Raw genomic sequence first — 72089 nt, 5'->3', positions numbered from 1 at the left:
GGCTAAAAAAACATCCCAGTCACTGAGCAGGTTCATTTGGGGGTTATGACCGTATAGCCTAATAACGTGAGGAGATTTCACTCTGTGTTCTCAATGTGTTTACACTACACTGTAAAAACATCGGTGTTATATTTAACACCATAGGTGTTAAATCTAACACCAATCAAGTTTCAATAGAGGAACACACCCACAGGTGTAGAAAATGTATTGTGACGGTGTTAAAAAGAGTTCACCTGGCACTTCGTGGTGTTAATTTGACACTGTGGCTGGTGATATTTTTGGCACTGCGCTAGAGTTAATTCAATAATGACACCGCATGGTGTTGATTTGATATTGGTGGTGTTAATTTCAATGGTATAACACCCGTCCAGCTTCAATAGGAGACCACACCAATTGGTGTTACTGTGGTGTAAATGTGTTTACACATTTTTTTCAAAAATCAAGTACTTTACCGGAAAATTCTTTATCGTCTTGTTGAAGTCCAAAATTAACAAGAAGTGCAGTAACTAAGAAGCTATTCAAAAAACAATATTTTTATATTTTGAAATGACACCCGGAGGTGTTAATCTAACACCATGAATGAGCACCGGAAATTTAACACCAGCTCGGTGTTTCATATTTAAAGGGACTGTACAGTACTGGTTGAGGTGGGGATTCATGTTTTGAACATTCCTAGGTGAGATAATGAAAAGCCTCTTATGAAATATGAAAGAGCATGTAATTTTAAGAAGGATTCAACGTTTATTTGATGAAAATTGGTTTTCAAATGGCTGAGATATCCAAAAAAGTGCTAATAATAAAAGGCGACATGCCCCAACTTTATTAGCATCTCTTTGTTTCACCTTGTTTTTGGATATCTCAGCCATTTCAAAACCGATTTTCATCGAATAAACTTTTGATACCCCTTAGAACTGCATGACCCGTGACATCTCATAGAGTGGTTTCTGAATATCGCGCAAAACGTTAAAAGCTAAATCTTCACCTCGACCAGAACTGTACACACCCTTTAACACCGGAATTTTTGCAGTGTACGGTGTTTCACATTGTGTTTAACAATGTGGGATACTGTGTTCTTTCCAGGAGGGACATGCGCGTCATTTTCTTCCTCCGCTTTAATAGCCAGAACCATAACTATACAAAGTTAAATATGTATTTCGAAGAAACATACGCCGCAAGATCCTTGGTAAATTAACGAAGCTTTCATTTCGCTTAGTTCCGCCCTCCATATATCCTTCTTCTTTTATTTTTCCTAAAACGTTAATAGGCATTCGCTTACTATTTCCAACTGCATACACATCATGGCCGGCGCAGCCGTGGGGGCCGTGGGGGCTCGGGCCCCCACACTTTTTGTGCACCATACAAAGGAATACATAAGGTGTCATCACTTTGGGTCCCCACACTTTTTTTAACTCGGAAGTACGTAAGTGGCACTAAAATAGAAATAGATAGGGATCTTGAAGTATGGCGGCGGTAAGGTTATGTTTTTTACTCTGAAGACCTTTTTTTTGTTTGTTTGTTTGTTTGTTTTTTTTGCTTGTCAGCTGAAGAAACCCGGAAGTGGACGGGGAGAAGAGATGAGCCTTTTTTTTTTTTTTTTTTTTTTTTTTTTTTTTTTTTTTGCTTGTTAGCTCATGAAACCCGGAAGTGGGCCCCCACACTTTTGAAAACACTGCGCCGGCCCTGCACATTGTGCAAAATGTCCGCGCTGAGAAACCTTTTGGCTCGACGATTTCGGGCGCTTTGATTACCATCCGTCAAACTCTTGACATTCGATTGTGAGGTTGTGGGTCGGTAGACTGCCTTCTAGTGCTGGTACATGTCGAACCCTGCTGCAGCAAGGAAAACGCAAAAATATTGTAAATTTGATTTTTGAAAGCCAAGCCAGTGGATTACAGAACAGGCCACGTAAAAAAATAGAGGAACGAAGGAGAACAATGACAAAAGAAACAAAAAAGAAAGAAAAAAGAAAGGAAAGGAAGGAAGGAAGGAAGGAAGAAAGAAAGAAAGAAAGAAGGATAGAAAGAATACGCTTATCATGGAGCACTGCAAGGCTGCATGGTTCATGTCTTCTTCACTTGAGTGTGTTATTTCTAGGCAGTCTTGATATCAATTTCTGAAAACTAATAACTGATGATGCCGCCCCAGACACCCCCGAGGAAAGAACATGAAGTTAGCGTTGTAGCTCCATGGAACAAACACACTATAATTGTGCAAAAAAAAAAAAAACAATACCCAAAAGGCTCACCATTCAACTTTATATTCCGTTCGTGACAAAGATCCTCCCACACAACAAAAACAATACCCAAATAATGTCGATTTTATATCCCAAAAGGCTCATCCGAGGTTTTTCAAACATACTGTAGCAAACGTCAATGCATACGCTCACATGACCCCACTGCACAATGATATTTCTAAGTCGTAGAAACGTATGAATATCGTTCAATGTCCAATGCCCAGTGGGGGGAAAACAATCATTATTAAGAAAACCAAGAACCTTATTCTGAACACCGTTTTATCTCTGTTGTAACTTGTGTTGTAACTTGTGTTGTAAGTCCGTGACTTACAACACCGCTAAAACAGTTGTAAATCGCTATTCTGAGAACTGTTTTAGCGGTGTTGTAAGTCGTGAACGCCACGCCCACCCAAATAATCATATCCAATAGGAAATATTGTTAGAAGTAGCATCTAAGACATTTTAACCAATAAGATTGCTCCCTTGGGCAAATGCGCTTTGCTTAACTTTGCGCGTTTTAACAAGCGCTCATTCTCTGGCGTGCGCACAAATAGGACAATGGCATGCGCAGGTAAAGAGAGCCAGAGATAAATAAAGTTAGAACAGAAGCTTGATCATTAATATGCCTTCTTACAGGTTTTGACGTAGAGTTGGTGCTGTATTAAGGGGGAATCGAAAAGCTATCTTAAATGGAGTCTTTTTATTTTTTCTTTATCAAACTAGGGCATTGCAATGCCATTTATATGTTATCATTGTTATCATTATCATTATTTATATTACTATTTATACGGGATTGTCTATTAGAGGGATGAGAAATTATCATAAGTATTGTGTTTGTTAATTATTCATTGTTTGTTAACGGCACTCACGGTGTTCAGAAGATTAATTGACTTCTTGATATTTTGGAAAAAATAGTATTGAATGTCTGATTTTTGAAATTTCTCAGAAATGATTTTAGAAATATTTTTGAAACACCCAAAGGTCTGAAAATGAATGCTTATTGGTGAAGATAGTGAAATCATGTAAAAAAAGTTTAATACTTTGTAAGATGAATAATATAGACATGCAGTACATAAATAGAGTTAAATGACTATTACTTTTATACATGTATAACAATTAAGTATAATTCAGAGGAAACTTTCTAAAAAAAGATCGTTGGCATGGTAGGGGGGTATAAGAAATTCTGTATTTATGAGTATGTGTTTTACTGCTTAACACAAACTGCCGGAGGTGCTGGTAACCTTTCTGTTCATGTGTTTGTGTTTTTACCCATGTGCATAATTGCTACGCGTATACTTCCAAGGTTATTGTTAAATTTTGTATTGTGGAATGAGTATACATTTGGAAAACTGCTTTATCTTTTGCAATTCTGTATACATTGTTTTTATATTTGTATTTCTTTTTATTTTGAACTCGCATACCACAATATTTACTTGACAAATTATCTAACAGAAGTTAAAACGAAAGTTACAACAGAGTTAAAACACCTTCCACCCTGTTTTATCTCAGAAGCCTAAATTTGCGCATGGTGTGAGTTACAACAGAAGATAAAACAGTTTTCAGAATACCGTGTAATCTAATGGGTGCATAGGTTTGCGCCCAAAGTTACGCGCGTGAGCATACCCTAAGACAATGGTATGCGCAGGCAAAGAGTGCGCAAGATAAAACACAAGTTACAACAGAAGTTACAACAGAAGTTACAACAGAGATAAAACGGTGTTCAGAATACCGATTTGTTACGACAGACTTACAACAGAGATAAAACAGTCTCAGAATACCACCCCTGTCCTCCGAGAAAGAGGCCCTGTCTCGACAAGATTCTTACCGGGAGTGACGGCGCAAGCAACCCCGGCGTCGTGACCCCTATTGCATCTCCTCCCGCCATTTCTAACATGGCAGCCGGGTAAAAGACGAGTTTGATCTGCAAAAAAAAAAAAAAAAAAAAAAAAAAAAAAGACAAAAAGGAATAAATAACTAGGGAAAGCCAAACATGTTGACAACAACAAGAATGAGATGAATTAAAAGAATGGTCTTATTTATCCAGGATAGCCTCTGATAGTGTTGCCATTGTTCCACCCGGGGGCCCTGCTATTGTTGTTGCCCCATTCATTGTCAAGTACTTGGGTCGAGAGGGACATTGTGGGTGAAAACATCTTGTCAAAGGACCTTAGCACTTAGCATCCAGGACTTAAACTCGGGACCACCTGCTTGCCCGTGCACGATGTGTGTGTCTTAATGAAAACATGAACACATTTAATCATGGACAAGGACATCTACAAAATGCCACACAATCAAATGAAATGAAGGAAATTAAAGAAAAAAAATATTGTCGTAATCATTACAGCATAACGCAAAATAGAATTGAGATGGAAAAACAAGAGAGCAGAAGCGATAGTTTGTGGAGAACTCCTTCCGTTTCCTAAATATCATGTGTATATCTTTGTTCAATAAGCTATGGATAGTGATAAAAGAAAAAATAATGTTTCTACTGCCGAAAACAAGTGCATGTACCTTTTTTACTTTAAAAAAAAATCATTTGCGAATCCCATTACACCTTCACTCAGCATTGCTATTGCACTGGTGCACTAGTCTGTTAGTTCAATTCCTTCAAGTGAAATAATCAGATGTTATCATGAAATATCCCATTTGACTGTCGCATAACTTCTTTAATTAACCTTGAAATGTTGATATTTATAGACAACCGTTTGAATTGAATACAAAAATTCAAGGAATTTTCAAGGAAATCTCCCATCCAATCACAGCAATCAGTCATGAACATGTTACGCGATTCCGTAGCCCTTTACAAAGGCAGCTCGCATTTTTTTTTATTGTTGAAAAGATGATCTGCATTAATTTTGCTTGAATACGAAAAAGTCACATTGTACTCTATTTTTTTTTTTTTTTGTAAATGCAAATGTCATGTTGTATTGTATACTTTTGTCGGATATGAAATAAAATAAAGTAGAGTGAAATTAATTTGTGGACTCGCACACAGCGAGAGGAGTTCCGCTCGCTGTGACTAATGCACGTCCAAAAATTATTGCGAGTTGCCTTTGCGAAAGGCTAGTGCTTCCGTTGCATTTTACCTGGAGAGCACCGGTCTATTCTTACAACGTCGTTAATCGTGCCCTCGCCGTAGAAAGAGCGAGCGGCAACGCTGGCGGCCTCGGCGAAGCCAAGTTGCCTACAAGCAATGTCGGCAGTGACGTCGGTCCAGCCCTCGTCGCACAGCCTCGCCCATTGCGGTCCGCCTGGCTTGAAATCGGCGTAGATCTCGATGCGACCTTCATCTGAGGACGGCCCGTCAAGTAGCCGAATGTCTGGAAGGTAATAATTATCTTACATGCATTAGAGTAGGGTCGCGTTTTTGCAAGTGCTATCGCCGCCAAAATTTCAGTTCAATTCAGTTCAAATTTATTTCATATTTCCACTTTCTCAATGAGAGATTACAAAATGATTGACAGTAAAGCAAGAATACAAAATGTATACATCCATGTCTTTAGATTGAAGAAGAAGGAAAAACATACTTAACACAAATGTATATGGTCAAATCATCTGAGGATGTCACAAGTAAATATCAGAAATATCATACTTTCATTGGGATATTAATGAGCATTTCATTGCTACCTGTGTATCATTCCATGAAATGCATTTCAAATTTTCGTCACCTTGAACAAGTTTTTGCTTCATATATAATACACACACACACACACACACATATATATATATATATATATATATATATATATATATATATATAATACATATATATATATATATATATATTTTTATAGGTCTTTATTCGAATTTCGTTCAGTTTCATATCACAGAAACAGAAACGCACACGAACCCGAACAGCGCACACGAACCCGAACACGCACACACATTGATAAACACATACATACACAAACGGAAATAATGCTACTTTAGCTGAGCACATAACATCTACAGAATGTGATTTTAAAAATGTACTTACCCCCTATCTCTACAGCTTTTGCTTGTAAAATTCCCAGAGTACAAAGCCAAAGCACGGCTACTAGAGACCTTGTTGGTGACATTTCTATTAACGGTATTCCCAAATTCCTGAAGAGAGCGAACTTTTAGGAAAGTGTTTCCAGCATAAGTGATTAACTAACGTGTGTCCGGCAGTGTCCCCACAATATATACCACTCGTTGTAACACCAGGGGGGCATTTCATCAACGAGTTCGTCGGAGTTTTCACCGACAAATTTGCTATCAGCCAATCAGACGCAAGGATTTCATTAGCTTTTAACAGTTGTCAGTGTAAATCCTTGCGTCTGATTGGCTGATAGCAAATTTGTCGGTGAAAACCTCCGACAAACTCGTTGATGAAACGCCCCCCAGGTCCTATGGTCGGTCTGCATAAACGACACATTCCTCATTGTTTTGTGGAAGAGACAATAGACCACGCCTACCTTTCCTCTCTACGTCACAATTGCCGACTGAGGTTTACGTGACTATGTGAGAGCGAATTCCGCTCGTACCCGACTTCCTTTGATTACAACATTTTAAATGAACTATACATAAAGTTTGATATCATCAAAGTTGCGGTTCATCGGCATTTCATATATGGATTTTATCATTATGATCATGTCAAAGTTGACACAATTTACAAGGAAACAAGAAAACGATAATTATTGTAAGGACCAGAAGAATGGCCTAACTTAAAAGAACCACAAAACCTGCAAAACTGGCACACCGGGTGAACTGTTTAAATCATTAAAGAATCATATCTATAACTTTTAGCAATCTTTCATTGACTCATTCAGCAAAACCTTGCTCATGATAATGGTGAAGATATATTTATGAATTTAAAAAAAATGATTTACGTGTGTGTTTTTTTTTAAAATTATGTATGTGCGTGCATGCATGTGCGTTTAATATTCATTATTCTGAAAATACCTATACAGGCATGGAAGAGAGAGGAAGAGAGATTAAGAGAAAAAGTCAGAAACACGACAAATATAAACGTGATTACAAAATTGAAGTCACGAGTAACTGTCGTGCTATCTTCTGTACCGGACGTGTGCACCAGACATGGAGTCACCTCGCTGCAAACACCGAACTGAATCCCTTGTTCAGGCTTCTAGTTAATAGCTTACGTACCAAGTCAAATAGAATTTGACAATCTAGTGTACAGGAGCTGACACAAATTTTGGGAGAAAAACTTAAGAAGAGAGGGACGGACTCGAGTGAGAATCTACACATTTAACGTTAACAGTGCACTAGGGTAGAAGGATATGTGCGGACAATGTATTACAACCGCAATATTCATGATATTGCGATATCACACGGTTAAGACCGGAACGAGACGAAAATTCTTGTCACTGGAGGATGAGTAGACATGATTAATGTTGCCTTTAATGTTCACTGTTGGTAACTCTTCCATAAATCACACTAACATGACTTTTAGATATGACAATGATTAGCAGACTACAGGTGTACTGGCTTCCGTGTCGTGGTAACAGCTACCCCTGCTACCCAACCCCCCCCCCCCACACACACACACACACCCACGCGCATCCGCAGGTGTTCTGTTGTAAAAGCCGAATGTAGGTTAAATGTTTTAGAGCTAATTCGAGGACCACATTTGCTGTTAAGTGAATATCGAAGTTTATGTTAAGCTCACTTCAGACTTCATCGAGATTGGATGGGTGAAGTTACGGCAAATTTCCTTTATGATATAGGTTTTTCGGCTAATTTCATTGTTTTTTCATTCAATTTCATATTAGATGTGCACTCTAAATTATTGATGGCAGAATGCTTGTACATTTTCGGCAAAGGTTGTTCAACTCCTTCTGCACCTGTCCCTAATTCTTTCCAAGTATTCAATTTCGCTTATGAATAAAAAAAGTTCATAACTAGAGTATTTAGATTAAACCTATCCATCAAAAAAGTACATTACTTGAACTTCAATCGAATGTTGAAAAGTCTACACGCGGATTATACATGATGCAAATAAGTATGTTAAATGAATATCATAAATAATGAATTTGATGATCCGGATCAGACTAAAGATGTTAATTCAGATTATAAAAAAGGAAGTTCATAATGCAATCATAGATGAATATAAGAGACAAATGAATCTATGAATAACATGTAATGGGGATTATTTCATATCGACATGACGTATTTGGCAGAAGTATTTGTTTGCAAAAACCGATAAGTCCATGTTTGAAGATTTTGAACTACAATCTTTGTCATAAAGTACAAAATAATACCTTTTAAATGATATATTGGTCACTACATACAAAGGTATATTTTGAAATTATGGTCAAAAGAAGCAAAATTTTTTTTTATTATTCTCTTTATTTTTCTTGACCTTTAATCGCAAATATCTCCATTCTTTTTAGCAAATATGGACTTTTGCAAAGAAACTCTTCAAATGGATATTCAAAACAACTATTGCTGATCAAGATGATGAAATCTGAGATGAAGAGCAAAAGTAACAGTCAATAAGAATCACTCTTGCTCAATGATATATAATTATATATATATATATATATATATATATATATATACATATATACATTTATACATATATACATAACTTGTACTACGACAGTCGCTTACTCAATAGCGAAATCAAAAGAACTTTTAAATGCTTATCGAGCAAACGGCACTGAAGTGAAGGGCCCCCTTTCAACCATACGTCCTTTGCTAAGTTTCTTGTCCGATGACCTTCAAATGTGGTGAATTTCCTCAGAAAATTATTTCAAACAAAATAATGTGTTTTATTCATGTCACTAGTTACCCATTCTGGTTATCACTGCAGCCAGCATACGAATGCAAGTTGTCAATGACTTAAAGTGCTTTCCCAATGATGTATGGTTGGGAAAAGTCACTAGCATGACTCGATATAATTTCGTCACGTGAGATAAGAAATATGATTTTTATAAGTTTTGTGCATATGTTTACATTTTTTGAAGTGAATTTTTGTTTGGCCTAATTAATATCATTTAGTAGCCTCTACATAAAAGTTGCGATAACACCTGCTAGTCCGCTTCAGAACAATACATATGTACAGTCATAACCAAACAATATTCATTAATTGTCAAAACGCTTGTAGCGCCCTCTTGATTTTTGTTTTTATTTCTAATGTGGTAAGCACTGTTTCCTTGTAAGCTTTGGACCTTTAAATGCACAAATTTTGTCAAAACAAGGCTAGAATTATGTTCCTTTTCCTTCGTAGATTTGAAAGAACAGCACAATTTGATTCTTTTTTACTCCACAATGTCCAATTCATAATTTAAAACAAATCAGTTGAATATTATTTTGAAGCGCATTTCAAATTTCAAGCTTTATTTGATGAAAATTGGTCTTGAAATGGCTGAGATATCCACAAACAAAGTAAAAAATAGTAATACCTTATAAAGGGTGGGTCCCACTACTTATTAGGATTGCCTTGTTTTGGATATCTCAGCCATTTCAAAAACCAATGTTCATCAAATAAACGTTGAATTCCTTTTAGAATTATATGCTTTTTCATACGTTATAACAGATTTCTCATTATCTAAAAAGAAAAAAATCTGAAAACTGAAGCCCCATCTCAGAAACTGTATACCATACCTTTAAATTGTTCAGAAATGCTGATAAGCAAAGAAATGTATCAACTATGGTTTAGCAGCGTTTAATTAGATCAATCACAATTGCAATTTCTTATTGATGCATTTGAGTGTATTTCATATTTCATTGTTGACTTTGTATAGTGCAGACTACTGTAAATTGCATTTCAGATATCATAATGTAATGCAGGTGTCCCGCAAGGATCGCCACTTAGCCTGGCGCTGTTTTATTATTATCATTTTATTATGGTAAGTAATGCTTGCAAAGATTGCCATTTTTGTTTTTATGAATATGTTGCAGGGGCGTCACCAGCTTTTTTTCAAGGGGGGTGCGTTTTGACACTTAATGTTTACGAGATTTTTTGGACAGACATTTGGAATATAGGAAGCTCTCAATCCCTAGACTTTTACTGTTTTTGAGGGAAACCAAGCGGGGAAAGGGCACCGGCGTAGCTAGGATTTCATCTTGGGGGTGGGTGGGGGTGGGGGTGGGTGAGGTGGGGGGGGGGGTTAGTATGCGAGGGAGCGAGCAAGGGTGTGGAAGTGCCGGAGGGGGTTGTACCCCCTATAAATGGATTATGGAATGATAAACGACAAATTACTGGCAGCGATATCAGGAGAAAGGCATAACGACTATATGCGAGCGAGCGGAGCTAGCGAGCTTGAAAATTTTGACATTTTACAGTCCGAAAACTGCCGTTTGCAGCCATATTTTTTTGCTTTGTAAATTAAGGGGGGGGGGGGCGCACCGGGCGCAACTGCTGGCAATTACTGGCAGCAACATCAGGTGAATGGCATGATAATTAAAGGCGTGCGAGCGAAGAGAGCGAGCTTGGAAATGTTGACATTTTACAGTCCAAAAACTGCCATTTGGAGCCATATTTTTTCGCTTTGGAAATAAAGGACGGATGGGGGGCGCAACGGGCGCAGCTGCCGGTAATTACTGGCAGCAACATCAGGAGAATTGCATAACAATTAAATGTGAGCGAGCGAGCGAGCGAGCTTGAAAATTTTGACATTTTACAGTCCCAAAACTGCCGTTTGTAGCCATATCTTTTTGCTTTGGAAATTAAAGGGGGCGCACCGAGCGCAACTACTGGCAATTACTGGCAGCAACATCAGGTGAATGGCATAACAATTAAATGCGAGCGAGCGAGCGAGCGAGCTTGAAAATTTTGACATTTTACAGTCCAAAAACTCCAATTTGGAGCCATATTTTTTCGCTTTGGAAATAAAGGAGGGGTGGGGGTGCAACGGGCGCAACTGCCGGTAATTACTGGCAGCAACATCAGGAGAATTGCACAACAATTAAATGGGAGTGAGCGAGCAAGCGAGCTTGAAAAATGTGACATTTTACAGTCACAAAACTGCCGTTTGTAGCCATATTTTTTTTTTTTTTTTTGGAAATTAAGGGGGGGGGGGCATTGGGCGCAACTGCTGGCAATTACTGGCAGCAACATCAGGTGAATGGCATAACAATCAAATGCGAGCGAGCGAGCGAGCAAGCTTGAAAATTTTGACATTTTACAGTCCCAAAACTGCCATTTGGGGCCATATCTTTTCGCTTTGGAAATAAAGGAGGGGGGGGGGGCGCACCGGACGCAACTGCCAGCAATTACTGGCAGCAACATCAGGAGAATTGCGTAACAATTAAATGCGAGCGAGCGAGCGAGCGAGCTTGAAAATATTGACATTTTACAGTAAAAAAACAAACTGCCGTTTGTAGCTATGTTTCTTCGCTTTAGAATTTAAGATGGCGCATCGGGCGCAACTGCGGGCAAATACTGGCAGCAATATCAGGAGAGCATAATGATTACATTCGAGCGAGCGGAACGAGCGAGCTTGTAAATTTTACATTTTACAGTCCAAAAATTGCTGTTCTTAGCCATATTTTTTCGCTTTGGAAATTAAGGGGGGAGGGGCACCGGGCGGAACTGCTGGCGATTACTGGCAGCAACATCAGGTGAATTGCATAACGATTAAATGCGAGCGAGCGAAGAGAGCGAGCTTGAAAATTTTACATTTTACAGTCCAAAAACTGCCGTTCTTAGCCATATTTTTTCGCTTTGGAAATTAAGGGGGGAGGGGCACCAGGCGAAACTGCTGGCAATTACTGGCAGCAACATCAGGTGAATTGCATAACGATTAAATGCGAGCGAGCGAAGAGAGCGAGCTTGAAAATTTTACATTTTACAGTCCAAAAACTGCCGTTCTTAGCCATATTTTTTCGCTTTGGAAATTAAGGGGGGAGGGGCACCAGGCGGAACTGCTGGCAATTACTGGCAGCAACATCAGGTGAATTGCATAACGATTAAATGCGAGCGAGCGAAGAGAGCGAGCTTGAAAATTTTACATTTTACAGTCCCAAAACTGCCGTTCTTAGCCATATTTTTTTCGCTTTGGAAATTAAGGGGGGGGGGCGCACCGGGCGCAACTGCAGGCAATTACTGGCAGCAACATCAGAAGAATTGCATAAAGATTAAATGCAAGGGAACGGAGCGAGCGAGCTTGAAAATTTTGACATTTTACAGTCCCCAAACTGCCGTTTGTAGCTATATTTTTTCGCTTTGGAAATCAAGGGGGGGGGGGGGCGCACCAGGCGCATCTGCCGGCAATTACTGGCAGCAACTTCAGGAAAATGACATTACGACTAAATGCGAGCGAGAGGAGCAAGCGAGCTTGAAAATTTTCACATTTTACTGTCCAAAAACTGCCGTTTGAAGCTATATTATTTTTTTTTTTCGCTTTGGAAATTTTGGAAATTCATTCAAAAGCAGTTTACTAACACTTGAACTACTATTTCGGTAAGTCTTCTTCTTTTTTTTTTTACCAGCGGATTGGGAGGGGGCGCACCCCCCTCCGTAGTTACCCCACTGCTTTTGGGTGAAATGATTGGACAGATTTCTTGAATTCTAACAAAAAAGCAAGACAATCTTTTCATCGCGGGAATTATGATTATGTGGGGTGGGGTAAATGGTGCGCTTGCCCTCCAATATTCTAATGGGGGCAACATTTTTGTTTTCTTTCAAAAGCAAGAAAATCTTCTCATTTCGGGAATTATTAATTATGGGGGGGGGGGCAAAATTAAAATATGCTTTCCCCTCCAATATTTTTAAGGTGGTAACTTTTTGTTTTTCTGTCAAAAAAAAAAGATAAGACAATCTTCTCGTCTCTGGAATTATGGAGAGGGGGGGGGGGGGTGGGCAAAATGATATGCTTGCCCCTCCATTTTTTTTTTCATTTCTTTTTTTAATGAGGCTAAGGCTCGCTCTTGGGCTGGCAATATGGATTGGTCAGAAGTAACGTACATAGTCCCTACATACTTGTAAGTAGCACACGTACATGCAAACGTGTATAAGTGCTCCGTATCGTACGGATGTACAGTACGGTCGATAAATAGTAAACACTGTAGAATACTAATAGATATGTAAAAAATCAGTGCTGCCAGAACCAGGGGTGCGAACTGTTTTTGCCGCCCCCCCTGGTGACGCCCATGTGTTGATTATTTGACAATTGTAGAGGCTGGAGGTCGTAATCAGTCATTTCAGATGCAAAAAGAAATTGATTTACTGGCAACTTGGTCTTTGTCTGATAATATGAAACTTCAGATGTGAGTTTCTTCAATATGTCTCCCTCTCACTGGGGGTTGTTTCATGTTCATTGTTGTCACTGCCGGCAACCAGGGACAGCCTGCTGGTAGTGTCGCTGCAGTAGTAGATGACAGGTTCGAGTCCCACGGGTACCTTTTTCACGACATGTTTGTTAATTTAGAGATCAGAAGTTGCGATCTTAACAAATTTAATTTGTAGACGGAGACAAATTGAAGAAACTCACACCCGAACCTTCACCCCTCTGAATTCTTTCAATATTGAATTCTTTCAATATGGAGCTTAATCCTCAAAAATGCATTTTTATGACAATCTCCTTTCTGAACCCATGAACTCGGCAAAGTTTGTATATTAATGAACCTACTCTGCATGAAACCAGCACTGTTAAGATTCCAGGTGTTTATATTTAACAGAATCTTAAATGGGATACGCATACATCTGAAATGATGTAAAAAAGCAGTAGGAGATTGTTCGTGTTTAATAGTCTGATGAGTGTATTCAGATCATTCAGATTTGGGAGACCTCCAAACTGATTCTGGTGTACAGCGTAGAAGTATTATACTTTCACAGGGAAGCCAACATCATTATGCAGTATAAAAAAACCGTATATTTTGGAGTGCTTATACATTTTATCATGTTCCCGCATTCTTGCTCCCGTTAAACCAATAAGTTGTGTAGTTTCAAACCACTGAATTCTTTTGTCACCTAAATCTAAATCTAAGAAAAGGTTTACTGAAACCCGGCAAACTGAAAACAGAAAACTAATGGGAACAATATGTTTCTGATGAACCCAAACGTGTGTTACTTCGTCACTGAGAGAGTCACATCATGTTTCTAATATGTGATATTATGTCTTCTATTAGAAACTAAAAGGACGTAATTATATGTTACAGAGACTGCATCATTTTAAGCATCATTTGTGATCAGTGGTAATGAAAAACTATGAACTTTGATTTAGAATATTTGAAGAGTTTGTTCACAAAAACCGATAAGGCCATATTTGCCAAATGGAGATATTTGCGATTAAAGGTCAAGAAAAATAAAGGGAATAATAAGAAAAATTTTGCTTCTTTTGGCCATAACTTCAAAAATGTACCTTTAGTGACCAATATATCATTTAAAAGGTATTGTTTTGTACTTTATGACAGAGACCATACGTCAAAATCTTCAAAAATGGACTTATCGGTTCTCTTCATTTCTACCCTCTGCCTCAATGTGTTACAAATTGATAGTGACTGCTAAGTTATTACCTATAAAGTTCACTTCCACTTGTCTTCAATATCACGTGACACTGGTAACATCTTTGCACATAATATCCCTTATCAATTAACACAGCACACACATAATTATACACAAAAGCTGCACACAAATTCCTTAGTAATGATTAGACCAAGACAGAAACGACAGACCAAAACACCGTAATTTGATACTATCGGTTCATTTTGAATGTCGTTCTTGAGTACAACATCGGTCACGAAAAAAAAAAAAAACATTTATCCATCGTCACTGGGTATATGGAATTCTGTAGGTAGTACGTCAAATGATTTCATTTCAACTCAACATGGCTGTTTCTAATAAAATTCGAATCATTAGATCATAGCATGTACTTCCAAATATCCCATTTATTATGGACCTATTATTATTATCATTATCATTATTATTACTATTATTATTATCATAATTACTATTATCGTGTCTTTACGGCTATCGTTATCTGCGAATCACTCTCATTAAAAACAGATATGTATGTCAAAACAGTTGATTTCAGTAGGTGTCTGAATTGTACATCCGTGTTAAGATAAATACAATGTATAGTGTAAATGTACTTGCATGGAAAATTGATTTGAATAAAAAAATAAACTTCATCATATTGTCAGGCCCTATTATACCTGTTTTAAACTTGCTGTCTGAAAACAGCATGGAGGAAGCCAGAAATAATTTGATTTGGCATGGGTGAAGGTATCAATGAAATTGACCTTTTAAATGAAGAAATATACTAATGATGATGATGATAATAATAATAATAATAATATCTACAAATTCATAACAGAAAATACATTACTTCAAGAGTTGACTTTTTAACCTGACCTTGAACTCATTAATTGTAACTGCTTGTCTTACAAAAAAAAGGGAGATTATTCTATACTTTTGGTGCAGCGTACAAAAATGCCCTGTCACCAAGAGTAACTTTTGATTTCCCCGATGGCTATTTCAATAATGTTTGATCTCATGAACTTCGAAGGTGATAAAATGTTTGAAATGAAGTCTTTAACTCTACAAGTTGCTGTATGTACACTGGTGCTGTACCATGAAAAGGTCTATACAATTAGCAGAGTTTTAAGTATGATTCTCTGCTTTACAGGCAACCAATGTAATGCACGTAGTAATGGACTACAATGAGAAAACGAAATAAAAAAAGAAATATAACACATTGTGTGTAAGCCGAACCCTACCCCGGTCCATCCAATCGTTCTAGATCTGATTTGAGTGCCTCCTGGTTGTTTCAAAGATAAGCCCAAAGTTGTTACCTTTGCAACCTAACCAATGTAATTTATGTCAATACCTCCATACGGGAACACTCTTTTTTATAACCTAGTTCAAGTTCAAGTTCAAGTTCAAGTTGATTTTATTTCACTTCCAACAAACAAATAAGAAATACAAAGAAACACTCATATACACAGACGTCATGAAATCAGTACCACAATGCGATGAACAGAATAACATTGTAAGAAAAATATAGGTAAATTATCAACAGAGATACAAATATCTGTTACGTCACTGTGGTAAATGCATAAACGATATTGCTGGAAATGGAGGGGACTGCTAAAAAGCAGAGCTATCAAGCAAATATCTCATGATATCCCCTCAATCATATCATTATAAATTGACGTGCATATGAAGAGTTTGTTTGCAAAAACCGATAAGTCCATATTTGCCAAATGGAGATATTTGCGATTAAAGGTCAAGAAAAATAAAGAGAATAATAAGAAAATGTTTGCTTCTTTTGACCATAACTTTAAAAAATGTACCTTTATATGTAGTGACCGATAGATAATTTGAAAGGTATTATTTTGTACTTTATGACAGGGACCGTACTTCAAAATCTTAAAAAATGGACTTATCGGTTTTTGCGAACAAACTCTTCATATATTACCGAATCAAATACACTATTCAATCATTATAACCATTATGATGAAAAGTGAGAAATAAACACAAAAGACAATGTTTGAAATCAAGGTTAGAAATAATGAGAGCATTTAGAGTTAACATGATATTATATTACATCTTCTATTACATCTTCTGAACTTTTTCGTACCCTACGAAGCATTTTTTTTTTAATCCTCTCATTAGTACCAACATAAATACACTTGCATGTATCCTTATATCACCACAAAAATACACTACTTCATCCTGGTATAGTCATCATCATACTCCGAAAAGTGAGAAATAAACACAAAACACAGCCTCTGCAATCATGGTTATAGATAATGAGAGCACACCACTATTTACATCTAAAGTAAACATGGACAGATTCAATGGAAAGTATGATTTCAGACTTTTCCCCAGTAGCTTTGCCGACACATGACGACACATTTATACGTAAACAGTGATTGAAACCTACACTAAGAAGCTATCATGTAATGTACTCTCAGCAATATCAGTACGTGTATAAGTTCCAATACATCAATAATATCATCGCCACGAAATCAAATATAACACTCTTTTATCATTCCAGTTATCACACTGAAAATGAGACAAAAACACCATATATATAGACTGAGTTTAAGATCACGAAATGATTAGAGTATTTACAGTAAGCCTGAAATATTCAGTGGAATGCACAATTTTTGATGAATTTTCTTTCCTTTCCTTTGTGTGTGTGTGTGTGGGGGGGGGGGGGGGGGGGGGGCTTAACTAGACACCTATCAAGCTAAACTTATTTTGACAACACAAAGAATTTGGATCGCGTTTCCTGAAACACGATAAGAGTTTCTCATTCTTTCTTCTTCTTTTTTTTAATAACAAGAATGCATGTAGGATTCAAGACATTCACTGGCATTGTATTAATGTACGCTTGTACACCCACATCGTTGCAGTGATTATCAATACTTTCAATCTGTAACATGGACCATTGAGTATTGCAATCGTCACAAGTCTCTACCACTGATATAGCTTGAACATCTCTGTCCAATCAGGGAGGTGGAAGAGAGTTGCCACCTCCCTGGTCCAATCAATATTTAGGATTAGTATTAAGGAAAGCCCACTTTACATCATTAAGGAGCTGCAACAGAGATTAACTCTTTCGTGTTTAACCTTTATGTGCCAGTGACTCAATATAGACAATGTGCATTACTATGGGTTTTCTATGTGCCAATCTCAACTCAAATGAAAAAAGAGGGTAAGTTTGATGTACTTAGGGCCTCGACCAAGCTACCACCTATGTACAGTATATACAACATCCATGATTGCGATCGATAATCTTTTTTGCTAACTCACTGGATACATGCTTGAATGTGTTGTAAGTGGTAACAATGAGTTCAAACTCCATATACAGTCTAAAGGTAAATGGTGAAAAAACTGTGTCTTTATCAATAAACTCATAATAACTATTCCACTTTGAAAAAGAATAGAAGATTTGCCCGATAGCAGGTATAATTCAAGTACATTTTGATCGCAACGAAATATGAAATGAACCAAACAATCTCTTTTCCATATTCTGATACTTTCGTTATCACGTTTCCACGGTTTGGGTTGTTATTAACTGCACTTATTTTATTCATACAAACTGGTCACCTGGGTATAATTAGGAGATTCAGTGTTCCACTTGGAAGATTTGACAAGATCTGAAGTAAACTGAACAATATACATCAATATCATTACCAATATTACTCGTTGGTTTCAGTTCAGTTCAGTTCAGTTTTTATTTCTGCATTTCAAAATCAATAAAAATCAACAAAATACTTACATAGTCATTTACACAGCTAATATTCGTAACGTTTGGATCTTACATACATTTTCTTTTTTTTTCAAGAACGAATATCATATATGAAAGGAAGCAATAGGAAATGATAAAAATGAAATGCAGGGGACGATCATCATAAGCGTAGATTATAGAAGGCATTTTCATATTTGATTTGATTTGGGATAATGAGTTAGAGAGTGTTCCACTAGGAACATTTGACTTAATCTAAAGTAAAATGAACTAGAATATTCGTTACGTCTATATCATTTTCAGTTACAGCCTGTACATCTAGATTTTGTAGATTATAGAAGGCATTATCTTATTCATACAAAAACCTGGCCACTTGTGTATGATTCAGAGATTCAGTGTTATGCTGAGAAGATTTGACTTGATTTGAAGTAAAAGGATCTACAATATTTATCACGTCAATATCATCATCAATTACTTCTTGATTTTGCAGGTTATAGAAGGCGTTATCGTTGCCATCATATCTGTTACCATGGTCGTCTTATTGACGCTTTTGCTATTCCGTTTTTTGGGTTTTTGGTTTTCCTTTTTGTAGTGGTGTTTAGCGGCAAGCTCAATAGTAGTAGTGATGATTTCCAGCGAGGACATTTCTCTCAACAGTCGAAGGCGTGTGTGACGCTGAAGAGTAATACACTTCTGATCTCTTTCTGTTTCCAGCTTGGTGTCTCAGTGAAAAATTGGCGGAGTCTGCCCGCATGGTAGGATGGTCCCGTCGGTATTCTGGGAAGAAACAATTTGATATTCAGTAGCTATCCCGTGAAGCATATGAAAACGAAAGTAATAATAGAAAGCTTACCTTTGACCCCAGTTCCTTGCCAGTATTCAGACCATGCGAATGAAAGACACATTTAAGTTACACCCACGAAGAATAATTTACGTCAGTTACTTACGTTGTCCCCATGGGTTCGCATCTTTATGAAGTTGAGCCTCCCTCACCATAGTCCTGACAGAATTTCAAAAGAAAGACAACACACTCAATACTGTATTTTCGGAGTTAGGAATAGCCTTCACAATGGAAAAGGAAGTAACAACATGGTTATTAATTTTAAATAGGTATCATGTTAAGGGCAGGTACATTGGCCCTGTTGATGTTGGGCTCATGTCTCATGACGGAAATGAAAGCAAGCGATCACGATCACATGAGCAATGTTCAAAGTGAATCGATTATGTGATGAGAACAACACTGATGAAGTCGATAGTGAAAATGATGGTTTGTCAGTGACAAGTGCTGTTATTATATATGATAGGTATACTGTCAACATTGCCTCTTCGCTAATGGGAGGCAAAGTTTGATATTGAAATTAGGAGACGTACGCGCGGCCTTAAAGGTAGGGATACCTTTTACAGACCTCCCAAAATGCAGCAAAACATTCAATATGAACCTCAGGGTACTTTTTTAGGGGAAGTCAACAGTTATCTACAATTTGAATAATGCACAAAACTCAACTACTCAGTAGTTCTGTGTGTCAGCCACACTTAAGCCTTTTTGTTGCAGTCTTCTGTATTTTTTTATCTATAAACACAAATCTAAAAGTATAAGAGCTGAAGTAATAACATATAGAGTGTGTGGCAAGAATGTGTATAGAAATGTTTGTAAATTTTGATGAACTTTCTTCACAAAATATACATGATGGACACACATGTAGTGCATGGGTCTGCAAAGCTAGCCTAGTAATGTACTGGAATTTACGGTGAGCCCCGAAAAAAATTCAATTCAAAATCTAACGGTAAATAAAAATGTACTAAATGTTACCTTCCACTTTCAATACTTTATGGGAGTTTCTAAAATGATACTCTCTTCAACATACCAGTGTATTTATACAACTCTTCATTTAAGGCATGCAAACGGGATTCCCTACCTTTAAAGGTATTCAGCCGAATATTATGTATCATTATGTTTTCGTTGGTCATTACTCAGTAAACGGAATATAATATCCAATTTCAGAAATCTACTACGTACTACCACATCCTTGTTACATCTGCCTTAGTCGTTATTCTTTACTCGCTCTGCCTGCTTTTCTTGTCTTGATGAAATTATCAAATTGACTGTGTATCGATTAAACCTTTGTTTTCAGAGGTTGACAGACTTATTCCAAATCTGAGCTTGTTTATCATCTCTTTTTTGTTTTGTTTTGCTGGCAGAATTTGCATAAAGCATTACACAACACACGTGAGTTTGAAATCATGTGCAATGTTCGTTGATGTGTGAAAAACCTATTCATACATCATACAATTATGTACCTGTCATAAGCAATATTTCGTCACACTCACATGCGCATGCTAAGCAAACAAAGCGACAGGAAGATCACAACGAATAATACCGCCACCACTGCGATGATGGCAATGAGGTATGTGGGAAACTCCGTGTCGGGCGTCGGTGGGGTGGTTGTTGGTTCAACACCGTCGACAGTAGGTAGGCTGATGTCAGCGATCGAGACATTGAGGGCGTCTTCTATGGTCTTCATATTCTCCTGAATTGACTGGTGGAGAAGGTCCTGTGGGATGTACGTTTGGTCTAAAACACACACACACACACAAAATGTATATGGTTTTTCGAACGTTTGACTTTGGTAAAATTGTCCTGAATTCAGTGAAAAAGGTTGTGAATTGTTTAGCATGCTATCCTTAAAGGCATAATTTACCATTTGCAGATGAAGTAGAAACCCAGCTTAAGCACTTCAAAATAGTTCCAAAATGTGAGTTACGAATAGAAACAACCAATTTAAAAAATTGAACCAGTATAGTCAATGTCAAGTACGATTAAATATACAAAATGTGAACAATAGTTATGACTAAAATGTTTCTAGGTTAAAAAAGTCTATAGTTATGTTATTGAGGGAAAAAAGTGATATCCCCTAATATTTTAGTATTCATTGCGAATTTTTTGTATGTTATATGATGTTTGTGATATAACTGATCTGCACATACGCATCAAAAGTAACATCTCGAACATTTTTTATATTACTGCACCAAAAGGTAAACAATACCTTTACGTAGCTATGCTTCAAAACGATACAGGGATAACCGTTACATTTAAAACGTTTAAAGTTTTAGAACGTTGTTATAACTTTCATGTTGGGGGACAAACGTATACTAGAGTATAGCATAATGATTGCTGTCTCACTAACCTGTTTGGCGTTTAATCCGGTGGTAGACATCTCGCCGACGTCGTCCACCAGATGATTCTCCATTTGCACAGAGATCGGGGTTTTCCGGGGGAAGAGCGACGATCGTGACGTAACAACCGATTTGCAGCCTCGATTCCACTGGAAAGCCGTCCGCTATCAGAACGTGAGCCGACGTCACAAAAATCAGATCTTCGGTGCTTGAAAACAAACAAAATTTTTTATTGCGAACTCTTATATAGTTGAAGCAAATCATTGATGCAATGTACAGTACATAACGGGAAGCGAAGAACACACACACACATACATAATTATGTATAATATGTACATCGATTCAATCTTACTGTACTTGCCAACAAAAACAGATTTGCAACTGATTGACAAATTGCCCTACATCGACGTAAATAAGCACTGAATTGATCAGTGTTTTAGTAGTAGCCATGATAAAAAATCATGGGCGTACATACTCGAGCAGGATTCGAACCCAAGACCTCCTGATCACCGGACAGGCGTCATCTCCACTAGACCACCGAGCTTTCGCCCGACAGCAAGTGTTGGTTCTAATCCTTATAGCATGCAGCGGGTACTGCTTTTGTTATTCAAATTTATGAAGTTCTTCCGTCGTGATGTTTTCATTGCAACTGATTGACAAATTGCCCTACATCGACGTAAATAAGCACTGAATTGATCAGTGTTTTAGTAGTAGCCATGATAAAAAATCATGGGCGTACATACTCGAGCAGGATTCGAACCCACGACCTCCTGATCACCGGACAGGCGTCATCTCCACTAGACCACCGAGCTTTCGCCCGACAGCAAGTGTTGGTTCTAATCCTTATAGCATGCAGCGGGTACTGCTTTTGTTATTCAAATTTATGAAGTTCTTCCGTCGTGATGTTTTCATTGCAACTGATTGACAAATTGCCCTACATCGACGTAAATAAGCACTGAATTGATCAGTGTTTTAGTAGTAGCCATGATAAAAAATCATGGGCGTACATACTCGAGCAGGATTCGAACCCACGACCTCCTGATCACCGGACAGGCGTCATCTCCATTAGACCACCGAGCTTTCGCCCGACAGCAAGTGTTGGTTCTAATCCTTATAGCATGCAGCGGGTACTGCTTTTGTTATTCAAATTTATTTACGTCGATGTAGGGCAATTTGTCAATCAGTTGCAATGAAAACATCACGACGGAAGAACTTCATAAATTTGAATAAAAACAGATTTATCAAAGATTTGTTTGCAAGTCCAGTAAGGTGTTGACGTTATTGACATCATTACATACTTTATTGTGAACGATATGAACAATGATTTGTGTAGTCATGGAAACCGTCTACTCCCCTATACCGCTTAAACTTCAACTTCAACTTCAGCAAGATGTTGCACGTACTTGAGTCGTGGTCCTTGATTTGGACAGCACACTGAAAATTCGTCGTTGCAGTAGTTATTGATGGCAACGGCAACAATCTCGCGAAGAGGTGACAGCAGATTTATGGACTGTGAGACACGAAGGAGAAGACAGTTGAAATAACAAATGACATGCTAAGACAGCCGAGAAATTGCATGAAAAGGTATGATCTGTAACTATATAATGTTTTATAATATGAAGAAGTAATGCAATTTAAAGGACAAGTTCACCTTCATAGACATGTGGGTTGAGTGAATGCAGCAATATTAGTAGAACACATCAGTGAGAGTTTGAGCAAAATCGGACAATCCGTCAAAAAGTTATGAATTTTTGAAGTTTCTGCCCAGTCACGGCTGGATGAAAAGACTACTATAGCTTGTGATGTCACATGAGTACAACGATATAAAGAAAGAATAAAGAAAATTCAACATATTTCCATTTTTCTCGCATAACAAAAGAACACTCGACGTCTCTCTTTCAGAAGGCAGGGGGAATAATATTACCCTTAATATACGTCAGCAGCAAGTTGAAGAAATGTGCACTTTATTCAAAAAGTAAAGTTTTGTGAAATTCTCTTTTTATTTTCCTTATATATTAAAGCACTTAAGAGCAGTCTCTTCAGTGTAAGAAAAGAAATGATTCCAGCATTCTCATTGTGCTATCATCATCGTCGTAATTAAAACATCGACGGTTACATATTGATTTCATTACTCAGCTAACGAGGTATAAACAAGTACAGCATCTTTGTCTACAGGGGAATTTCGATTCGATCTCGGGACCTCAAGTTTAAGAGTGTCGAGTTCCGGGCACACCTCCCAAAACGAGAACGCAATATCATGATTAAAATTCCTTTGGGAGTTTTTTTTTAAAGCTTCGGATGAATAAAATTACTGAATCCTGAATTTTTCATTTTAGCCCTCGATTTTTCAATCATGTTTGTATGGAATTTTACGATACGAAGATCATGTACAATTGATGAAGGACTCGTGGATACACATCCTTGGTCTATTAGAAATAGGATATCCTAATTCGCGTAACTTACCACTCCAAGCGTGATGCCAAAGAACAGCTGTACTCCACTCGAAAGCTGTTGCTTGTCAACTGCAGATTTTAACAGGATAGTGAAAATGAATGTTTTAAGTTAGGTACCCATGTTTTGACACAAAGACACCGCAGCTTACAGAAGAACGAATACACACATACACACATACTTCTTTACATGTTGAAATTTTGCGATAAAGTACAATAAGAGTATGCGTACTTGTTAATTCATATAACATTTACAATACCATAATACGATTTTAAGGCTCTATAGGCCATATGCTCTATATGCTATAATCACAACTAGTGTTAACGATGAACTTGTATACAACGGATTGATAGAAGGGCAGAAGGAGAGGATATTGTACAAAAGGAGAAGACAATTAATTACATGCCATATGAGTCTGATTAATAGAAATGTGACCACGTGGAAATACACGAATGCAACAGCCTATAGTTCTTATTTCTGCACGAAAATCTGTCGTTGATTGATGAACATTGTAGAACGCTAGGCTAAACCGAAAGAGTTTTAAATAATGTTCGAAATCTTTCCTGTAGATAGATATGTTTACAATTATTTGGATTTTATTTTACTGACTGCTTTGAATTCAAATATTCCAGAGTTCAAGAATGTTAACATCGTTTGAGATGTTACAGTTCTCGTTCTAACCACAAGACCACGTCGAAGGGGTATTCCTTAAAAGCTGTTTTGGTCAAACATTTCAAAAGGAAGATAAAAGGTTTGTGTAACGCAACCAAAATTAAAGTCGTGACCAGCATAACATGGTTAGATATCCCGAGTCAAACCAATCATCATGTATACTATTACAGCAAAGTTCACACGGTCACTGACAGATATTCCAATGCCGAACACAACAGTAAAGCACACAAAAACAAATTCTACTCTAGGTATTATTTGTTTTAGAACTATTTTCAGAGTTACCAGTTTGCTGTTAAAATCTAAAACTCTTGGCGTCGGTGCTGATAGCAAATTTCACATGGAAGTGAAATTTACGCTATGCACAGTAGTCATCATGATCTGAATATTAGCTTTTAAAAATATGAATATAATCAAAATATTTCAGCACGGTTAAAAAACAATCTTTCAGTTGCTTTATTGTTTTAACACAACCCCTATAAGCAAGCATTTGTATGTTATATTTTATTTTTGTAAGTTTATTCTGTTGTCAAGTATTCTTCGAATTACAACTTACATTGACAATTTTCCCCTTGGAATCCGGTTGGACAGTTGCATGCGCATGTTTGCGGGTTGAAACTCCCGCCATTCTGACAGACTTTAGATGGACATATAGTCAGAGTTTTGACTGTTGTAGCGGCTAATGTCGGTTCTAATGTTGTTGGTTGTTGTGTAGTTGTTGGCTCTTGTGAAGTTGTTGGCTCTTGCGTTGTTGTTGGTTCTTGTGTAGTTGTTGGCTCTTGTGTTGTTGTCGGTTCTTGTGTAGTTGTTGGCTCTTGTGTTGTTGTTGGCTCTTGTGTAGTAGTTGGCTCTTGTGTAGTTGTTGGTTCTTCTGTTGTTGTTGGTTCTTGTGTAGTTGTTGGTTCTTGTGTAGTTGTTGGCTCTTGTGTAGTTGCTTGCTCCTGTGTAGACGTGGGCTCTTGTGTAGTTGTTGGCTCTTGTGTAGTCGTTGGATCTTGTGTAGTTGTTGGCTCTTCTGTTGTTGTTGGTTCTTGGGTGGTTGTTGGTTCTTGTGTAGTCGTTGGCTCTTGTGTAGTTGTTGGTTCTTCTGTTGTTGTTGGTTCTTGTGTAGTTGTTGGCTCTTGTGTAGTTGTTGGCTCCTGTGTAGACGTGGGCTCTTGTGTAGTTGTTGGCTCATGTGTTGTTGTCGGTTCTTGTGTTGTTGTTGGCTCTTGTGTAGTTGTTGGCTCCTGTGTAGTTGTTGGCTCTTGTGTTGTTGTCGGTTCTTTTGTTGTTGTTAGTTCTTGTGTTGTTGTTAGTTGTGTTGTTATTATTTCTTGCGTTGTTGTTGGCTCTTCTGTGGTTGTAGGATCTGGGACAGGGATAATACGCCTGAATGTTGCAACTGCGATGTTGGACACGTCGCCACTTTTGCCGCTGTCGTCAGAGGCGCGAATTGCGAACCAATAGGAGAAAGCAGCCACCTGCGTCACGTTCTCGACAGAGGCAACGAATTCTTCCGGCGACCCGAATGGTTGCGGGACCAGCAAATTTGAACCATTCACCCTGGCGGCACCCTCAAAGTCAGACATCAACATATCCATAGAGTCTGACACACGGATGTCATATGATGTCGCTGAAACATAATAATGAGAGCAGAATCCAATTTATCGAATTCTCGCTATCACAAACAACTATATATAAGAAATTTAATAAAGCGACGGCGTTATTAAATTTTCATATCAGACTGTCAAATCTTTCCTGAGGACTACTTCGTTTTACTTTGTTTTGGGATATCATTTCAAAGCTGATTTTCAACAAAATAATATACTTTACATTCCTCTGGAATTGTATGCTCTTTGATATTGCATATGTAAGTGGTTTCTAATCATCTCACAAAAAGTTAAAATCTGTATCCCCATCTCAATCGAACCTACACCATCTCTTTAAAGCCCTAATGCCTATTCTAACTGTTCCTTTTAATTCAGACAGATCTCCCCAGAGCAGGACTGCGATTCTCCTGCGATTCATTGTGAAGTCAACAATGGTAGAGTTGGTGGCAGTATACATGTAAGGTTTTCGGGCGTGTTCAAAACGTTGTAAGCAGATCGTAAAATGAGCACACCCTGATAGCATATCGAGCTGGATGGCACAGATGTGATTGCTGATGTGGTCTATGTACTACATAATGTAGTCAGGGTTAGCAAAACCTGACTAGAGAGATGGAAAGTTGGTTTCGGGGAATGTTAATGTTTAAAAGAAGAGTTACTTCATATAATATAATATAATATATATATTATATATTATATATATATATATATATATATATATATATTCTATTATATATTATATTTGTTGAAGGTACTACCTTATTGTGGTTTTATTTGTTTGATTTCATTACAAGACACTTGGTTAATATTTGTAGCACAGAAACAGTTGAAAATCATACAAAAGAATTGTGTTTCTACGATGCAGGACGGTTCCTGTTTAAACGTGCTCCAAGTGCATGTAAAGACATCAGAGAGGGGGGCATTTCATGAAGCGTTTTGTTACATATTTTGCCTGACATACTGTTACAAGCTGCTGAAATCCTTCCATTTGACTGACTGAGAGAAAATTTGTTCGACAAATTTGTCGAAAAAGAAAAAAAAAACACGCTTCATGAAATGTACCCAGCAGAAGTGTAAATATGCTAAAGTATATTGAAATAATCCTCTGTCAGTGTCAACGTCAATGAAAACCTTTACCCGTTCCTGAGTCGAGATCGTCCCCCGGTGCGGTCCATGTCAGCACGGCAGTGAGGTTCTCAACGGACGTCGAAGTCACCTGGAGGTCGAGAATTCTGCTCGGTGGAAACACGTCCATGTTCACGATATTGGGTGGCACATTATTGATGCTCGTGGATCCAGTAGATGAACCTCTGACAAAGGAAGGAGCATCTTCAACCTCCAATTCCTGCACCATGTCGCCTGCAAAACGTACCGGGTAACTACCTGTCGAATGAGAAAGGTATCGTGTTGCTGTTAAAGTCGTTTGAACTTTGTCAAGTTGCCTCTTCGTGCTTAGGAATTACGCCAACGAAGGAATTAAGATGTTTACACATCAATTCATTCCTGAAATATCACGAATCATTTCAGACAGGTAGAATAGAGACCATTACAGAAAATGTCCCTTATTTGGTATGCTTTCACATACGTCTATGTGTATATCTCACTATTAGCAAGTACTTTATGTAACTGCAATCATTCGTCACAGTTGTCACGAAATTTCCGGTGGTCATATACAGTAGTTTCTTCAAGTCACAATTGAATGCAATGTCATATATCTTCCACATAAACCGTACACATATTTTTCGTGGCATAACATTGAGAATGCCATTCGAAAGAATTAAACGCAGCATATCTATCTTAAAAGCGAAAAAAAATCTTCCATTCAAATGTGAGCGAGTAATATGCGGCCCCGACATCATACGGGAGACAAATGAAGCTCAAAAACGGGCTATTGATATTCCCTTTTCATTTTTGTACAACATACCAATCGATGGCCTGGAAGCTACCGTGCCATCATCATTAAAGCTGATGTATGCTTGAGCTCTGGAACCGCTGGGTTGGCTTAAGATCTTGGCGTTCCCATCATTCTCTGCGACGATCCTCAGGCCATAGAAACCACTTGATGTAAAGTCAAGGAAATTTCTGGAGTATATCCCGTCGTTTGCAGTTATGTCTGCCCCTATTAAAGATATTATTTACAATTTACAAATGAAACAAAAACCCAGCTGTAGTGCTTCGAGATACTTCTAACATGTCAGTAAGGGATAGAAACAAAAAAAAAAAATTGAATCAGTGTAAACAATGGTAAATATTGTTAGATATACAAAATGTTAACAATAATTATAATAAAAAAAATTCCGGACTAAACTGTCTGAAGTTATGGTTTATTGAGATAAATAGTGATATCTCCATATATTTTAGGTTTCGTTGCGATTTTTTTATAAGAATTATGTTAGGATGTTTTGTGATACAAGTGACCTACATTTATTGTGCATCAAATTTGATATCTCTTATATTTCTTTTTACATCACTGCTCCCAATGGTAAACAGTACCCTTGAATATACTTTTATATATTTTGCGTTCATATTTGCCACTGGAAAGCGTTGGAATGAGTTAAAATGATACCTGCTCCGTTGTCTAGCAGCGGTAATTCCAACGGTGTCCCGCCAGGTCGATCGACAAAAGCCTTGATGCTTGCAGCAATGACCGGTTGAAAACCCTTTTTGGCCTGTGCGTACAAAACCACCGGTTCGATGTCATTCGAGAAGTCCAAAACGGAGTTATTGATCTCCGATGTGATGGTGATTGGGTCCTCATCCTCGAAAACTGGATCTGACATGATGGATAGCGTGACAGACTGGGTGGAGCTAATTTGATTCTGGACGTTGTACGTCCACTGTCCGCTCTATAGTTGAGGGTGATGATAAAACAGAGTGGATGCTCAATCAACTGGATAAACATTGTATTGTAATAGATGCCATTTCATGTTAATGATACATAGAAAAGTGAAAATAAAATAAAATCATTATCACTTCATAAATTATCTACCTTATGCTCAATTGTGTAAAGCTATTTCAGAAGAAATACACGTTGTCACGCAACGGAAGTATATCATCAAAGAATGTGACTTGAGAGTACATCATGAAGGACCTGCTTTTTATACCAAAATAACATGGTGCTCCCATTTCTTTCTTTTTTCAACACAAGAAGAACATCTGGTATTCCAACGGCGTCAAAGAGGTTAGGCCTGCCTGCGTGATTTCTGATATACATCCAAACCTCTGTTTTGATCTCGTTGATCGTGCTCAGTTATGTTGTCCCACTTTTTGATAGAAATCTGGTATGGCGCACAGCGCTCTGTGCAAAGAGGTTAAATAATACACTATACTAATAAGTGGACATACTATGATGGATATACGCTCTGTTATGCTCTGTGAGCACTTGGAGAAAGGTCTACCATACTAAAGAAGGACTCGTCTCCCTGTGATCACTGAAATTTTACATATTCTGCATTCTAGCGATCCTCTATTCAAAATTTTAACAACATTCGTTGAGACACTTTATGGCTGGTGGAGCGCCCGTGTCGTATTTGATATAAATCCAAAACGTGGCCGGCACAATCGCGTACGTATTGCGAACACTGCCGAATGGAGTATTCTCAGGTACACATTGTTACCGAGGACACACTTACTGCATGGTCTATAATGAGAGGTTGTAGATCACAAACTTAAAAAAGTAAAATGCAGGGAACTTGTCTTGTCTAGGAATCTTGACACAAACTCGGCTGAGTGTGGAGTTGGGATTCTATTACGAATGTTCAGTTCTATACCTGCGCCACACCAAATATCGTTATTGTTATCGTTCTTCTCGATATATTTTCATCGTACTCGGGACTGGTTGATGATATCACGGTGTTGTCGGGGCGAGTGATGGAGACCGTTATTCCTGAAGTGGTAATACCTGGAAGAAATGATAACTCAGCCTATAAAGGATGTTGACGCTAATATACTACTTATATACAATAGCAGATTGGCAATTTTATATACAATCATTCAAGCATAAGTATTCAAAATTACACTTTATGAAAATTCTGCCTAATTTATGTGAATGTGTACGACATTACCCCCACCCCGGAAAAAAACACCTTTTTTCCCCGAATAAAGCATCAACGAGCTCACACTACGAAATACTCTTGTAAATACACTCACATGCAGACGAGCGTTAAAGATAAATGCTCTTGCTGAAAACAGCGCAGCAGGATTATAACTGGTTAACTTGACTCGTACGGTACACCCACCAATGCTAATGCAAACGCAACTAATCCATCTACCTTACAAGTTTACTTTTTGTCATCATTTAACTATTCTCGGCCCTCTCCTGACCTGTTATACTGGTCAGGAGCTGTGACTTGGTCTGTGCAGATCGAAACAGAAATTCTGCTTGTTTCAGGTCATTTATTACATTGTATATATTTTTTTTCTTGGTCGTCTCTATACATTCTCATTCCTTGTCTCTTGCAAGGAGTGGATAAGAAGATGTCACATAAATTTTTCGAATAGAATATGTTCATTTTCTCTTTTTTCTTCGAGGTAAATACCTACAATAATGTTAACACATATGTACAAGAACTGTAACACTTACTGTGCAGTGCCCTAAAAAAGGAAATCCATCCCACAAGTAAATAAACTCTAAAAGAAAGACAAAAATCTTCCCTACACAACAGAAGAAAAAGGGAAAGAGTCGAATAGATAAGAAACATGAAAGGTATCATATTTTGAAGTTTCATTTTTTTTTCGGAATACATTTCTTGATCAGGCTTGTGAACATTCTTATGAATGTGTTGATGATGTCATGCCCTTACAATATTTTATATATGTTGTATATGAAATTCGGAAAAAATTGTAATTTTTGGCTAATACAGGTAAAAGCATATTCCCATACCAAAATGTATCAGAGTTGACATCTATTCTTATTTATTTTGGGTGGTTTTATGGCACATTTTATATCTATACAGGTAAAATATGAGATTTTTGTCACTTCTGTATATGAAATGAATAAGAACTTTGCTGATTTGAATATTCATAACCACTGCATCAAGAAGCGTTCTCCGACAACTTCCTGATTTCTTATCCGGATTTCAATATTTTTGCACTGTTCAGCATGTTTGTTTTTTTTTTTTGTCTTTCTTGTGAAATTATCTCATGAAATTCTGGAGTGGTTTTCTTCCTTAACATATTTAATGGTCATAATACCTCCAGCATTTGTGTATGTCAGCAGAAAACGAGTGTTCCTTCCAATGAGGGCGTCGAACCAAACATTTCCAGTTTGATTAGCTCCAGAATTCAAAGTAAACGCTTCGCTTAGTAACTGGAAAACATCGAGACAAGAAAAAAATGATTGCATTTAAAACCGAGTTACATTATGTCATTGGAGGCGTTATAATACAGCCACGTACACTTATCGTTACCTTTTAACAATTTCATGCCCCATTTTGACGGAGGGTTAATTATTCTATCAGCCTGATTTTATTCTGTTCGTGAGACATAAAGTAAAAAACAAAAACAAAAACATGGAATTGCACTTTCAAATGCGAAAATGTATTTTGTCAACACCAGTCCTTAGTAAGTTTTTTTTCCCCATAATTTAGTATCTATTGGTCAAAAATAGATTGCATTTACAGCAAGCGAATTACAGAATCACATAATATAGGAAAAAAAGATGCAGCATAACGAAATGAATACATAGAACATTACATATCAAACAAATATGACAAAAATACCTTGCAGGTTAACTTCACTGTTTAATATTAAATTTCACACTCCCTTTTTGGAAATGTGTGGCAATTTTACCTTTCTTTTTTTTTTAAATTCTATATTCTATTCTGTGTTATTTTTTAAGTAAGCCTGAAAAGATTCCAAAATAGGGGTTTTATTCTAGAATTTACAGACCCAAAAAGAAATATAAGAATCTCCATGTTGCTCAGAAAGTTATTCTCACCTACTTCATTTATTGCTTCGAAGTGTACGCAGATTTCATTGGTCATAAAGCAGTCTAAGTTGCACTATAGGATATTCTTATTTCCAATACATTGAATGTTCATACATACAAGTTAACATATGCAGACCATCATTTCCTTAACTGGGGTTAGTTAAATGTAGCTGACATATTTACTGATATGCTGGTCGACACGTTAGTCAGTTCTCCACATTCACGCACCAACTCCTGCAGTGCGTCATTAATTGAATTGGACGCGGAATTCACGTCATACGATACCGCAGATCCACCTGTTTCATCCAAGAAAAAGAAAGTAAATACAATTTTTTTTTGAAATAAGCAGTCGAAGGTGACACTATAAAAAAGTGTCATATTTCACTTTATTTTCATTAAAAAGAGATGACTTTCGGAATGCATACTCTCTGGTGCCAGTTGACATCATTAAAAAAAAAAACAACTTTATCTCAAACAGAAATCACGATCCCAATAATTCCATCACAATTTGTCTCCGTTTCCTCTCACCATATATATTTGAACATGGCCACTTTACTTCTAAAAAAAAACTTTTAAGCCAATCACCCTCAACAATCAAAAATAAAATTATGATCTATCTTCTTTAATAAAATATCATAAGTTATATGAGTGATTAGGTAGACAAGGTAAAATACAACTGCAAGTAGTTCTTGAATACAACAGCGAACATAGATGAATACAAGCTGTTTCGTAGAAGCTGCCAGTAACTACCAGTAACTGCCCATCTTTGGATAAAGTGGACCCTTTAGCATACAAATCGACGAAAGGTTGAGTTGACCGCAGGCAGTTAGCATTAACGAGGGTAGATTCCCCACAAAAGGTCCGCCTTATCTTTGCTTGTGAGATGCTTTTAACATGTTTCTAAGTTGATCTTTCATACGTTGTTATTTCATGCTATTTCTTTTAAAGTTAGGTCACACATGACTTGTATCACTGAATGTCAAGTTAATCCACGTTTCGCCATCCCCTCAGTTTTCTCTATATATGTTATGATGTTAGATGTTAGAATCAACATTAGATAATACCAGTTTCCTCTGCTATAGGGTGGAGCTGATCTGATGTGGATTGCTCGATGGTGAGGATGTTGACCCGGACACCTGTGTCTGGATCCCGGAGTGTGTTTCTCACAGAATGACCGACTATGCCGCTATCAAGTCCATCACTCATGAGGAAGATGATACCTCCTTGGGTATCCCCAGAGGGATGTGATCTCAACACCTGGTTGATCGTATAACAAGAGAATTATACTCCAAAATTTGCAAATAATGATTATGGAACCTGTGAATCGCACAACTGCAGTCGACGATCATGACAATGGGATTACTCTAGTTCCATGCAACAACCACTACGCGATTAAACATTAACTCTAAAATACATGTTCGACTGTGTTTGCTGATGTTTCATATTTTTATTTTCCGTCTGAGAAGATGACTGGATATCTCATATTCAACTACACTATATTCCATAGGGTCCAGTAGGATGTCAGATGGGACCACTTCACCGGGTTAAACACCTCTTTGCGATGCATGAATGAAGCGGGATCTTAATGAACGTACATGAGTTGTGACTCTCTCATACACGGGACCTCCATTTTTTTTTTGTCTTATGTGAGGGACAGAGTGTTTTGCCTCTTGCTAGAGGGGACGGTATGCTTACACACAACATTGCTCAGTCAAGACTCGGGTATCGAACGAGGGTCGCTTGGGTCGGAGGCAGATGCGCTGCCGACTGAGCCACCTCATCTCCCTATGTTTCATGTTTTTCTGTTTCATTCGAGATGATGGTTAGATGTCTCATATTCAGCTGCACTAGCTGGTCATCCATGGTTTGAGGTCTAGTTAGATGCGACATGGTACCACTTCCGCGGGATATGCACCCTGCTCTTTGAGATGAATAAATAAAGCGAGATCTTTGAATACGCGCATGAGTTGAGACTCTCTCTCTCACATGCGGGACCTCTACATGTCCTATCCGAGGGATGTTTAGCGTGTGACCCGGTGTGACAACGGTGCTCAGTCATATTCTATAACCACATTCCACATAAAAACCTGTCAGTAACACGAACTATTTCCCCAAGGAAGTAATTTCACTCACAATAGACCATGAAAATGTTTTTTTTTTCAACAACCATACTTTAAATTTTCTCAGTGATTCTTGATTAAATATGAGGAAAAAATTATTTCGATAAAATTGTATCAATACTTTGTCTTTCAGAAGTCATTAATGCGAAGTATTTACAAGAGGATCTTTTGATGCAGATTGAAGAAAAGCTTCGCGAAAGATACATCTTTGAAGGTCAAAAGAAAAGTTGTAGGCTGACGTCATCATCTAATCTAATTCACATAGAGGGTTGTGACCGATATCATAGTTTCGTTGGCGATAGCACGCGAAACACACACACACACACACACACACACACACAAACAAACAAACAAACAAATAAAACAAATTGTCGGCTCTCACCCTTGTCATTTCTTTTAATAATTTCAGTCCCTGTTCTCTGTGGTTGACGTTATACCATGACACATAGGCTAGGTTGAACATTGAGATTTTGAGTATGTATGTTTTAGATTTAAAAGTCCGATGATATTCTCGTTTAAACGGATGTAGCTGATGTTGTTGTTGTAATTTGAATTTATCTGGAGTTTATCATTCCCCTAAGAATATTTACGGATTGTTGTTGTTGTTGTTGTCTTGGTTTTAATGGCGTGTATCACTCAAGATTGAATATTTACGCAAGTTTACGGAAGTTTAAAGGTCATTATTCTTACCTGAAGACCTCTCTCTAGACCACATCCAATACAAGTACCTCCACTAGCTCCAAGGGACAGGACATTGCTGAGGGATGCGCGTTCCGTCTCACTGGCGACTAGAGTCAGCCCGTGCCTGGTTACTGCTGAACTTGTGAAAGTGACTATGCCAACCCAGGACCCAAGGGGAATCAGGTCCACAAATGTCGTAGCGGCGCTGATAACGCGAGTTATTCTGTTGTTCTATTGAAAGAAATTGAACAAAAAAAAATGATAAGGTCTTCTACGAGATTGCACGAATTCTAATGATTATCATCCGCTTTTCTAAAAATGTGTAAAGCTTATAAGGCGCGCATTTAATTGTACAGGTTCAAATCTCTTTCTTTAAAGTAGTGCCCTTGTTGTTATACGTTAGCCTCATAAGGTTTCGACATACAAGAAAAGAGGCTTTATAAGATGTTATGATAATGTTTTGATCATTTTCATTTTTCTGCTCCGTGCAAAATGCACCTTTGAAGAGATAAGTCAGGATGAATTCCCCCTCCCAAAATTAAAACATAACAAAATAAAACAAGAAGAAGAAGAAGAAGAGGGAATAGACGCTCAGTGAGTCTTGAGCACACCTGAGTATGACGCAAGTTCACCTTTCACTCATTGTTTCAGACTAATGATTATCCAAGAAGAATTTAGCAATTATAAAAAAAGGTCTATGATATCTGATTCTATATAAAATCTTGGGGTTTTTTTTAATGAAAATTCTCTACTTCCGGGCATGGTTCCCATTTGTACATCTGACTGATAATGCCCATACATCCTGGTGAAAATTGAACCATACATTTTTAAAGAAGGACTTAGCAATATGAAAATTGGTTCCCAGCCCCCCCCCCCCTAAAAAAGGCATATCACCCTATTTTACGATATACCTCGAGTAATGCACTTACTGCATGGCACCATACTTGAACTTGAACATGCTCAACTCTATAATGCACTCATGGTTCTAGTATTTTATAAACATTCCTCGGTCCCCTGGGTTTCCTTGGCGTGTTTACAAGTGTGTGTGTGTTTGGGTGTGTCACAGGTGGGGATGAGGCAAATATTATGAATACAAATTACAACCCAAAATATGAATAGCTCCCTTAGGGATGGGGGTTAAGGGTAGAGCTCGTAGTTATGCCTATTAGGGGCCAGTAGTGTTTTGTTTTGTTTCGAAGAGCCTAAATTATGGGGGCTGTACCAAGGTCATGATACAAAATTATATAAAATTATCACTTTGATAAAATAACGACTTAACTTACAGTGCTCATGCTTCCTGATGTATCGATTACCAAAACAACTCTACAAGCGTCTCTTGCAAAGTCGAACTGAACGAGGTTGAAGGTTGGAGTGAGGTCAGCTGACGTCAGATTTGGGGATGAAATCGATGTGTCTTGAGATAACAAGCCAAAAAATAGATATGACTTCAGTGTGACAATGTTTTATTTTTTTCTTTAGCAAAATGTGTTTGGTATATAACGTTAAGAATAAGATGTTTTTTGTGTAGATTTATTGGTATTGTAATATATATATATATATATATATATATATATATATATATATATATGTGTGTGTGTGTTTGTGTGTGTGTGTATATATATAAGATAGGGACTCATCCACGTCAAGCTCTGCTTATGATGACTGTCCCCTGTAGTGATTTCTCCTTTGTTCATATTTAAATACAGTGTGCCTTGATATGTTGCTTTGATTCATGTTATTACAAACTGATGTTGTTATGAAATTGATATTTCTTATATTGATTTGTATGTTATACTCTCTTCTTCTTTTTTACATACTTTGTATCACTTTCTTTTCATTTGTTATTGTATTTGGAGAAAGAAAATGCAGAAATAAACCAAACCAAACTAATATGAACAAGTCATTTATAGGCTCGAATATTACCTGCCTTAGTCAATTTGAAATTTAAGATTAAAATTCAGAATCCACAATAATAAGAAGAGTCCAAAATATGAAAGTTTCTTCATTATCTTCACGAGAGTATGCACAACAAGACTGGTCTTTGTACAATTATGATGACGTTACGTAATTTTCAGAATCTTATCGTTTTCCTCGCAAGTCATTGTTAGGCTATCATAAACGAGAATATGTTTGTTCTTCATGTTTATGCTTATTTCAGTTTGTCAAACATGCATTTTGTAAAGATAATCTGCGTATAAATGCACGGGTAACAAGTGAGCCGATAAAATCATCGTCTCACCTAAACTCCATTTCATGTGGCTGAAATACATATTACTTTGTCATGAAAACATGAGATGCTTCATAATTGCCATATATGCCAAATGTTGCATCAGCATGTCGCATGTGTACGAATATGAAATATACCATTTTGTTTGCTTGATTGTTTCAATTCAATCACTTTACTTCCATCGAACAAAAGGCGATACATAATACAAAGTAGGTTTATATCAGCCAAGGTGTGGAGAACCACAAGTTAAGAAATATAGTACAAAATACATTATGTACATTGCACGAAAGAATGAATAGTATCAGATAAACAATGCGTTCTTGGTAAGAATCACATTAAGGAGTAAATACAGAGATGGAAAAGAGTTATCCATTAACATAACTTATACATGACTAGGTAAACAAAATGCAAATAACATATCTATCCTAAACTGATCTATATAATAATATATATATATCATTATATAGATCATATAGATCTATATATGAATAAGAGTATTTCATTTGGAAATTGTCAACTTTAATGATTTAACTTTAAGTAGCACGGAATACTCTATAGCACGGACTCTATACGATGAAATCATACACGTTTTATTTACTTTTATTTAAGTTTTCATCAAACTACACAGAAGTAGTGCAGAAGACGACGAAAACATGACGAAGAAGAAGAAGAGAAAGAGTTTTCATTCAGCAAAGGCTGCTTGAGATCGTCTCCATGGGATCATCCCACTAGACCGACACCCACGAGTCATACGGCCCACGAGTTCGACATTGAAAACAGGTCCATGAGTCATACAGCTCACGAGTCATACAGCCCATGAGTTCGACACTAGGCAAATAAAGCCCAAGAGTTCGAAACTAGGTAAAAACAGCCCACGAGTTCGACAGATACAAACGGGGCTTAATGTGTCGATCTCGTGGGCCTTGTTACTAGAGTCGAACTAATGTACTGCATGACTCGTGAGCTGTATAACTCATGGGCAGTATGACTTGTGAGCTGTGTGACTCGCGGGCTGTATGACTCGTGGATGTCGGTCTTGTGACGTGCACCTCGTTTCCATACCTCTAAAGTCTGGATGTTCCAGCATCACTTCCCACGCACTCCTCGAGTCGCAAAGACGGTTGTGTTTGTTAATGGCTTCTCGATTGTGCAGATTACTTGGATCGGTTGTATCATTGCTACAAAAATGTTCAATCTAGAAAGACAGGTCGATAATTATTCATGATTGGAATAAGTACCAACGACACGTACAAAGGTGATTAAACCCAATATTTGCATATATGTTTTCACCCTGACAAATATCATTGATGTTATTGGAATGCTGTTCAATGGTAAATATCAATGGCGAATGGTATTCAAAATGATAAAGCCCTATATTGCAATGAATGCGATATCAATGTTGAATGCGATGTCAATGTTGAATGTTGAATGTTGAATGGTGAATCGTATAAGCTAATGGTGGAAGGCGAATAGTATGTTAATTATGTTTAAAGGTTGATGATACTTATGTTAATTGCAGAGGGGGAATCGTAGGCCAGTATGGTATTCCAATGGCATGAATGTGCAGCTGATGGTGGAAAATAAACATAATTATGGAATGCCAATGGCCATTACATGTTATATCAATGGTAAGTGGTCAATGGTAGAATATGTCAATGGTATACATCATTGAACACGTTGGAAATAAGATTTGTAGATGAATTTGAATGTACCATTCATTCCCCTTTAATATGCAAATGGGATATTCCAATTCTCTACATCTGAATTTAGTTTGAATGATAAATTCTAAATGGAAAGTGACGGATAAGAGCTGGTAAAGTCATATACCATTCAAAGGCAAAATGTTTCAAATGGAAATTTCTGAAGGGTTAATGAATTGTAATGTCAATGGTATACCATTCATTTTTTTTTCTTTTGTTGTGAGAGCATGCGGACCAGAATGGAATGAATACAATGTTTATTTGGAAAGGATATAAAATAAATAGTGTATCAAGCAATGAAAATCGACTGCATTTGAAAAAAATGAAACCAGCCTTGCAGTTTGCACGAAACATCTATACGCATTCGTACTCGTGATCACCCCAAAAAAGGATTTTTCACCGTCAGTATGTCGAACTGCTGTCTCAAAACTCAGGGCTTATCCTGCATCCAAGATCTAAATAATGATTTTACATACAGTCCATAGACTATAACAAGCGTGACTTCTGAACCTAGCGCATGCGCCTGATAGCAAGAGCTCATGATGGATGTCTCTCGTTTTGTTTTGCTTTCTTTTTTATTCGTATATCGAAAGCATATTGGCACTCATCTACGGAGTAAATTTAAACCGTCTTGTGAATTCAGGCCTGCAGGTTGTCCTATACGGGGTCTTAAAGGGATGGTACAGTAGTGGTGGAGATGAGAATTGGACCTTTAGCTTTTTGTGAGATACCAAGAAAACACTTATGAAATAGTACAGAGCATACCGTTTTAAGAGGATTTGAAAGTTTATTTGATGAAAATCGGGTTTGGAATGACTGAAACATCCAAAAACAAGTAAAACAAAGCGATCGTAATAAAAGGTGGGTCCCACACTTTAATAAGAATCGCTCTGTTTTGGATATCTCAGCCATTTCAAAAGCATTTTTCATCAAATACACGTTGAATTCCTCATGAAATTACATGCTCTTTCACATTTCATAAGAGGTTTCTCATTATCTCAGCAAAAAAATGTTAGAAACCCGAAATTAGGTCTCAACCAGAAATATACGATCCCTTTAAAGCCCAATCCAATGTTGTGTATTCCGCTATAGATGATACATAGATTAAAAACATGCGCACATAAATGCACATGCCAGACACATATACGCAAGCAGACACAATCGTCACGCACGACACACGACGAAGAAAGAGCAGACAAATCGGGAAAGGAGGAAGATGAAGTTCCTACAAGGACGTTCAACTAAATGTCTTGGGGAAAACGAGACAACAATAAGTATTGTTCGTATGTTTGTTCTACGCCTACGGGTACATCGGTCAAAAAAAAATAGACAAGCAAAGAACTTCATACTCGAATCACCACATTTCAAAATTAACGAAACAAAAGAAGTGTTCAGTGAGGGGGAGGAAGTCGAAAATGAAGATGATTATGGAAGCAGAGCTCATGAATGTTGCCAAAAAAAAAAAAAAAAGAATGTGTAAAAGTATTCACCTGAGGGTGAAAGTTTCCAAACATGATAGAAGCTGTTGCTCCGTTAAGGTTCCTCACGGTTGATATACAGCCCTCCTCGTAACCGTCGATCGAGTTACCAGAGCAAGGCTTATAAGAGCCTGGAGATGGCTCCACGTACCTGAACATATCAAAGTAGCTCTCATCTGGACATCTATCAAGCATGATAAAGAAGACAAAGAAAGTGAGTTACTCTCACAACGTAGTGGCTTTGCGGTCCAAAACTGTCCCCAGTGAACTCGGGGTAGGAGGATTTGATTTTTTTAATGTATTGGGAAAACGTTGATGTGAAGCGCTATAGGAAATTAAAGACATAAACTGTCATGATAATACTGCTAGTCAGCCAGATGATTTTACAAATTTTTAACCTTCGTACCCTATGGAGAAGAACTTTTCTTTTTGAGTAGAGATGAAAATCAAATAACCACTACAAGTTGTCAATATTTCTTTTCAAGAGAATCATACATGAATTTTGAATTTTGAATTATCATACGGACGTCTGTGCCAAGTCTGAATATATATATATATATATATATACATACATATATATAATACATATATACAAACAGAGATATATAATCATGGCACACATAAGGAGGAAAGCATTGACATGCCAATGCTCTCCTCCTTATACGTGCTATGACTATACATTGCGTAAAGGGTGCGCACTCTCATAGCAACCAAGTCTATGATTGTATATATATATATATATATATATATATATATATATATATATATATATAAGGTGGATGGAAGCCATCGAGTTATTCAATAAACTCTATATTGGCGAAATATTGCATTACCGGTTTATATATATATATATATATATATATATATATATATATATGCAATATATATGCATGTACTATATTTCACGTTAAGTACGACTCCACGTGTCTACTCTAGATAAATGAGGGTATGAGGGTTATGTATATGCGTTCGAAAACATCATTTCTTAATTTGCGATTAAGATGAATTTGCTATGCAAGGTGGAAGATAATTTTTTTGTTGTCTTTCTATAAGTATTCTAGCCACTACCGTAAAGCATTTCATACAACCTGCGTCTAGTGAAGTAGAACGTGTACTGAATATTTACTCTATCACGTTGGTTTTTGAACCAACTTTGATTATTTCTATGATATAGCCGACACTGTGACATTTAGGTTCTTACAAACGATGTCAAAAAAGGTGAAATGTTATATGAATTACACTCCATGATGTACAACGTCATAAAGTACAATTTCAAATACTTTCAATACAGGCCTATATACAACGTCTTATGAAATTAGAAGCTCTTGAGAAGGACAAACGGAACGGGAGTGATGTGTCGTATTACCCCACATCATGTTCTTGATTGACATGAAACTTTCTAGTATCTATATGCGGAACAAGAACCATTTATGTCACACTTACGCCACAGCTCTCCACTCGTTATTATGCTGGGTTGACTGGTAAAAGTAGGCCACGTTTTCTCGGTCTCCCACGGGGTCAGGGTATTCGTTGAAGAGCCCCCAACGGAAGTGTCCCCACTCGTGCACCAGCACTCGCCCTGCGGGTTTATATCCCAAATTAAGTACGGTGATGCTGATAATGAAGATGGTGATGATATTAAACGTAATGATGGTAATACTCGGGGACCGTGGATTATTTTCAGTGAAAGGGGTGGGGTCAAGGGACAATGTCGGACAGATGCCGGAAGGAGACGAAACTCCAAGAAATCATAGAGTTTTGGTTAGTCTAAAACAAAAACAAAACAAACCAGAAAGGAAAAGAAACATTGTGAGTGGGGCCCTAATCCCATGGTATCAATTCGTTCCCTGCCAGGTAATACTAAATGGTTAACAATTTCTTGGGAAATCACGTGAATTATGCAAAGTCAAAGAGTTATATTGCGAGAAGTGACGTCACGTCAAATGATATAATTCACGACTTTGACTGGCTGCTAACGGGACGACAATGAAACGTAGCGCATTTAACATGGAGACTATCGTCGGTTTTGATTTCTGCATAGGCGTCAAATTGTCCCATACTTGTGCAACGATGGACACGAAATAAAAGGAACGTTCAAATTAGGCTCTGATCGTAGTAAACATTGTGCCATTGGTAAGAAGCATCATAAAACCAGGAAGGTGGAGCCCCTCCCTGATAAAACCATCGTGACTGTAAGCATGAGTAGTTTCTCAAGGTCTACGCACAACTGCCACTTCGTTGCTGTTAGCGGAGGGGTAAAATCTTCGTATCGTGTGTCCTTCAGGAAAATTCGTAAGTAGGCTGACGTCACACTGTCTCGAAATTGGCACAGGATGGATATGGATTTTTCAATTTCGAGTAAAGTTATGGTGGCTCTGAAGTACGTGAATTTTGCGACCAGGTCGCGAAATTCGCGATTTGGGACGCCAAGTTCGTGACCCGGGACACAAACTTGGCGACCGGGGACACGAATTTGGCGACCGAGGACGCAAAATTTGCGTCCTGTGGTCACGAAATTCGCGACCCAATATCGCGAAGTTTGCGACCACAAGACGCGAATTTTGCGTCCCCGGTCGCCAGGTTCGTGTCCCGGGTCATGAAATTCGCGTCCCGAGTCACGAACTTGGCGTCCCAATTCGCGAATTTCGCGACCTGGTCGCAAAATTAACGACGCACATGACCTGTAGTCGAGCGTACTTCAGGGCCACCATATAAAGTTGATCCGAGCCTGGTTAAGAGTTGACTAAGAACCGCTGAGTGTTAGCACCCTGAGAAACTCCACCGGTGGTTATAATTATGATGGCTTATAAGATGCTTAATACAGGCGTTGAGCACACTGTCCCAAGTTTGAGCAAAGATGGACACGCGAAAAACAGAAACTTTACATATTCGGCTCTGATCGTGTAAACTTCGGGTCATTTGTGGGAGCATCTTAAGCCATCGTATATGACTGCAAATGGATTTTTCTCAGGATCCGGCATTAACTTCTTCGGCAAGCCAAAGAATAGTCAGAAGATTTTGCGATGGTTCATATCATAAGAAGCTTCAAATCTTCGTGTAGTCTCCTGGCGTGGTTAGAGTGGCATCGTGTTACCTAGTAGGTGTCATACTTGCTTTTGCTGTTGATGAATTTTGACTACGTTCGACAAACTTCGTAGAAAACTGAAAATGCCATATTCGCATGATTCTCTTGTATATCAATTTTGGGACAGTGTGACGCCATCTTCAGGATCCCTGAGATGAGCCCCACCAACTCTAAGATGTGATGTGTATATACAGAACAATAATTGATAGCCCTAAACTCATCCCAATAGCACTATACAGGCCTAAAGGTTCAGCGGGATGAACTTGCAGAGCTCCTGGAATGCTCTAACACTTAACCACATAACATCTAAAATTGCCGAAATGAAAAACAGAAGGTCCTTCATTTAGCATACTAATCTTGTCATCGCAATGAAAATTGGGTCCTCGGCGGCTCTTCTTTATACCAATAATATAGAGGGGAGCATTTTCCTTGTTGAGAATGTCGTAAGAACAGCTTTTGTTCATGTGTCTATGTACTCAGTGGTGAGACAAAGAATGATATCAAGAATCATTTTATGGGAGCAATGAGTGTTGTTGACGTAGATCCAAATGTTTCTTTTCTTATTAGAGGGAATGTGAAGTTGTGGTTTTGGTTTTGTTCATCTTCCCGGTTTATCTTTAATCATAATTGTAAGTTTTTCACGTGCATAATGAATGGTGTTTGAGTTAGCTAGTTGATGTATTTCCTTCATATTATTGTCTCACATTATTTTTTTTTTCATTTCTTTCACTTGAAGTTATCTGTAGTCATGCAATTTCAGGTTTCTTTAATTCTTTAGTGTCCGTCGGGGGTAGCAGGTGAACTACATATTTGCATTCTTGTGATGATCCATCTATAGGCCTACTTGTTTCTCTTCAAAGGATTAACTGAAAAGAAATACTCGCTGATTGTACTGTGAATGTATGAAACAAATAAAAAAAATGAATGCATGGTTGAGGAAGTGCGCTTCCCATTTTGTTTGTTTAGTGTAAAATTCCATAACAAATAAACAGCGCAACAGACTTCGAATTCGAGAGTTCTGTTTGCCCTCTAGAAACATAAAATGATTCAAAAACTTGAAAAATGTCTTTTTTACCAAGATTGCCGTAGGTGTTCTCGACTTCTGGGTCGGTCAAATACTCATCCATGAAATGAATGAAGCTGCCGGGTTTACCACAACCCTGGATCTGCAAGGTGTATGGATCGGGCGCCCACAGCGGATTGGCCGGAGCTACGATGACGTCAGCCAGGTCAAATCTGTTTTCTCCAAGTGGGCCGTATTCCGGCTTGGAAGTCCAGTGTGAAGGTATGATGATAGTGACATTTCTGAAGAAGAGCTTGTTCCGAGTTGCAGTGTACAGGTAGCTTGATCCCTGCGTGAACATTCTCTGAAAATGGAAAAACCAAAGAGGTACAAGAGATGGAGTAACAACAGTGTTATTCAGTTTGATCCCATGTTTGATGCCGTCACTATATAGGAAATATTTCAAGTAATATGTGCTAAACTGGACCTACCCACAGATAGGAAGACAATCGATTCATGTGACATTGCATCATGACTCGTCTCTCTCAAAGGAAGATATGTCTTTATGATGGTAATTTGCTCCTCGCGGTCCCTTCATATGAAACATGAGCGTACAGGGATGTGCGAATAAAGATTCCACAAAAATTGATGATATAAGAATTAAAATTACTCGACTTTGAATGTTTTTAAACTAATCTAACATATAGATTAATAAAGAATTACACTTGAAGATTGTACCATAGTACTATTATCACTTTCATTGGTCGGAAGTGATCGGAAAGATAATTAAATCCGCTTTCCAGTAAGGGTGCAGTTTCACGTATTTTCACAACGTACGGCTAAGATTTACATTTTTGACATAATCCTGGACATGATTTACTTCTTTTTACATAAGCCTTATCATAAGCTGAAATTTAATTTACTTTAATACAAAAACAAACAAAGCATAGCCGACACTATGTTAGCGTTCCAAATGAATGATCACATTGCTCGGGAAGACGACGGCATCGAACCCCGATCATCAAAGGCACAAATGCACCAGTGGAATTCTTTTGTACGTCCAAAGAAAACTGACAGCAGTTTTAATGCTTACAGTCTGTTGGAACTCCATTTCTCAAACCTCCTTGGTAAGACACTGCAAGAAACATGTTTTAGGCGTTTCAACTGTTTGAACAGTTTGCGATATAATTGTAGACTATAGGGAAATCACCCCTTCCTCCATGACACTTGCTCTCCTGATAACTACCCTTCTGATAACTAACCTTCCTGGACGAAATTATCAACCCCAGGTCACCTTACAGGACAGTTTAATACCTCCAGCAGAACTACAGATTAATCATAACTGAAAAATACAGAAGACTTAAAACAAAGAACAACGTCAAAAACTAAACAGAATATAAAACAAAATACACACAAATGCACGTCGTAGGTAAACTGTACTTCTTCTGTAAAACTGCCCACCGTAGGCTCGCAAAAACGGAGCATAAGAATCAGCATTTGAGAACTCTGGGTGATTTTCAGACTTTTACATTTTCGATGATTATAAATTTGTTATCCGTGGTACAGACTTTCAGAATTTATAGTGATTGCATTAAGCATGAGATAAGGAATAAGAATATGTTTTCAAAATTTATAACAAATCACAATGAACATGGAAGATGACATGCACCTTAAGAATCCATGAGTCGGGGCTCAAGGCTGCTGAACAAAAGGAAGAAAAAAACTTGCATAAATTCTACGCAGTTGACTTATTTTGTTAAGCAACCGGTATTGTACTAAAATTACATTGTTATCACTTCTGAAATATGTGAGACTCCTACTCATGCATTCTTACGATGAGCAGCTCCCACTCGTACATTCTCGTGGTGAAGCTAGCACACTCGAAATAGGGTTCGTTTAGCATATTTTGTTGCGTTTTTCCTAATGTTTGTTTTTCCTATTTAAAGGTTCGTCAATCCGAAAATGATAGGAATTTTCATTATTCCGAAGTTTCTTTGATCCAAGGGGAAAAAAGGGAAGGTGAGTACACTATGAAAACTTCCGATTTGCGATCCTAATTTGTCTTTTCGTATAAACGAACATTCCTCATTTTCAGACTAACAAACCTCGGGCATAACGAACATTTATTTCACTTCCTTCTGGAATTATGAACTTTCCAAAAAACGAACCGTCGAAAGAACGATCAATGTTTCGGATTAACAAACTTTATTTCATTTTCGAATTAACGGCTCATTTTCGAATTAACGGCTTTTCGGAATGACTAGCCTTCAGAATAATGAGCGTTGGGAATATAGAGCCTGCGTATTACAAAAACCGAACCTTTAAAATTACCAATTGTAGGCCGTAAGCGATTCCTAAACCATCATTTCTTATAATTTCGTTTTAACACTATTAAACACTGTATGCTCTCTCTTAAATGCAAAATATAAAGGAAATTTATGAGATTCTCTACTCAAGGACAAGAATGAATTCCACAAATCTAATCATGGAGCTGTCGATTTATGCACTACATGATATGAAATTATGAAACTTGCCTGGAAATTCCTTTTGATTACAAACGTGTGTTTGCATGAAGACCGACGCCAAACATTACTCACAACGCAATTCCAACGACGAAAAATGCATCATTCTAGGAGGGAAAAATTCCTGAAAAAAAATAGCTGATTTTTTTTTTTTTTTTTTTTGGGGGGGGGGGGGGGGATAATCGGCTATCGGTGTGTAATGATAGGGATTATGTTGATGTGTGTGTGGGGGGGGATGGAAGGTTGACCAATGGTTTATTGTTATCAACATTTCTCTTACAGAAAATCATCTTTTCAAGACTAAAGTTCGTTGAAAACATCAAACAATCCGGTTTGTTGTTTGCGCTTGCGCAGGAAAAGGTAATTTGTGATTGGAACAGATGTGATTTTTTAAAATAAATGAGATAGCCATTTGTGTTGCAATGATTATTCATGAAGAGAATGACATTCATGCATTTCCATCTGACGACAACAAACTGTATTTAAAAAAGGGAAGTATATATGAAGTGATAAATGAAAATAGTTTTTAGCGCATTCAAAGAAGAAGAATAAAATTGATGTTTCAAAAAGTATATTGATCAGCCATCAAGGTTACCTTGTCCAATGTTGTCTACGCAAGTTCATTCTTTGTTTGACTATGAATTTCATAAATTGTTACGTTAGGCAATCATATGCAATGTGTCGCTTTGAAAACGAGAGAAGTGTCTAACCAACTGAGAAAATAAAAGAAGGGTCTTGTAGGTAATAATTTATACACATAAGCTAGTTATGTACGAGCTGGTTTATGTGAAGCACTTCTTAAACGATAACCATCAATAGTAAAATATGTATCGCAGTAATTCTCTATAGCTACGGCAACTTGATTTACGAATTTTTCTTTCTCTCAATAACGATTTAATCGACGCATGCATGGAACCATCAGAAATGATTTTACATTTTTCTTTAAAACGATACCCTGCTTGTTTTGATTATGCCATCGGGGAAAGGACAGTTTTCCAAAATCGGATAAGGTCTTAATTGAAAAGTTGCGATATGAATACCACTGATCATAAAGAGGCGATAAGCATGTTCTTTTGTACTGAGTTTACGATGTCTTTTGCTCCCCAAAACAGGTAGGACCTACATTGTAGGAAGAGCGTTACATCTAGGTACTTGCTCTGCAGGATCCCAGGAGAACGTCACAGACCATCGATATGTTGCGGGAAGGTACAATACAAAGAAGGGTATCTGATTAGACTATGAGAAATCGCCTCCAATCTGCATGCCCTTTTTCCGAGCAAGAAAGACGGCAAAAAAGCCGGCAGCGACTTTTTTAACAAAGGCAGGCCCGCCTGTTCGTGTCGCGAATATCTCCGCTATAGAACATTGTCACTGAAATCCACATGAACATTGATAAAATCAAAGATCCCTATGACAACAATGAAAGTTAATGCAAAGCAATCCCCTGTCACTTCAGTTGTTTTTTACCTTTTTGTGAAAATGTGGTGAAAGTTCTGCGAGATTAAGTAGCTTGAGTCCTGTTCTTAAATGCTCATTCTTTTTGCTTTGTTTGGTTGAGCACATCACGTTCGGATTCAATGCTGTTAGAACGCATTACAACCAAAGAGGCATTGGGAAACTCACTTTACATATCAATATTAAACATGGTAAAAAGGAACAAAAATCCATGACGAAATTTAGGTCATTTTGCAGCTTTTCAATTTTGCCATTTTTTACCTCACATTTCTAAAGCACGGCACCTCCATTTAAGCCATAATTATAACAAGTATGTAGCGTATTATTTTACAGAAAACTGTATTTTTTGTTTCGTTTGTATACCAAGCAAATGTATTGATCAATAATACTGAGATAAGAGATATGGATTATATAACCGATCAAATTCAGTTTTCCAAACTTTTTTTTTTCTCGAAGTGTAAAAGATATACGCATAACAAGTACTAAGTGTTTCAAAAAACATTTCCCACTTTTGATCATTAATAGTTCAAAAACTATTCATCCGATAAAACTGTCATTGATATAAATAATAGCTGAATAGTGTACAATTTGGTTGGAGGTAATTTGAATGTGAAAGCATAAATCAGTTTCATTAAATCTAAGATTGATTTTGAAGTAAGGTTTCAGATTTTGGTCAAATTTTAACCCTCTGTACAAAAATTGAACTTTGCTCAGGAACCAATGATGTGTATGTGAGTGTGTGCTGACAATGGCATTTAACAATGGACATGCCTGAACCACCTGTTGACTAGGCGTCAGTCTCGCGCTCCCAGGCACATGAATGCTTAATCAATAATTCATGTGTATTGCCCTGGGCACTGCTAGTCTGAATTCATGCACGGTAAAGGGTAAAATGTATGTACATGGAAAAGGTAAGCACATGTTTCGATGTGCTTGTAAACACCTCATTTCATTCCAACTGGCAATCATTTTGAAATTTTGCTTCACATAACACAAAATTTGGGAGATAAATAAGCATAAATTATCTAAAGTTCCTCATTTTAATACAACTGTCTAACAGTCTGACAAATTTTTCGCTTTTTCAATAAAAAGAGATCATTTTTGGTAAAGAGTTCAACAGCATTTATCATTGGGGCGATTTGTTTCACAGTAGATTAATTTAAGGCTCCATATATAAACAAGTGTATACTCTAATTGATTTTCTTTGCTTCCTGTCACCATGTTTACAATAGAACAGAAGGTAATCATTGTAATTTCGTTTTTCAGAAGTAGGGAGAGCACTGTCACGACTCAACGACAGTATCGGCAGGCATTTGACTTTACACAGATACTGCCAGAGGCTGAATAAAGACTAGTTGTGATAGTGGAATTTCTCATGAATAAATAATGAAGCATTCAAATCCTGGCCATTGTTCAGGACCATTGTCAGGGTGTTAACCACACACTCCCATACACACCCACCGACCCCTGTGCAAAGTGATATTGTACAGAGGGTTGAAAATAGAGCAAAATCTGGAACCTAACTGTGAAATTAATCATGGATTTCATGAAACTGATTTATGCTTTCATATTTAAACCACCTCCAACCACATTGTACACTGTTCAGCTATCACTCATATCAACGACAATGTTATCTGATATACAGTTTTTGAATTATTGAGAATCGAAAGTGGGAAATGTTTTTTGAAACACCTAGTACATGATACTAGGTTTACAATGGCATAGATTGTAATCACGTATTTTGCTTCTACCGAGCTTATGATTAATGCACATTTATGCACATTGGCAGACTGTAAAGACGGTATCGTTTTTCAAATTCGACAGGTGCTTCCTCTGAATCTTCCGTGCAACATGTTGGAAGTGGTGCGCCCTCAGTGGCGGGGTGCGGCTCACGATATTGCTTGGCATATGTACACACTGAAGAATCACGATTATACAGCTGCACACTATATTCAATGATACTCGGTATTATGATGATATGTATTTTTTTTTTTTTGTCTTTGTCGATTTTTAAAGAATATTATACGCTCAAACCATATATGTATTTCTTAAATTGCATTCAATGATAATTCTTGCCCATTTTTGTCCCACCCTTTTTATGGTTGTTTTTGGTATGTCATGGTTCCTTCCTTTTGGATGTGTTTTTTTTTTCTTCTTCTTCTTGTCCCTATTTATTGCAAATCCAGTTCTTTTTTATGCGACTCATGATTTATGTAACAGTGTATAACGACATACAGTTTTAATATTGTATATTTGCTCATGGGATCAGCCTCGAAAGGCCAATGGCCTACTGCTGATTTCCTCCACCATTTATTTTAATTGTTATGTCAGTCTGGAACACACACTTTTTAACTTTTAACTGTGATTATGTATTTATCCAAAATAATTTTTGGTTTGTATATGTATGTGTTAGAACTGATTGATTGTGCATTTATATGTTTTTACCTGAACTGTGGAAATAAACTGAAACTGAAACTAGGAAAGCAATTATTGTTTTTCGACTTTTTATAATGCTTTCCTCAAAGACAGCGTCGAAGCATACAATAGCGTGAAACCAGCCATGCATGGCTCAGTTTTCCAGGAGTCTATGCATGATAGTCTGAAAATAAATGCAGACTTGGATGATACACTTTTTATATCTTCTTAATGCTTAAACACCATGAGGGTATGAATAACAGTGCTAACAAATAATTGAAGGAAAGCTATGACTTGATTTCCCTTTATATTTTAAACAGAAACGTTTCCCTTCGTTCTAGAGGTATTGTGGAGCTATTCTGCATGTCTTTACTTTGTCATTAGGAGCAGGATCATATGCAGGGCTCGACACTAACGGTGGCCCGGTGGCCCGGGACCATCAAAAACGCACGTCGGGCCACCAAGATTTCAAATTTAAAGATTTTGGTGGCCCGATCGGGCCACCAGAAAAAGTCGGATGTTTGCCTTTATTTTTGGAAATAAACAGCGTAACAATCGGCTCCGTAAGATGCTAAAATATATGCCAGATGTTTGCTTTTAATTTGGGAAATGAATACCGGTAATATTCGACTCCGTATGATACTAAGATAATATTTAATGTCGGATGTTTGCTTATACTTTCGGAAATGAATAACGGTAAGATTAAGCTCCATACGGTGCTAAAATCAATGTCAGATATTTGATTTGCGTTCGGAAATGAATAAGGATAACATTCGGCTCCGGAAGAACCTGAAATAAATGTCGAATATTTGCTTTGACGTTGTGAAATGAATAATAATAATATTCAACTCCGTACGGTGATAAAATAAATGCCGGGTGTTTGCTTTTACGTTCGAAAGTAATTAGCAATAATATTTAGCTCCGGAAGATGCTAAAGTAAATGTCGAATGATTCCTTCAACGTTCGGAAATGAATAACAATTCATGATATTCAACTCCGTACGATGATTAAATAAATGTCGGATGTTTGCTTTTACTTTCGAAAGTAAATAGCAATAACATTCGGCTCCGGAAGGTGCTAAAATAAATTATCAGATGATTGCTTTTACGTTTGGAAGTGAATAGCAGTAATATTCTGCTCCATAAGATGGTAAAATAACTGTCGGATGTTTGCTTTTAAATTTCGAAATGAATAACAGTAACATTCAGCTGCGTTCAATGGTAAAATTAATGTTTGATCTTTGCTTTGACGTTCGGAAATGAATAACAACAATATTCAACTCCGTACGATGATAAAATAAATGTCTGATGTTTGCTTTTATGTTCGAAAGTAAATAGCAATAACATTCAGCTCCGGAAGATGCTGAAATAAATGTCGAATGTTTGCTTTGACGTTCGGAAATGAATAACAATGATATTCAACTCCGTGCGATGATAAAATAATGTCTGATATTTGTTTTTATGTTCGAAAGTAAATAGCAATAACATTCAGCTCCGGAAGATGCTAAAATAAATGTCGGATATTTGCTATTACATTTTGAAATGAATAACAGTAACATTCAGCTGCTTTTGATGGTAAAATAGATGTCTGATGTCTGTCTTGACGTTCAAAAATGAAAAACATTAACATTCTGCTCCGTACGATATTAAAATAATTGTCAGATGATTCATTTCACTTTGGACAGCAGTAACATTCGGCTCCGTACGATAATGAAATAAATGTCGGATGTTTGCCTTTAAATTTGGAAATAAATAACGGTAATATTCTGCTCCGTGCAATGCTAAAATAAATAACAGATTGTTGCTTTTACATAGGGAAATGATTAACGGTATCAATCGGCTCAGTAAGATGCTAAAATAATAGCGGATGTTTGCTTTCACGTTCGGGAATCAATAAGGATAACATTCAGCTTCGTAAGAAGCTAAAATGAATACTAGTAGTCAAGGCGCTAATTCATGTACGGGCCTTAATTAAGGAGTTCGTTCAACCCACCCCGCAGAAAAGGTTTGACCACACAGAGTGGTAGATGGGACCTCCAGGAACACCCCCAGGTAGTATGTGAGTCGAAATTGTGGTATCAGTAAAATTTTACAGGCCATTTTAGTTGCGACAAGACCTTATTGTTTGAAAAAGAGTCTGCGCACGCCAAGACTACTACACGCACCACTAGCACTGCTACAGGCGCCAGTGCCAGTGGTGCGTATAGTCTTAGCGCACGCAGACTTTTTCCTCGGCAAACAAGGGTTTTTGCCAGCAAACTCACTAGCTGAGGTCAGTGTAGTTTAGTTTCTAGCCGTTTTTATTTCGTGTATATTTTTTTCCGAGTTGCAGCAAGCCGAGTGAGGTTGCATACCCAGTGATTGTGACCCCAAACCGTTCGGGCGTCGCAATCACTTGGTATGCGCCTTCGCTCGGCTTAGCACAATAAAGTGGGCTTCTACACATGCGCAAGCTGCAACTCGGAGAGATGAAAACGAAATAAAAACGACTAGAAACTAGACTGGGGTCTGGCACTGAAAATTACAACATAATCACAGTTTTTTGCAGTTATTTCATGAATGATTCCTCAAAACACCGTAAAACCATATATATATATATATATATATATATATATATATGTTGCTAGAGATGTCAGCAAAACAATGGGATACATTGTAAGTTAAAATATTGTGCATGGTTACCATGGTAACCAGATGTATACAGGTGATTGATAGTCCCAAAAAATGCCTCCAACTGCTGCAAACTTTGGTATTTTTTGTTCAGTTTTTTTTTTGTAGATAGGTGAATCAAAAACAAAAATTTCTAAGTTTTTTCCTGTTGCCATAGCAACCAGTAATATCCAATCAGGATTCAGCTATCAATACTCAAGAACTAATGCCCATATTTTCAAAAAGCTCAATAAGCATGTCATTCTGCATAATACCATTTACCGTACTTTTAACACACATTTGACTTCAAATTACAGTCTATATTTAGTAAGACTGATTTAGTTTTTCTCACGTTTTTCTTGATTTTCTTTTTTTTTGGGGGGGGGGGGTGGGCCACCAGATTTTACTTTCGGACCACCACAAAAAATAAAAATCAACGATCGGGCCACCAAAAATAAAAGTTAGTGTGGAGCCCTGTATAAGGTTTGTTCAAGGTATCTAAACCAGAAATAGGATACATCGATTGCACTGACATTAAATTAATGTTGCTGGTACATCATCAAAAGATGGAGCAAACTTTTAGAGTTATATTGGTTATATTGCTTGAACTGCAGTCTTGCAAACAAGTACGAATTTTTAATAAATCTATCGTCAGAGACCATTATCTGTAAAATAGTAATTAGGAAGCTTTCACCAGCTCCATTCATAGAATGCTCGATATCGAAACTTCTCAGGCTTCAAACATAGTGTCACACCACTTCTCATTTGAGAGTCAACATCAATATCAAAACTATTCTTTTTAAGTCTGCAAAACTAGTCAAAATGTCATGTATAATATCATAATGAGGGAAAGAAAACTTTTAGAAAGCAAGAGGCTTATTGAAGACGGTTACAAGCTACATACAAGACTTAATCATAGATGAATCCTTGGCAAGAAACAACTAAAACAAAACACACACACGCACACACACAATTACACGACAAAGGAAACATATTATGAATAATTCACCATCTTGACTATTATGTCTTATGGTGACAAAGAATCAAGGGATATACTTCAAGTGCTTGTTCACTCATGTTTTAAACTCATTGTATAAAATTTATCAAAGTTAGTGCTGCAAGAAAGCTGTGGGTTATGATAAGGAGAAAAATAAACCTTTTTTACCTTAATTGCTTGAACGAGTTCATCACTCTCATTCACTCGGCTGTGTATGGCGACAACAACATCGGCATAGCCATTGTCGACAAGTTTTACTGACGACTTCGGAATAAGACCTTGTGTGGAGCTCAGGACAAGGCCAACAAACACGAGCATGTGCAGTAGTGACAACATGATGACTGGAGAAGATTTTCGAGAGAGACACACTTTTAAAAGCTGCCAAGCTGCTTGCACATATCCGTATGGTTGTTCCGGTTGAATGCCCATATCTTAGGTCCAAATGCTTCCGCCTGTGATGCTTGTCTGAGTCTCATAAAACTGTGAGGCATTCAGTGATGGAGACGCAAGATAACGAAGCGTGAGTTACAATTCAGGAGACAATATTGTGTTATTGAATTACTTCTTGCATTCATTCATTCATTCATTCATTCATTCATTCAATCATTCATTCATTCATTCATGCATGCATGCATGCATTCATTCATTCATTCATTTTATTCAATCATGGTACCAACATCAGCCATGGCTGTTTTTCAGTTAGTCCGTGCAATAAAAAGTTTTCATAACATAATACATCATTATAGATACAAAACAAATAAAAACTACATAAAACTACTCAAAATAATTTACATAATCATAGGCAAGACTATCGATTCACACTCGTCTTTACTCGCCTGGCGGAGAATATTTTACTAGGTAGATATTAATGTAAAACAGTGCCAAAGCACAGGACCTGCACCCCCTATATAGTTCCTCATTATCTGATTGCTCGTTGAGTTGAGTACTAGTAGCTGCAATAGGGCCTTTTCGATTTGTACGTTCACTGGTGGACTGCGACGTATGCGGTCATGTTTTGAAGCAGGGTTGACGAGGCACGCAGACGTACATTTTTACCATTTCGATTTCACACGACGACAGCTCAGAGACGTCATCTTCATGGTAATTGCAAGATTACAATCATGACGAATCTTCACAGACTTTTGGAGGAAATTACCTGCGTATATATCAGCGGTGTTTTGGACGATGATGAATTCATGTTGTTGTGTGATGCAAATCGGCTTACAAATGTGTTCATTTTGTGGATTATTCGGCAACAATTTTGAAATGAGGGAAATCACACACAAGAGAATGTGTTAATTTTAAAGAACTTACGCTTCCACTCCTCTCCGCTCGCAGAATCAAGTCAATTGGGTCCATTTTCAATGATTTTGTGACTTCTACATTGGTATTTTGTGTGTGCTTACCAAAAATCCAAACAAGGTCGTCACAGTTTTCAAACGACGGCAAAACAAGGATGAACACGTTCTAGAAATTTGCTACGAACGATGAGCTCGTCGATGCGCATGCGCACTGCTTCAAATGTGACCGCATACGCCCAGCTACTGCCCGACACCGTTCCTGTGCGTCCCCTTGAAGCTGCTGGAACGTCACATCCTAATTACCCTCATAAAACTTGTAGACTCATAAGAATTGGTTGTCTGACAGACAGCCACCTGGAGCGGTTTCTATCCACTATCATCTCAAAGCACATCTTCACCATCAAGACCAGCAAATGGTCATATCAGTCATCTTCGGAAGCGAGCGAATATATCTGCCTCGAGGCACTCACCCTCTTCACCACATTTACATCAACGATCTCCCCCCCCCCCCCCCCACGACCTCAGCCAAGTATGGCTATGCTGATGGCTCTGCTCTGCTGTACTTTGGTAAGAGCTTGTCAAAGATAAAAGACGAATTCTTTAGACATTCTTTAGATATTCTCCAGACATCACAGTGCAAAGTATAGTATCTGGATCAGTGAAGGCTCGAACTGAGCATGGCCAAAACTACTGCTACGGTTTCCATCTTGCCAATTTGGACGCTAAATAAACCGCAAATTAAAGATCAAGCTTAGAGGCAAAGTGTTGCCATGGAATCCAACACGTACGAGCTCTCATTCATTGGCGTTCGTTTACTTTCAAGCAACGCCAAGAGTCACTTGAGTCATTAATGCTCCGTCACTGACCAGGGACGCTAACCTGGAAGCATTAAACTGCACATTACTTGAATATGAGACCATTCTGAAGCAAATCATTTTCACACAACAATAGATATACAATGAACTCTTGAATTAATCCCATAAGGATTGGAACAATCATCTCCCAGCATTTCCACTGATTCCCACTGATCAGTTACTAGCCTTCCCCTTTAAATATGATTAAAATTATGAATTTGCAAATGAACCGCTGGCATGGCTGGTGGTTGGATACTTATGAAACTTATGAAGAAAAAGATGTTAACGGAGCATATCACTGCATATGAAAAGTTAATAACTAAATTAAAACGATATTATTATGGAAAGAATATGCACCTCTGGTGAAAACTATGCCTTTTTAAATATCTCAGTTTGAAAATCCCTTGGATAACAAAATGAAGTTTAAATTCAATCCCGACCCGAAATAAGTTTAATGTTTATCAAATACCGAATCGACTATCTTTTTTTTATCAGGTGACCTACATTACCTTCAGACAAAAGACCCCGAGAGCCAATTTTCATACAAACTAGCTTTATATCGTATTCATTTTCGTTCAAATCTCCCTGCGATGGGGTGTATTTCTAGGTTTTGTAGTCATGTATGTTATCAATGCTTATAGTTCAAAGGCACTGACAGCTCAAGAAGAGATATTCTATGCGTGTTTTAACACAACACACAGATGTCTGGACGCAGATTTGTCTGTGCACAATCTCTGTAGGTGAGATTGTGGATCGTCCAATCCAAAGACGTGTTATCTGGGTCTCAAAAAATTAATCAATTATTACCTCCAGAATCAGGCCAAGTAGATAATGAAGCAGATTGTCACAACACCAGGTACGCAGTATAGTGATTAAAACACTCTGAGGACATTACCGACCCCTGCTCTCTCACATTTTTATATCTTTATGCAACGTCAGGACAATATTCATTTACTCTGGTACAGGGTGATTTTTTTTTTCAGGCGGATCCAAATTGTTAAAATCTTTAAACAGTTCTGTATGTCTAACATTACCAAAGGCTTTCCTACAAGCAATAGAACACTCATAAATTTTTCTCTGCTTTGTACATTTATTTCGTATCTATTTATTTTATTTTATTTATTTTATTATTTTTTTTTGGGGGGGGGGGCAGATTTCTTAATCACCGAGAAGTTTTTCATAAATCGAAACTGTTGTTTCCAGTTTCTGGTGATATCCTTCGTGCTCATAAAAACAAAATTCTGGAGACAATGTTTGTGACAAGGCTCATTAGGCATAATTATATGTATGGAGCTGCTGCACAGCGTTTTTTGGGCAGTACAATGAAAACCGACGGATTTATTGTTTGCAACATCCGCGTATACTTTTGCGAAGTCACGCCCATTATTGTAACGGAATGTCCCCCCAAAACGGGCACAATTTTGTGATTTTGTGTACATTTCCTATGGAAAACAGGTGCTCTGTCATGAAGGTCATGAAAACCTGATTTTTTTTTAAAATTAATCACTTTCATTGATTAGTTTTGTGCTAATTATGGCAGAAAAGTGGTCAGTGACAATTTCCAATAGAAAAACAAAGAAAAAACAGAAGTTGAAAAAGTTGAAAAACAGAGAAATACATAAGAAATTATGAAAAACAATAGAATACATTAAATTTCACATAGAACAGCCACTTTTCGTTCATGTTAACATCTTGATTATGTTTTGGTATGTCATGAGGATCCTGAAAATGTAAGTTTGGGTGCACGGTGACCCCCCCCCCCCCCCCCCTTAGGTACCCAAATATGTGTGTGCGGAAACATTTCCTGACATAGCAGAAGAGCTTTGAAATGACACTCATAAATGCACACAAGGACGCATACACTCAACTATACACACACACATGTATTACTGGCTGATTACCATCACTGCTTACAGTCATTTGCACGTGGTGAGAGGTCTCTTTGCTCTCCACCGAAGTCAGACGTCCTACCTGTTTTTGATCACATTTTGCGTGCTAACCACTGGACATTCCCGTTGTTGAAATTAAAAAGTTTATTACTCTACTTATGAGTAATTTCTTGTAGATTAGTACCACTCCTTCACAAGTGCGGTCTTTCTTTCATGAATATGAAAATAATACTTAAAAGTGAACGTCCCAGTTAAGCAAAAGCTCAAGCTCATTTTACAGAGCTTGGAAAATCGTAAGCAATTGCTAGCAAGAACTAGCGAAAGGTATGTTTTATGCATACGTTTTTAAGCAAATGCTTTGCTTCTAAAAAGCAATTGCTTGCGGGCAGCAAATAATTGCTTGTGCTTGCTAGCAAAAGCTTCTGCTCGCAAGCAATTGCTTGTTTAGCATACGGATTCGAGTAAAAGGCTAGCACAAGCAATTGCTAGCGTTTATGCATCCGGCCCAATGACTCAAAGGTGCTGCACGCCTATTTTCGGTCGGACTCCTAAAGGTGTTTTCACACTACAGAGCTGAGGTAAAAACCCATTGGCGGATCCAAGGAGGACTGCACAGAGCGCACGCCCCCGCCCCCGCCCCGCCCCCCTCTTTTTTTTTTTTTTTTGTTGAAGCAAAATTAATAAAAAGAAAAAACGGGGGGGGGGTGCGTGCGGCCCTCTTTAATGTTGTAAACGCGCCCCCTCTTTACGGAATTTCTGGATCCGCCCCTGAAACCTGTTCATGTTTGTCAGAGTCGGTAAGTGGCCAATCTTGACCGTGGTTGACCATAATGCCGTATGTGAAGATTGATAGTAGCGACTGACGGTTTGAGAGAAAGTCTTGAACTGGTTCAAAACTTCGCATTTGACCAATCGGATCACAAATAACAGGGTTAAATGGAATATTGGCAGAACAATTGGCCCATTGTAAGACCAACATGGAAGCATATATAAGACGGTCTTGGACCGTCACTGACCTTTCTTTAAGACCGACATATTCATTGTTATTACGGTCAATCTCAGCTAAAAATCGGTCCATCAGTCTGGTACGGGTGACAAGACGGTCACTAACACCGACCATATTACTCTGAGTCTTTGGACCGAGCTTGGGTTCTTCGTAGATATACTCTGGATAGGATGCTGGATACTAGTAAATGGGCTGTGGCGGTCACTCATACGGGCCATAATAGAGCTTGTTATATACGTTCCAGTGTCGGTCTTGTAACGAACGGAATAATACTCTAACCGTTTATCTACAACCGCATGTTATGTTCATCTCCACACGACAGTCTGCTTTGTCAGAACAGAAAAAAAAAACACGTATAGGCTAGTAAACAATTTTACACACTGAAACTAAAATGGGAAGAGGATGGAGACCAGAAATATCGTAAAGCAAAGGAAGACCTCGGGGCCCTTTGCATAAAAGTTAGTATTATACTTTTGCCATCCAATGGTAACTTCCATGGAATTCTTGATTTTGATTGGCTGTTGAGTATTATTGCCATGGAGTTACCACTGGATGGCAAAGTTACCATAACGGTAACCTTTATGCAACGGGCCTTGAGGCCATGCACTAACCATGACCTTGGACATGCTGAGCGCCTCAGCAATCACACGCTGATCCTTATCTAGAATTACTAGGAATTAAGTTCCCGGTCACTACCACTATCATTGTATTTAATTCTCCGCATATGACTTATAATAAATGAGAAAAAAATCCAATTATAATAAACAAGGGTACTTACAAAGAAAGAATAATGACTAAGTGTAGGCCTATGCAGGAACATTGGTCGTACTTTAAAGCCACCGTCTATACCATTGGGAGCAGTGATTTTAAATTTTGATCATCTGTATCACAAATCCGCCTACCATATGAAGATTTTGCAATAAGCCACAAATGATAGGAGATGTCACTAATTTTCTCACTAAACCATAACTGTAGACGATTAATTCTAGAAACGATTTTGACAAAAGTATTGTTCACTTATTGTATATTCAAAAATATTTAACATCGATTTTGCCGATTAACATTTTTACATTGGTTGTTTCTTATACTCCTAACTCACATTTTAGAACTTTTTTGAAGCACTACAGCTTTTTTCATCTGCAAGTGGTAGATAGTGCCTTTAGGGCAAAGACGAAGAAGACCACAATTAATACGAAATGTGCTTTATTTGGATAATGGCCTGGGGAGGATAGAGTGTCTTTTATTTTAAGATACATGCAGTACTTCCATATATCATTAAAGAAAATCGAATAAAAAGATACTAAGAAAACAGCATGAGGACCCACTGCTGTTTGGAAAAAAAAAGATCATGCATTTTGTGTATTTCTCTATTGTATATCATTCAATAGATCACGCGATCACATAAGGAAGACAAGTGCAGAGACAAGAATTTTGATCTGATTGTCTCTCGAATTAGGGACTAGAGCCGATTCTTTGTGATGCAAGAGGGCTACGTCATCTTATTGTGGATGTCCGTAAATAAAACAGTAGAAATGACATCATTAGACACCAAACAACTGGGACTCTTTAGGGGAAGCTTGCGGACTTGTTCAATCATTGCGACATGAACACCTGCAACAACAATAACACAAATAAAAAACAAAAGAAAATAGCATACATTACTAATATTACGAATGCAGTTATCCGCTAAGTTTGGTATCAAAATAGAAAAGGCATGAATGCACCATTGTGCTGGGATGCAGTCCCCTATTGTTTACTCTTCCCGGAAATCATTGGACGTCCCCTCATGGTCGTCTTTTACGTCTTTGCACATTATTCAAATGGTTAATTTTTTTTTTTTTCGAAGGGGGTTGGCCAATTAAAGTTCAAGGTGTCATCAATCCTCCCACATTAGAATCAATACTAGGAGGTTATGTTCAGAATTTTGTCTTTGTTCAAGTTCAACTTTATTTTCATTTCCATTAAATAAACAGGAGAAATTATATTCAATGCATAAACAAAACAAATTTGTAGTAATTTCGATAAACGTACATCAACAAGATACATGTGATGATGAGTAAACGACATATAATTGCAATTTATAAGGTATATACATATGCATATTACACGAATGGTAATGTAAATGGAGGGTCCCCACTAAAAAGCCAAGCTTGTACGATATGGGACCCTCAGAAATACATAAAAAAGCAAATAATGGCTTCATGAAACTACAAACAAATATATGAAACAAAATCAAAGAAACCAATGTCAACTGACAAGAAATGAAATAACAGGAAAGAACGAAAAAAAAAAACAAAATGGGAAAAAAATGAAACTGCAAACACACGCCATCGTGGACACAAGCAAACAGATTTCCAGGACGTATAGGGAGTAGTAATACGCATCCTTGAATGATATTGTGAATACAAGGATTGGGTACATATACCAGAAAAACTACAAAAGCGCGGACATATTAAAAGCAAAGAATAGACACAATGATGCATTGTTTCGATAACTGTCATATTTGAGGAGAACTATATTCGACAGATTATTTTACTCTCATGATAGAAAATAATTGATGTGTAATGATTAATGCAAAAAAGAAGTGATAACCTTTATTGAGTTAATGAAACAAACCTAGTTCGGTAATATGTTATAAGATTTCAATAAAAATCATTTCAATTTATTCTTGAAAAGAATTCAAAGTTCGTACTGTTACAATATCATTAGGAAGTGAGTTCCAAAACTTTGGGCCCATCATAAAATAAAGGTGTTCTGAGCCAGAAAGAGTTCTGAAAAAGGGCAAATGAAGCTCATTCGAACGCCTTGTTGGGTAATTGTGGACGGACTGATTTCTTGGAAACATTGTTTCAAATATATTTGGAAGATTTTTTTTAATCATAATTAAACATAAATTGTCCTAGGTTATACAGATACAAATCCTTGATTTTCAATATTTTTGTTTTCAAAAAATAACGGGTCAGTATGAGACAGAAATGCAGTATGACATATAATACGGAGTGACTTCTTTTGTAATAAAAGTAATTTATCTAAGAATGTTTGATATGTGTTTTCCCCAAGCAAGAATACCATAATTTAAGTATGGCAAAATGAGAGATGAATATAATGTAATAAGGGACGACAAAGGAAGACAAAATTTAACCTTGTTGATTATACCAATATTTCGTGAAATAATTTTACATATACTATCAATATGGAATTTCCATGAAAGCTTATTATCAACTGTTATTCCCATGAATTTAATATGGGAAACAATTTCCAGTGGAGTCCCATCAAAAAACAATGTCAACAGGTGGTTTCTCTATACAGTTGCTAAAAACACATATTTTTGTTTTTTGAAGATTGAGAGATAATGTATTTGCCTTTATCCATTCGGCGACATTTTCTAATTCAGAGTTTATTGTATTTACAAGAGTAAGAGGATTATTGTGCGAAAAAAATAAATTTGAGTCATCCGCAAAGAGAATAAAGAAAGAACATCTGATGACCTACAAAAATCAATTATATAAACAAGAAACAAAAGCGGACCTAAATAAACTTCCCTGTGGGACCCCACATTTGATATTCAACATTTGTGAATTATACCCATTCAAAGAGGACATATTGCTTCTGTTCATGAGGTAGCTCCTGAACCACTCCAAGACCTTCCCACGCACTCCATAATGATGTAATTTATCAAGTAAAATATCATGATTAATGGTGTCGAAGGCCTTGGAGAAGTCCAGGAACAAACCTATTAGATGCGAAGATCTGTCAATAGCGTGTGCCACTTTTTCTACAAAAGTTAATAATGCATGTGTTGTGCTGTGTTTTTCTCTAACTACGAACTGAGAATTTGAAAGTATATGAATTGAATTTAAAAAAAGTAATAGTTCTTTTAATGAAACGATTTTTTCAAGAATTTTGGACAATGTACATAACAAAGAAATCGGTCCGTAATTATTAACATCTAATTTGTCGCCTTTTTTTAAGCAAAGGAATAACTTTTGCTATTTTCATGCTCTCAGGGACAATGCCATTGGAAAGAGATAAATTGAATATGTGAGCTAAAGGATCCGCAATTGAAGATATTACCCCCTTCAAAAGAAAATTACTGATGTCATCATGTCCTAGCACTATTTTTTAGAACTAAAAATCTGAAACAATATTGATTATCTCCTGCTTATATGTTGGACTAAGAAACATTGAACTAGAATTTGGTGGACCTAAAAATTCTGTAAAAATGTTTCGTTGAATGGGGTATATTGCTTGCAAGGTTTTTCCCCGATTAAAGAAAAATGATTATTCAAAATATTACAAATCTGATGAGAATCTTCAATGATTTCATCTTCAAACCTAATTTTAGTGATATTACATTTATCATTTGATATATTCATTGCTTGCTTTTAAAACCTTCCATGTGTTTTGCATATATCATGCCTATACAAATATAACTGCTTGGTATAATATTTTCTCTTTTCTATACGTATAATTTTCGTCAACGTATTTTTATAACTAGTATATTTAAGTTTCAATTGCTCAGTAGGATTCATTTTAAATTTATAACATAAATTATTCTTTCTGTTTATTGAACGTAAAAGTGATTTAGCGATCCATGGGAGCCTGGGTATTTTTTTTATAATCAGATTGTTTTTTGTCTACGTTTTGGAATATGGATATCCAAGAGTCGAAGAAACTTCTGCATAAAATATTCAAAAGACAATTTACATTCATTTGTATCAAAGATACAAGACCAGTCTGTCATGTTTTAAACTAGCATCTAGACTGGTTATGTTTTCATGAGTGATTCTTCGTCTCAATAAACAACCATATTTATTATCAATACTATCATTTAAAGAGAAACTAGTAGAGATGGGGAAATGGTCTGTTATGTCCGAAAGTAGTATAAGGGAATCGGGAGGAGGAAGAATATTACAAAAAATACTATCAATGAGGGTGGCAGATTCATTAACTATTCGTGTGGGCTTAGATATCAAAGGCAAAAAAGAAGCAGATAAAAATATTTCCAAAAAATCTTGTGACATATTATTTTGTTTTAATATGTCTATATTAAAATCTCCCATTATGAAGCATTTTTTGTGAATAAAAATTGGGTTCTTCACCAAATCCGAAAAATAATCTAAAAATGATTTAGTGTTTGTATTAGGAGGTCTATATACTACACCTATGATAATATTCTTACTGCCAGGAACAGATATTTCAATAAAAAGAGATTCAATCGGTGCTGTTAAGCTCATCACGAACTACATAATCATACATTTGTGAAACGTATAACGCAACGCCCCCACCCACCCTATGTTGCCTGTTGTTAACGACAAAATCATATCCGTCGAGAGCGTATGGAAGACTTGAATCCTGGGAAAGCCAGGTTTCGGTCAAACCTATCACTGAGAATTTTTGCCTGATGGGTTTATTTAAAAACAACTGCAATTCTTCAAAATGTTTATTAATACTTCTAATGTTGAAATGTATAAGAGAAAAGGTGGTATCATCATACTCCTTAACAACATTATTAAACTGGTTGAGAGTGAGATATTCAGAAGGTGGACGTTGTAATTGGTTTTCTACGTCAAAATCATATTCAAATTCTTGCGACAATGAATTAAAACTATCTGAAACATGATTATCAAAAAAAGTATCATTGTGAGTGACATTTGCTTCACATTCTGCCAAAGAAGGCCCGACCGTATCAAAAAAGTCATCATCATTCATTGAATTGAATGCTGTGTCTATTGTATTGTGGATCAAAGGGTGAACGTGATGTTCGTTGCTTGTGTCCACAAAGGCACCTGTAGAGGGCAGTACTGATGAGTTTGACATCTTAAATGTCTGTGATGTGCGAAACTAAGAGAGAGAGAGAGAAAAAAAAATGCTGTGTCTACTGGGAACCAGAGTCAACGTATATTAGAGTCAACTTATACAAAACGAACTATGCAAGTATGTCAGGACATTTTCGGCAAGTGACATGAAAGGTGGCTCCAGATGACCTGTGGGTACCAAGGAAATTACACAATGATAATAATTATAAAAAGAATAGAAGTGAGGAATTGACATAAGTTCCGGAAAAAAAGAGTTGCTTGGCAACCTCGCACAGAGGTTTAAATTCGTTAGCAACACTCTCTTGTGTGATTTAGAGAATCGTAAGCATCTTGGAAAGAGAACAAATTATTCACTGTGATTACAAAACTTCGGCATTCTGCATTCCGAATGCCCATGTATGGACATAAGGTTAAAATAACATTTCTAAAACTACCAGTTGTTAACATTCATGTTAGAGGACGATGACTGGGGAGAATATCGTTGTGTACGCTGATTAGAGAGAGTACGAGTGCATCTTAATGAGGACTGTTACATAAGTGGCGTAATTACGTCGGACATGCTACATGTGTGAACGGAATGCAAGCCTATAATTCCAACATCTGTGTAGGAAGGTAAGTAGAGTTCAAACCGAAACAGTGTAGGCCTACAATGTATAAGTAGATATTCAAGGGGCGTATTTGATGCTCACACTTCACCAGAAGTATTATCCTCTCGAGCATACCACACACCTGCAAAGCTATACTCTCCCTTCCTCATCCCCACAGCATTCCACCCTTCAATGACACTCAACAAACCTTACCGCGATTAATGCTGGTGTGTGAAAATTGAAAGTATATATAGTTTTGAAAATAAGCAAACCTATGTATTGATTAAAACGTCAGAATTTCGTTTCTCAATGTGTAAGAATCGGCTCTTATCTTGAGTGCCAGTGAAGGTGGCCATGTGAGGGTGAAAAGGATTGCAAAAATTCAAGGTGAATTAAAGTATAGTTTACCACAAATACTTTAGCAATTTCATGGGTATTAAATACAAAAGTAATTGAAGGCACACTTTGCTTTACTCATCTACACATTTTTGTTCAATTTTATTATCTATTTCATGCATTTTATTTATTGCTTATTTTCTTGAGAACTGGGCTTCATATTCACTGATGATATGCTGTAAGGAACTCTTATATAATTATTTGACTCGGAGGATAAATTGTAATACATCTAAAGCTCTTCCCAGTATAAGATTAAGTAAAGATCCGTATTAAAGTCGATAGAGGACTATTAGGTGACGAGAAGACCACCTTATTTCCTTTTGTCCCTTAGGATGTTCTTGCATTACGGTGTGCATGTATATTGCATCATTGGGTTTTATGCGATTTTCACGAAACTTTCACTGTTCTGTTCTTTACATTCTAGTCTATTCTATAATGTACTCAAGAAGATGGAGTGTAAGGTACCTTTAGTTTTTTGTTTTCCTTTTTTATCATTGTCGTTTTACTTCTTTTTTCTTCTATATGTATGTATATAAATACATATATATTATATATATATATATATATATATATATAAAATCTATGTATATCATGTATGTATACAATATAAAATTTGTATATGTATATGTGTATGCATATTAACTGTACATAATGACTTGTGTGTGTATATATATATTATTATATATCTAGGGGAAGGTGCATTCCCATGTGTTTTGTCAATCATATTCATACTTCACCAGTGATTCACAGATGATGTCAATAGAAGAATCCTGTTTGGATTCTTTCTTCTTTTTTGTCGTGGGCAACAGTCAATACGATTGTATTTGCATTGCAGATTCGGACTCGGATTGATTCATAACACCCTGTTCATTGCCTATGCGGTTAAAGAATATGCAAACATACGTCATGTATTCTGATGATTTTTCGACTATTTATCTTCAGATTGGATTCGCCCACGACAAAAAAGAAGAAGAAAGAATCCAAACAGGATTCTGCTATTGACATCATCTGTGAATCACTGGCTGACTGGTGAAGTATAAATATGATTGACAAAATGCACCTTCCCCAAGACTGAGCATGATAACTTCCATGTTTCCATGTTATATGGCTTTTTTTGTTACAAAAGACATCGCAGGGAAACATGCAAGTTATGCTTGGTTTGGGGCAGGTGCTTTTAAATGTCTTTGGCTATATGAGCATTTGCCAGTGATTGACAGATGATACCATGCACTGGCAGAAGGTAACAACACAAATTAGGACCATTGCCGTATTATACATGAGCCGCATTCGCATTTACAAAATACGGGATGAAGAATATGCGTTCACACGGTCAGATGTAGAGGGATGACGATCGCTCTCCAAATCTCGAGATATTTTTTTGTTTTGTTTTGTTTTTTTGCAAGCGTTCACACGGACAGGAACGGTCGTCACAGCGGTGTGGTTCGCACGCTGTTGTGATGTGTGCTTTGAATGATGGGATATAAAATTTCGAGATTTTTTCGTCAAGCGTTCATACGATCACCGCGGGGCGAATCAGCGTCCTAATTCAGAAATAAGTGCAGGATTTCTTTGGGCTAGCATCGCGATGCTGATAGCGCTAATTTGTGGGGTTTTGTGTGCACACATGCTAAATCTCGAGATTGCGATCGCGATGCATATCTCGAGATTTGTATCCTGCTAATTCGCGTATGTGCGAATCCCATTATGTTTCATCGCTCGTTAAATAACTGCACCTGTTTCTGTCACAAAAAAAAAAAAATAGAATAGCGGCACTCACACTTACAAAATGACGATCGCGCTATAAATCTAGAAAGTTTTTGCAAGCATTCACAGACCCAAAGTAATCAGGTATGTGTATTCAGGTGACGATGGGATCAAAGAAAAACATCCGTTCATAGTCCATGTTTGTGTGAAAGTCCGTGTTAGGACCTACTTCTTGCTGCAAGCAAGTCTGCCTCTATGTTCGAAACCCCTCCCATCTTCTTATTCTGACAAGGCATATGGCAGCCGTCTACTAACACCAAGTAAGACAAAAATGCCGGACAGTGAATAACAAACAAGCAAACAAAGAAACAAACTCGTCAGCTATTCCGCTTCAATCGGTCATAACACATTGCTTAAATACCAAATGCATGTGTTTAGAAAGTCTCAAAGTCTCATGTACCACGCACCATTTTACCACACCCTTCAACCAGGGAGGTGGGTCCCTGCTTCAATATTGGCCAGTATACACACAAGTCCGCTGTCATGCTCGAAGGTCCTCCCATTACTTATCCTACGATAGGCATGGTGGCTTCTTATGCATAAAGTGTTAATACAAATGATATAAACTGAAAATAAACAGGAACTGAAGTACAAATTCCTGGAAGGAAAAAAGAAACAAAGAAACAAACAAATAAACAAGCAACAAACACAACAAAACAAAACAACATCGTCACTGAGCTGACGAAAGACATTTACGTAGGTATAATAGGGCCTCCCCCCCCCCAAAGAAAAATAATCTCCATGTCTATAACTGCGTTAAAAAAAAAAGTATTTCCAAACAGCTTCCCTTTCAGTGCTCGTTTTTCTTTGTTCAAAAACCTTTTACAAATTGTAAACCTTAAAAACTGTTTCTCATCAACTGACAAAAGTATGGGAGTAAGAAAACAGATATGCAACACAATGTGTATTAGGGCCTACTGTAGGCCCTTTTTATGGAATTTGGTGGCCCGAAAAAAAAAAAGATTATGTAGGCCTATTGGCCAAAAATGGAAGCAAACGTATCAACCGATTTTGAATCCTACTTGCCAAATGGGGTCACCAAAGCAAAAGATAACACGGCCTTTATAGATGCTCAAAACTTGTCTGGGTGAGTCGTGGAGATTGCCATAGAGGTCCACGCAGACGACATTCTACGAGCATAATACGGGTGGGGTGTTTTACTGGCAAGGAACAGTGTCGATACTGCTAACATCAGTGTACCTGGTAAGTTTTGCAGGCGTGGAGCGATATATACGAGAAAATTGAGTGCATGCTGAGGGTAAGTTACTGCCATTCTGCTGGTTAGACATTTGAGAGTTGAGAGTTGGCTGTGTCCAAGATAATACGGAGCTTTAACCCTAACTAGGCCGGGGGGGTGGGGGGGGGGGGCTCCGAGGCGCCCCCCCCCCCCCCCCCTCGACGTTCCGCGCGATGTATCGCAATCGCAAAAAGCTATCGCCGCGACGTTTCATGACTTTTTTTTTTTTTTCGAGTCTCCCGCATCTTTTGACACCAAATTTGCGACGCCCGGGCGCGCGGATCCGAAGTTACGCATAAATATGTACATGCATGTCAGACCAAAAATTGCTCAAAAACGTTAATTTGTGTACAATTTCAATGCAAACTGTGCTTACAGGCAAATTTCATAAAAGCATGATTATTTTGGTGTTTTATTGATTAAAATCAATGAATAACATATATTCTTGTTCGGAGTGATGTCGCGGACAAGTTTCATCGAGAAAACAATGAAAAACATAAAGTCGAAAAAACAAAGAAATACATAAGAAATTCCAAAAAAACAATAAAATAAATAAGATTTTTTTCTGATATCACAATATCTTTTATTACATTTGCTAAGGACACTAAAAAGAATATTTACACAAAAAATGTGCCTGTTTTGAGCTTTATTTTGTGATTTATACCAAATAGTCTGATTTTATGCATCATCATGCATGAATTGGCATAATTTAGCATAAATGATGATTTTTTGAAAGATTGATTTCATGGTATTTTAGATTACATCATAGGCAATGTGTGTGCCAATTTTTCAAGATTCAAGATTCAAGATTCAACTTTATTTTCACCTCCATCAAAATGAACAAAGAAATTATGTACATTGCATATGCACGGGATATTTGTGATACAGAACAACATTTGAAAAGGTACATTAAAAAAAATTATGAAAATGAGAAGTAGATGCGATTACATCTTTGTTAAATACATAAAGCGTATAATACAAGTCAACTAAGGATGAGGATGGAAGTGGAGGGTCCCACTATCATAAGAAGCAAAGCTTGTACGATATGGGACCCTCAGAAAATACACAAAACATCAATATAAAACACAATAAACGAACCGATGTCAACTGACATCAAGATGATTGGGAAGAGAAAAAGAGAGAAAAGGAAAAGAAAAAAGGAGGGGGAAAAAAGCAAAAGGGAGAAAAAAAAGGGGGAACTACAGCATGTGCCATCGTGGACGCAAGCAATCTAGATTTGATAATGTAAAATAAGTGATAAAATACAAGCTGGATTGAATGTAATGCAAAACATTTTTTTATACGTAGTTATGTTGGTAAGAATGTAGGAGAAAGAGAAAAACACATCGTTATATTTGGAACACAGACAGGGACATACTTAGGAGGACTTATGTAAAAAAGAATGATGACTTGACTGAGATGATAAAGGGAAACTAACTCTGTTGGATGTTGTAAAATTTCAATAAAAATGATTTTAATTTATTCTTGAAGGAATTCAGAGATTGAGCTGTTGTAATGTTACTGGGAAGTGAATTCCAATACTTTGGCCCATCGTAAATGAATGTGTTTTGAGCCAACAAAGTTCTCAGAAATGACAAATGGAAATCATTTGATCGCCGTGTTGGATAATTGTGAACGGATTGATTTCTTTGAAACATTGTTTCAAATATATTTGGGAGATTATTTTTATTATAATTATACACAAATTGTCCTAGATTAAACAAATACAAATCATTAATTTTCAATATTTTATGCTCATAAAATAGTGGGTCAGTATGACATATAACACGGAGTGATTTCTTTTGCAATAAAAGTAATTTATCTAAGAGGGTTTATATGTATTTCCCCACGCGAGAATACCGTAACTTAAATATGGCAATATTAAGGATGAATATAATACGAGCAGGGACGACAAAGGAAAACAAAACTTAAGCTTATTAATTATACCAATATTACGTGAAATAATTTTACATATACTGTCAATATGAAATTTCCAGGACAGCTTATTGTCAACTGTTACTCCAAGAAATTTTATATGGGAAACATTTTCGAGTGGAGTACCATCTAAAACAATATCAACAGGTAATGCCTCAGTAGAATTACTAAACAGCATATATTTTGTTTTTTGAAGATTAAGAGATAGCTTATTTGCTTTTATCCACTGGGCAACATTTTCTAATTCTAAATTTATTGTATCAACAAGGGTAAGAAGATTATTGTGTGAAAAAAATAGATTTGAGTCGTCTGCAAAAAGAATAAAAGAAAGAACATCTGATGATCTACAAAAATCATTTATGTAAACAGTAAACAACAGTGGACCTAATAAACTTCCCTGTGGCACCCCACATTTGATATTTAATATTTGTGAATTACAACCATTTACAGAGACATATTGTTTCCTGTTCATGAGGTAGCTCCTGAACCACTCCAAGGCCTTCCCACGGACTCCATAATGATGTAATTTGTTAAGTAAAATATCATGATTGATGGTGTCGAAGGCCTTGGAGAAGTCCAGGAACAAACCTATCAGATGAGAAGATTTATCGATAGCATGTGCCACTTTTTCTATAAAACTCAATAATGCATGTGTGGTCCTATGTTTCTCCCTAAATCCAAACTGAGAATTCGTAAATATATTATTAAATTTAAAGAAATTAATAGCTCTTTTATAAAGAATTTTTTCAAAAATTTTTGACAATGCACTTAACAAAGAAATTGATCGGTAATTCTTTA

The 72089-nt window shown here is 37.2% G+C and overlaps 1 protein-coding gene across 1 annotated transcript; it reads right to left on the bottom strand.

Moving 5' to 3' along the window:
• Positions 1–22897: 22897 nt before the first annotated feature.
• On the bottom strand, positions 22898–54839 carry LOC139735237 (calcium-activated chloride channel regulator 1-like). The gene is made up of 18 exons (XM_071645991.1): positions 54672–54839; positions 44539–44830; positions 41822–41957; positions 40391–40562; positions 38263–38395; positions 36257–36387; positions 34983–35204; positions 33237–33429; positions 32356–32468; positions 31437–31551; positions 30014–30144; positions 28810–29089; positions 28168–28362; positions 27381–27626; positions 25975–26269; positions 25590–25810; positions 23998–24056; positions 22898–23044 (listed from the first exon to the last, which is right to left on the bottom strand). The coding sequence occupies exons 1-18, from the start codon at positions 54837–54839 to the stop codon at positions 22898–22900; spliced, it is 3249 nt and encodes a 1082-aa protein (XP_071502092.1).
• Positions 54840–72089: the final 17250 nt, after the last annotated feature.

The sequence above is a fragment of the Diadema antillarum genome, unplaced genomic scaffold, assembly GCF_040938485.1.
Source record: "Diadema antillarum isolate AM-2024a unplaced genomic scaffold, OU_Dant_1.0 seq00000566_RagTag, whole genome shotgun sequence".
Lineage (NCBI taxonomy): Eukaryota > Metazoa > Echinodermata > Echinoidea > Diadematoida > Diadematidae > Diadema > Diadema antillarum.
Note: the sequence above shows the minus strand (reverse complement) of the source record. Positions and strands in the feature narration are given on the sequence as shown.

Bases quoted from the DNA above. Each gene is read 5' to 3' on its own strand.
- LOC139735237 (XM_071645991.1), bottom strand. From the start codon at position 54,839: ATGTTGTCACTACTGCACATGCTCGTGTTTGTTGGCCTTGTCCTGAGC. The intron at 35,205-36,256 runs GTAAGTTAAGTC...TTCTTTCAATAG, and splicing joins CATCAGGAAGCATGAGCACT to AACAACAGAATAACTCGCGT. The intron at 32,469-33,236 runs GTATTATCTAAT...TGGATGAAACAG, and splicing joins CCCTATAGCAGAGGAAACTG to GTGGATCTGCGGTATCGTAT.